The sequence below is a fragment of the Panicum virgatum genome, chromosome 1N, assembly GCF_016808335.1.
Source record: "Panicum virgatum strain AP13 chromosome 1N, P.virgatum_v5, whole genome shotgun sequence".
Lineage (NCBI taxonomy): Eukaryota > Viridiplantae > Streptophyta > Magnoliopsida > Poales > Poaceae > Panicum > Panicum virgatum.
The window spans coordinates 40027047-40099135 of record NC_053145.1 but is presented as its reverse complement, the minus strand read 5'-3'; the positions used below and the strand labels follow the sequence as shown (position 1 = coordinate 40099135).

General features: G+C 45.8%; 3 long non-coding RNA genes and 2 pseudogenes across 5 annotated transcripts; all 5 read left to right on the top strand.

Annotated features, from left to right (window-relative positions):
- The first annotated feature begins 7181 nt into the window (after positions 1–7181).
- LOC120654084 lies at positions 7182–8025 on the top strand. The gene is made up of 2 exons (XR_005666979.1): positions 7182–7511; positions 7829–8025. It is a non-coding gene; the product is annotated as an uncharacterized LOC120654084 (long non-coding RNA).
- Positions 8026–22019: 13994 nt separating this feature from the next.
- Positions 22020–23111, top strand: LOC120655813. The gene is made up of 3 exons (XR_005667739.1): positions 22020–22459; positions 22825–22950; positions 23055–23111. It is a non-coding gene; the product is annotated as an uncharacterized LOC120655813 (long non-coding RNA).
- A 212-nt stretch (positions 23112–23323) lies between these two features.
- LOC120655811 lies at positions 23324–39041 on the top strand (annotated as a pseudogene).
- A 582-nt stretch (positions 39042–39623) lies between these two features.
- On the top strand, positions 39624–43771 carry LOC120655812 (annotated as a pseudogene). Its single transcript, XR_005667738.1, has 5 exons — positions 39624–40700; positions 40778–40833; positions 40984–41944; positions 42068–43266; positions 43339–43771. The product of XR_005667738.1 is annotated as an uncharacterized LOC120655812 (transcript).
- A 736-nt stretch (positions 43772–44507) lies between these two features.
- LOC120654083 lies at positions 44508–45902 on the top strand. Of its 2 annotated transcripts, XR_005666978.1 has the most exons (4): positions 44508–44985; positions 45107–45195; positions 45306–45380; positions 45508–45902. It is a non-coding gene; the product is annotated as an uncharacterized LOC120654083 (long non-coding RNA). The 2 variants fall into 2 exon arrangements; XR_005666977.1 differs by having other exon boundaries at positions 45107–45380.
- Positions 45903–72089: the final 26187 nt, after the last annotated feature.

Here is a 72089-nt window from a genome sequence, read left to right as displayed (position 1 = left end):
CTAGATTTCTCTTCGGTCCATGAAAATCCTCCACAATTGAAGGCAGCCATTGCCTTATGCTGCAATATCAATAAGGTACTTTCATAATTCTATTCTAATTCATAATTAATTTAAAAACAAGTCTGTAATAGTACTGAAATTGTAATACTAAACGAGTGTTCTAAAGCACCAAATCTAATTCAGCTAATCCGCTAATTAAATTAAATTATTATACAATATCAATGGATTCATACGGAAGTTACCGGTAGATCACAAGTACGCAATTCGGCAGAACTTCGCCGTTTTTCTTCTCCTCACCCCTCTCTTTTTTCCTGAATTTTTAGGCTCAAATGACAAAGGGAATGGCGGCATATGGCGGCCAGGGCTTATATAGGGGGGAGGGGACCCTGTCGCCCCCCCAAACGGGCGACAGGCCCCTGTCGCCCGTTGGAGGGGCGACATGCCCCTTTTTTTTGCCTGGGACCTCGTTGCGAATTTGAAAAAAAAACACTTAGGGCCTGTCACCCTATGGGGGGCGACCGGGTATTTTTGAAATATTTCAAAACGGACATATATTTTTGAAATTTTTATTTTTTAAAAATATAAAAAAGAAAAAAGCGCTAGGAGCGCAGGAGTGGCCACTGGGAGGAGCCCAGTCCTGCTCGGACACACGGCCCAAGGTCTTGCTGGCCACGCACGGGCAGCTCAACTAGCGCAGCGGGTCAATCAGGAGCTGGTTCTCGGTTTGCATTTTCCCTCTCTTTGCACTTGTCATTCAAATACCTAATCCACTATTTAGACTAGTTAATTAGTGCTTGTTGCTATTGCTGATTCTACGAGTAATTTGCATGCTTTGTTAACTAGTTTTAATTAGTTTTTGTTCATGCTAATTTGCTTTCTTGCACTTAATTAGCTTGTGTTATTTAGTTCCTTTTTCATACTAATTTGAGTTAACCTATGCATGTCTAGTGTTGGTGCATGTTAAGTGTTGTTGCTTTAGGGTTAATTTTGTTTTTCCTTCAGTGCAAGCTTTTCTTTGCCATGTTTTGCACATTACTTCCATTTTGAGTTAAGGATACCTAATCATTCCTAGGATAGCGTGTCACCAGTTGACTCGTGTTATCTTGGCGATTAGAAGAGAGACTTCTGGTCAGTGAATTGGAATCAACTTTTTCGCTGAGTTTTTGTGGCTCCCATTCACCCCCTCTGGTCGCCTATTTGGTCCTTCAATTTTATTCTAGAAAGTTATTTAATTAGAAAAACAACATAATGGACGGTCCGGCCTTAGGGGGTTTACCGCTCGCAGATTCGGATGTCCGTACTTCACTGCAGAAGGTTCGGATGTCCGAACTAGCGGATGGTCCGCCATGGTGGTGCTGACAGTCCGCCGCCCCTGGAAATGGACCTGAGGATCCACGTGATGGACAAACATGTAAGAAGATTGGCTGAATCCGGTGATCGAGGATCGACCGGCCCACTCACTGCATCCATCCTCCCTCTTCCTTATCTCTTCGCTCGTCCCATCTCTCCCCACCTCTCTATCTCTCTCCTCCATCATCCCCTCCTCTTCCCTCCTCTCTCTCTTCATAGTCTCTGGCGCGAGTCTGCATGGCCGCGGTTCCCGGAGTAGGGGCGGGGTTCAAGCGCTCGGCGGCGGCGGCGCGAGCCCACACACGGGGCCACAAGGTTTGAGTGCGCGACTGTGGAGCTCGATGGCGGCACGCGGAGTAGGACTATGATGAGAGCGGTGGCCGCGGAAGGAAGATGATCCCTGCCCGCCGGCACGTGCTGCTCCTAGGCCTCCCCCTCCTTAGATCTCCACCGTGTCAGTGGTGGGACCCCAAGCTATGCAAATGCTCTCGATCTACTGCAGTGGCCTCATGCTACGCGGCCGGCGGTGGTGGCACCCTCAATCCCATCGGGTTGTTTCCACCCTCCCTTTTCCTATCTTTCAAATCCCTATCTATCCAATGTTGCTTCATTTTTGTAGGTGATTTCAGCGCCAGCGGTCACTATTGTAGAGAATTGGGAAGCATCACACACCCTAGGAAGTGAAGGGATATGGGTAGCGAAAACAAAAGTTTTCTACCGCATAAACCAAGGAACACTGCTGTTCTAGATCACGAAATTACCACTAGACGCGCGAGTGCGGAACTTCTGTAGCACGTCGGTGTTGTGCAGATAGAAGCTGGCAGTGCAGTTGCGAGAACCACCTCATGAACAGCTCGTCCTTGTGCAGCAAATGTGGCACCTCCAAGGTATCCACACGTACGGGAAGAAGCGTCGATCTCCGAACTGCTAGATCCGCAAGAGCGATCTAGGGCTTGGTGCACGAGGAGGCGAGCAGCAAGGAGGGGCAGCCACTAGGAGTGGCGACCAGAGAGGAGGGGGGCGGCTAGGGTTCCTATGGTTGGGCGCCCCCCTTCCCCACCCTTGCTTTTATAGCCCTGGGGCGCCCCCTAGGTGGGCTCCCCTTGGGCCCCACCTTGGGTGCCCCCTGGAGGGCCAGATGAAGCCCATTACTGCACCTAAGTTCAGTCTCATCCTCATTAGTCTTCTAGGCCCTTAAGTGTGTGACTCTATGGGCTCACGCGCGAATAGACATGGCCCGAGTACTTCTACTCGCCAATAGTTGATAGCGGTCTCTAGCAAGACCTGTCGACTCCTATATGAACACAAATAATATCTGATGAGCCGTCACAATCTTATACATGTTGTTCCCTTTGCCTCATGATATTTGGTCTAACCCCAAGCTGACTACTCTTTCTTGATCCTGTGATTCAAAATCCTTAGTTTACTCTTAACCCTAGCATGGCCATGCATTTCTGGATCCGATCATTCGAGGGGCCCATAAATATCTCTCTCTTGCAGATAGGGACAAATACTATTTTGACCGATCATGTCTCACAACATGCTTCTTGATAGACCCGAAAGCCACCTTTATAACTACCCAGTTACGGTATAGCGTTTGATGGCTCATAAGTAAGTTGGTTCACATCTTGAGTACATACGACAATATCAGGTTTTAGGATACAATATACATATTGTGTAATGAGAAATTGTCATCTCGTGTTGGGTCAATTCAGTCTTATGTCTCACATGAGCCCACAATATTAGTTTGACATTCCCATGTCCATGACCTGTGAAACATAGTCATCAACTAATAAATGTGCGACCTATGAAACGTAGTCATCAACTAATAAACGTAGTCTAATATTCATGTGTGTCCTCACATGAACTCTAGCTAGGAACATCTTTAGAATATCGACACAAGTAAAGAGTTTCACAAATACTTCACATAAGTATTAATCAGTACAAGCTCTTTTCATGGATATTCAAGGAAAACTTTACTAATCATGAATACAAGGAAATATAGTCATCTCCATGATTGCCTCCAGGGCATATTTCCAACAAGAAGGGGTGATTTTTCATTATATAGGCCATATAGGCTTGAGTTACAAGAAACACAATACAAGCACAAATTCAGTAAACAACTGCACAGGAAGACCCTTAGTCATGATGTCAGCAAACTAATGTGAAGATGGCACATGGAGAACTCGAACTTGTCCCAGAGCCACCTTCTCGTGGACGAAGTGAATGTCAATCTCGATGTGCTTTGTTTGTCGATGATGGACAGGATTGGCTGTCATATAAACAGCACTGGCCTTGTCACGGTAAACGAGCGTAGCCGTCGAGAGGGGAATATGAAGCTCCTAAAGCAGCTGTCGCAACCAGCAACACTCAGCAACAACATGTGCCACAACCCTGTACTCAGCCTCAGCACTAGAACGAGATAATGTAGTTTGTCTGTTGGATGACCACAAAATCAGAGTGTCACCAAGGAAAACACAGTATCCTGAAGTAGATCGCCTGGAGTCAGGACAACCAGCCCAATCTACATCTGTGTAGGATGTAAGGGTATCGACTGGTCCAGTGCCGATGTGAAGACCAGAAGACAACATGCCCTTCACATAACGTAGGATACGCTTTACGAGCGCCTTATGAGGCTCGCGAGGATCATTGTAAGGATCACCGAGGTGTCCGACCCTAGAGGGGGAGGGGGTGAATAGGGTCACTAATCGCTTTCTATCCTAGGACTCAATCTATTTGCATAAGATAAACCTAACACGTCCTACACATGCTAGTTATGACTAAGATTTATCTATGCTACTCTCTACTTACCCCTAAAAGACTTGCAACCTATAGCCAATCCTAATCAAACTAACTAGGAAAGTAAAGGCACACAAGATAGAGTAAATGCGGAAACGTAATACGGTAAGTAAAGGGGTGTGGGAGAGAATATGCAAACTCCCGTTAAGACACCAAGTACTACAAGAAATGTGGTGATCTATGACGAAAATTTTATGACATTTTAATAGAGCGTCACAATTGCACACAATCTATGACGAATTTGAAGGTATGGACCCTAGGCCCAGAACTTTGTGACATTTTATTGAATTCGTCCTAATTGAGCCCACAAAATATGATGTTTTATTGAATTTGTCATAATCGAGCCCACAAAACAATGACGTTTCAGCATTAATGTCACAAAAATCGTCATAGTTATTTTGACTAGTATATGTTTTGGCATTCATCATTTTTATACAGGCGCGGTGGGTTTGAGTCGATCACAACTAACCACCGGGCCCCCTCCTTGGTTGTGCCATGGTTCGTTATTTAGTTTTAATTACATTCAAATCATGTTGGAAATATGCGTATTATTCTATTACCAGATTTTAGTTTGAGGCATATTTCATAAACAAATAAACACAAGATGCGAGCTAGTTCTTTTTTATTGGGATCTATAAGATTGTTAGTTTTGCATTTTGCTTCACAATGTTGTCTTAATTAGTTATTTAAAAGAGCAAAAACATTTTCACATATGAGATTCGAAACCTAGTCTCAAATCTCAAACATATAATAAAAATGACATACTAATGAGCTATGCCATCATTAATGCTAGGCGTTATTTTGTTTTGTTAAATTATCAGTATTGGTTAAAAAGAAAAAAAATTAGCGATGGGGGGTGGAGGGTTTCGAACCCTGGTCCCCAGGGATACAAGGCACCCACCTTTCCATTACACCACAGCATCGGTTTTAGTTCCATGTCAGGTATTGAATATTTTATAACAAGCTATCCGATGTTTTAATTCGAACAAAGAGGCAAAATAGGACATTTAGGATTCGAACCCGGGGTCACCAAGACGAGATCCTAGTACCCTACCAGTTCGCCGAAGCTTCGTTTGTAGAGGCCAAGGGCAATACAATTTTTATATATTATGTTGAAACGTGGCCCTGCATTGAAGAACACATGTGTGATTCATCCTTTTCTTTTTAATCTGGAATTAAATTTTGTAATCAGTATTTCTCCCTCATAACAACTCCAAATTTGATGGTTCTTTTTTTTGAATTTTTCGAAAATCAAAATATTTTATTCTGTGGCTTTTGTTTATATGTTAATTGCTATATCTTGATTATTTTCATATGACATGTTTTATTCCAACTAAATAGAGCATTGAAAAGCATGTTTTTGCATAACAATTGCTTATGTAACTTGATATTTTTCAATGTTATGGTCAACATAAGGTGGTGTCCAAAATTGAGATGCATACGAGTTTGAACATGTTATGAGGTGTGTAAAATTCAAAGTTTGACTTAAGTTGTATGAAACAATGTGAGATATCTATCCATTTATGAACAATGTATACTTCAATTTTCATAAAATCTTATGAATTTTTTATGTAAAGTTTATACACCCATAAAATGATTCTATGGCAATTTACAAAATTTTCGCAGAAGTTTTAGGTATTATTATCATTATTTTGTAAAAGGGGGCAAGTAGAAGGTTGAATTATCCCTAACAAACATTTGAAATTTTATCTATTTTTATGATACAAGCTATAACAGAACATAAATACCTAAATAATATTTTTGATATTTTTTAAATATTATTTGAGATACATATAGTTCAAATTCTAAATAATTTCATTAAACCCGCAAAAATGATTTAAACTATTAAAAATAGAAAATGAATTATAAAAATATTGAAACTTCTACAAAATAACTTATACATAGTGTACTATATATATAAAAAAAACTATTGGCATATATAAGATAATTATTTTTATGCATTACTTCATAATGGTGCAATAAATAGAAAAATAAAAAAACACTCGGTAGGAGCCGAAGTTGCAATTGAAAACAACATTCATCTAACGCGGGAGATTCAATTTTTCCCAGCCTGCCACCCACTGCAGCATCAGCATCTACACCACCCCACACACACGTGCCACCAACGTGTGGTCCCCCGCTTACACGGACCCCACTCATCATAGACAGCTCACTCTCCTCATGTTTGTGTGGCCGCGCGGGAACCCGAAGTGAAACCCACCAGGCCAAAAACGCTCCCACAAGAAATTTAATCTAATGCCCATGTGGTCACCAAGTTTACATACACCATGTGGGGTGCAAACTCGTAATTTCACAGCACTAAATAAATTACAAGATGCGGCACCTCCGTCTCATCCCCTCAGTTCGCACAAACCCTAGTCCCACCGCCGCCGCGCGTGAGCCGGCGTCCTCCTGCATCACCGGAGGCGCCGCTCGTCCGTGGCCTCTCTCTCCCCGCCCCCTAATCCCCCCCAGCACCCACGCGTGAGCCGGTGTCGACGCCGCCGTCCATGCTCGACGACAGCCTGTGGAGGCAGCCGCGCACGGAGGTTAGATCCGGCGACGGCCTCCTTGCCCTCAAGGACTCGCGGTCGGCCACCTCGCTCATCCATGGATCTGCGTCATCCACCTCCTGCGTCCGACATCTCCGGCGGCTCCTCACCCATCTCGCCGGCGGCGACCACTGCCCTCTTCTCTGCTCCAAGATCCACGCATTGCGCCCTTGTCCCCTCTCCTGGCAATCCTCTCCTCTATGCTTCTCATCAATTTCGTGCAGACCCTAATCCCCTTCTCTTTCTCATCTTTTTCGATGTGCAGCGTCAATTTCGTGGAACTCGTGGTGCAGAGGCAAGTAATTTCTGTACCCCCTCTTGATTTGTTCCTTTTCAGCATCTAATTGCGTAGTATTACATGTAAATCTCGTAGATTCCTCACACCTTTGATCTATGAAGGAATCGAGTGGATCTGCTTGTCCTCGCTTCCGTTCTGCTAGGTTGAATTCTTGCCACTGATTTTTATTTATGTTCATCCGAGCACTTGGCCATGTCATTTTTTTTATTTTGCTGTCAGCCCTTGTCCATGCCTATGGTGCTGCTTTTGTTTAATTATTTGGCTGAAAATAGCACTTGTCGAGACTTCTCGTTGCTAACTATAACTTAGTGACTGAAAATAGCTGCTGCAGTCTACTTAGATGGGTAACATAACTTGAGTTACATGAAGGAAAGGAATCACCCCCTAATACTCTCTCTGATGTGCCTTTTTTTATTACAATATGCTATGTTACTTCAATTGATATTGGTTTTCAGGTCCAGCCGCCCTGGATAAAAAGGTCAAATTCAACCTTGACATAGTAAGCAAATTCGGTATGATCATTACTGAAAATGATATGTTTTCTCTTGTTGTTGTGACTGCTTCATGTTCAAATTTCGTTTGCTATACTGCATTGCAATTCAGACTTCATTGTATCTGTTGATTTCATACAATTTACTAGTGACTTATGCTAAGTTTGAACTTGGCTTCCTTTATTACATGTTCAAAATCCACCGAGGCAAAAAGAGAAATGGTTGATGAATATCACTAGCCTAAGTTGCACACTCTTACGAGATTTCTCTGTTCCTCTGCACAGCAACAAGTTGCATACTCTTAAGCACTGATATTACATTTGTTCTCTTAATTTCAGAAAAAACTGGAGAATTAGAACAGAAGCCATGGAACAGAATTAGAACTGAAGAAAATCGAGAGTTCTCTGTTCTTTTTTGTTCAGCACGGCAACAAGTTGCTAATAAAAATTCTTGCTGGATGAAAACTTGTACTTGATGTGTTGGAAGAAAGACTTTGTATTTGATGTAATACTGGATGAAAAGTTGTTGTATTTGATGTGATGCATGTTCTGTTTAATTTTTGGAAATGAGATCCATGGGTTGGAATTGGAATCCTAAAATGTGCTGAAAAAACTATTGAAATTGTTGTACTAGATTTTTTTATGGGCCGTGGGCTGGAAATGTGGTGACGCCATCATCCATGTAGGCAGCCACATCATCATCCACGGAGGCAGATACACTATCGTCCATGTAGGCAGCCACATAAGCAGCCACAGTCCTGTCATCGTCTACGTAGGCAGCCACGTCATCATTCATGTGGCGGCTATCTATGACGTTAATTTTCGTCATAGAAAATGGGTTTGGGTTGATCTTTGGGGGCCCAGGGGCATTCTATGACGGTTTTGAAACGTCATGGATCAAACAATCTATGACGAAAATTTAAGGAATGTCACGAGGTGTGATCTGTGACGCTCAATACATGACGCTATTTGAGATCGTCATAGATACTGCTTTATGACGGTATTTTAGTGATCTGTGACGAAATTTAATCGTCATGGATCAACAGATTTTTTGTAGTGAAGACACACGATTTAACGTGGTTCGGTTAGGACACCAAGTCCCTCCCTACGTCCACGGCCACTTGTCCAACAAGAACAAGTGTGATGCCAAGTCTATTCGCTTGATCACCGTCTTGTGTTCGCCACCAAGGCTTCCGGCAAGCAAAGGCTAAGTGGTGCCAAGTCACCAAGACAAGGCCACCGCCACCGTCTCTCTCAAAGCGTCACCAACGACACCGTCTTCACTATTGGAGCTTCTCACCAAGAGGGGTCTCCTTCCCCGCACAAAGTGTCATTGCCTCTCCACACCAAGTTGGAGGGTCACACGACGAGTACACGATTGCTTGCCGCAGCAAGACTTTGCTCAAGGGAGCTCTCGCAAGAACTAATCCCTATACAAGTGCACAAAGCACTCTCTCAAAGCTTCTCACACGCTAGATATGACACTAAGCTTCGCTAGGATGGTTGGAGATGTTAGTTTACTTGGGCAACACTTCCTTCAACTTTTCTGGCGTCCAACCATATGTAGCAACCGGCCTTGGGGGTATATATAGCCCACACACCCCCAAAAGAGCCGTTGGAAAAGTGGCTGACAAAAAGCGCTATCACCGGTTAAACCGATGATCCACTTTGTGTCATCACCGGTTTAACCGGTGAGCACCTTTTTCCAACTAACCGGTGAATGTATCTTCATCGCCGGTTTAACCGGTGCATGTAACTGTCCCAGAGTTCCTGAAAACCAACTCTCTGGACAACTACACCGACGTAATTGACTGTTGTATCATCGGTTCAACCGATGTATGCATTACCCTTGGTCTTCTTCTGTCGTTGCACTGACGTATTCAATATCTTCATCGTCGGTTCAACCGACACAAAACCGTAGCCTCAGCTTCTGGGTTCATTGCACCAGTGAGTACAATTTGCTCATCATCGGTTTAACCGGTGATAGCAAAATGTCTCTGTCTTGTTTGTTTTGACTTGATTTCTTTACGGTCTCTTCAATTCTTTGTCCTTTGGACCGTAGGGGCGGCCCTTCGGGCCTAGCTACGCCTATCTTCTCTTTGTCATCACTTGAACCTAAAAGCTTGAGAATGGTCATCTTAACAATCATATTAGTCAAGTGTTGTGTTGTCTATATCAATCACCAAAACATTATATTGAAATATGGCATGAGAGGCCATTTTCGCTACAATCATGCATAAAGAGACAGACATGCTGAACAACATATGCAAGATCAGAACGAGTGAGAGTGTGGTATAGTAAAGCCCCAGCCAAACTCCTATACTTAGAGGGATCAACAACTGGTGCTTCATCTTTAGCTGAAAGTTCTGCCTTGGTGTCTACTGGCGTCGTCGTAGAGTGACACTCACTCATACTAGCACGCTGAAGGAGATCCAAAGCATACTGACGCTATGATAGAAACATGCCATCTGAAGAATGGGTAACTAATATCCCCAGGAAGTGATGAAGAGCCCCAAGATCTGTCATAGCAAACTCAGTGTGTAGACGACCAATAATGTCATGAAGCAGACGGGTAGACGAGGCAGTCAACACAATATCATCCACGTATAGTAACAGATAGGCAATGTGGGCGCCATCCTTGTAGACGAATAAGGACGTGTCAGAGATCGAGGCAACAAACCCAAGCTGTTTGATGTATGTGGCAAACCGTTGGTACCAAGCACGAGGGGCCTGCTTCAAGCTATAAAGCGACTTCCGCAAAAGGCAAACATGATCAGGAAGGGCTGGATCAACAAAACCTGGAGGCTGCTGGCAATAGACTGTCTCATCAAGATGGCCATGGAAAAAAGCATTCTTGACATCCAACTGATGAATAGGCCAATGTCAAGAGGCTACAATACTCAAAACTGTCCGGATTGTTCCTGGTTTAACAACCGGACTGAATATCTCATCATAGTCAATGCCATGGTGCTGAGAGAATCCCTGAACAACCCAACAAGCTTTGTGATGAGCAGGGGAACCATCAGAATGACACTTATGCTTGAAAATCCACTTTCCTATCACAACATTAGCACCAGCGAGCCAAGGAACAAGACTCCAAGTACCATTGTCAATCAGGGCCTGAAACTGATCTTGCATAGCTGCTCGCCAATTGGGATCAGCAAGCGTACTACAATAATTGCTCAGAATAGGAGAGGCAACGACATGATCAGTAGACAAGTTCCGATAATTGACAGGCTGTATGGTACCAGTCTGAAGATGAGTCAGCCGCCGTAGAGTGGGCGGCGGTGAAGGGCCGTGCATCGGCTGAGAAGGAGGTGCAGGCGGCCGAAGTCCACCTGCTGTAGCACCATACTGTCGAATGGGGAGGGGACCATCGATGGGACGATGATTGTAGACAGTGCCGAAGCGACCAGCCCGAGTAGCAGGCCCTGCAGGCACTAGTGCAGCAGTAGTTGGAGCAGAGGGGGCTGCAGGCGTTTGTGGAGTAGGCTGTGCAGGCGCAGGTGGAGCCTACACAGGGGCGCCAACTGGAAGACGCACACCCGTAGTTGAAGCAGGTCTTGATGGGGGCACGAGGCCACGCCCGCCCGGACTAGTAGCAAGAAGCGGTTGCTCAACATCCAAGGAGGATGGAGCAGCTGCTGGAGGAATATAACTCAAACACATCGAACCTGCTGCATGATTAGTAGGACAATGCACAAAATCCGAAACATCATCGAGGAGAAAATCCAGAGAGGACTCAGGAACAGGAGCATCCTAAGCAAAGGGAAAAGAGAATTCATCAAACACGACATGGCGTGAGATGATGATGATGCACCTTATAGAGAGATCAAGGCAGCAATATCCCTTATGAGAAGATGGGTACCCCATGAATACACAGGCGGTCGAGCGAGGGCAAGCTTGTGCCGAGAAGTAGCCTAAAGATTGGGATGGCAAAGACACCTGAACAAGCAGAGATGATCGTAGGAAGGGGGTTTACGATAGAGGTGCGTGTATGGGACTTCATCATTGATTGATGATGAAGGACAACGATTTAGCAAATAGGTGGCTACCAAAAGGGCCTCAGCCCAGTATGGAGGCGGCATATATGCATGGATGAGAAGTGTGCGCACAAAGTTATTGAGAGTACGAAGAACATGCTCGGTCTTACCGTTTCGAGGTGAGGTATAGGGACAGGAGAGCCGAAGCAAAGTCCCATGGGCGGCCTGGTGGGTTATGGTGGAGTTATTAACAAACTCAGTACCATTATCAGCCTGGAAACATTTAACATGAAGGCCGAACTGTGTGAGAGCGTATGCAACAAAATTAACCACGTGAACGTGCACACCAAACTTTCGATGCAGAGGGAAAGTCCAGCAAAACTAAGAGAAATAATCCAGCATAACTAAATAATAAGAGTAGCCTGATATGCTAGGAATCGAACTAAATAATAAGAGTAGCCTGATATGCTAGGAATCGGGGACGTCCAGACATCACAATGAATAATCTCAAAAGGAGAAACAATATGAGAAGTAGAGGTGGCAAATGGGAGATGAGCATGTTTGCCGAGCTGACAAGCATGATAAATCGTGCAGTTTGTTTTATTACAAGCCATTGAATGACTGTTTCTAAGGCTAGCAATTGCGGCATGACTCGGGTGACCTAGACGCTGGTGCCACAAGGAAGACGATGCAGCAAGGAGGGCCTGGGCGGTGTTGGGGGCAGCTGCAGATATGGTGTAGAGGTCCCCATTGCTATTGCAGCGAAGAATCACGCGCCACGTCCTGAGGTCCTTCACAGAGAAACCAAAGGCATCAAACTATCGAACAGCTATTATCACGGGTGAACTGACGAACAGAAAGGAGGTTGCGAACGATAGAAGGAACAATAAGAACATTATTAAGGGCGAAATTTGATGCTTTGGTGGCTAGGATGGATTGACCTTGAGACGTGACCGGAATATGTGAACCATTGCCTAGTGAAATAGAAACATGCGAAGCAGGTGAGCGAGAGAGAAGCATACCATCCGAGGAGTGCATATGGGTGGAGGCACCAGAGTCCATCACCCTTGGAGAAGTTCCCTGCAGCTGCATCTGCTACAACGCTACAACCAGACCGGCTTGGTCCCATGATTGCGCAGGCTGCTGTTGGTATGGCTACTGGAACGACTGCTGGTATGGCATGGAGTATTGAATGGGGGTGAACACAGTGTAGGCTTGCTGCGGTGCTGATCCTAGCAAGCCCTGGCCGTGCCAGCCCACGCTGCATGTAGAAGAGCCACTGCATTGGCTGCTGGAGGGACCCCATGGTGAGAAGCAGAACCACAGGCCGTTGGGGGTGTGGCCGCGGGTCTGCTGCTGGAGCTGCTGGGCACCGCCAGGGTCGGAGCCACCCTTGCTGCCCTTCTTCTTGCGCCAGCACTGCTGCTGCGGCTGCGGCTGCATTTGCTGCTGGCCAGCAGTGGAAGAGGAGCGACAGGAGGATCCGCAGCTCGAGGAGGTGGCGACCAGGGCGGAGGACAATAGAACCATGGCCTCATTAGCCAAGCGCAGCTCCTTGAGGGCAAACTGATCTAGGGCATAATCCAACGTGATGTTCTTGGTGCCGACGATGATGTCTTTTGTGTTGCTGAACTTGGGATGAATGCCGCGGAGAAGGTTGAGGACCAGCGTGGGTTCAGCCACAGGATGGCCGACGTCGTGGAGCGTATCGTCAGCCAGCTTCATCATCTTGCCGAATTCTTTTCCATGACAGAGAGGTCACCCTGAGTCATGGAGTGGAAGTCCTCGCTCAGGAAGATGGCGCAGGGTGCTTGATTCACCTGAAACTTGTTGGAGATGGCATCCCAAAGTGATCTTCAGCCATGGTGAAGTCGAGGATGGAGTCGGAGATGGAACCATAGAGACACGCGCTAACACAACAGTCCACCTATTCCCATAAGGGATCAGTGCAGCGAGGAGGAAAAGAGTTGGGAAAGAAGGCCGAACTTCCACACATCACCTTGAAGAAGGACGCCCACTTGCTGTAGTTGGAGTGCGACAGCTCCAACGTCACGGGAACTTGTGCCTTGATGTTGATCGTGGCGAAGGGGTGGATGAAGAGGGCGCCAGCCATTGCATTCAAGGAGGAGGGCATGGTCGGCCCACCAGAAGAAGGAGAAGTGGCAGCTGATGTCGCAGAAGATGTCGACATGATTGCAGATGCAATCTGAGATCACCGGCAATGGAGGAGAGGGCCACACGCAGCAAGGGCGGCGGCTAGGTGGTGTGGTGGTGCGCCCTAGGGTGGGGCGCAGGGAAGGAGGGGTGGGGCACCCTAGGGTTATGGCACATGGAAGGAGTGGCGTTGAGGGGGGGAGTCCCTTGGACGGCGGCTAGGGCAGCGGAAGGGAGGGGGGTTCATGACAGGGCAGGGAGAGGGCCTGGACTCGTGATACCATGTAGAGAATTGGGAAACACCACACACCCTAGGAAGTGGGGGGGTGACCTTTCATTGTATAGGCCTTATAGACTTGGGTTACAAGAAACACAATACGAGCACAAATACAACTCTATATATCTAACAACTGTGACCTCCTTGCTAGGCTGCAATGGGAATCCATTGATATAACTAGGTAATTAGTTGGTTCGGAAGTCTTTTTAGGTGCACAGAATCTTGCTGATACATGCTTCCGAATCCTTGTTGAACTAATTTTAGGAGGAAGACATTTGAATCTTGCTGATACGTGCTCGCACTTATTTAGTGGCTCACGGCCGCGACGCATGTCGGTGGCGCGAGGACTGCAGGTCCGCGGCTTCTCAAGGCGGCCTGAGGCCGTGGTGCATGCCGGTGGCGCGGGTCCGCAGCGACGCGAGCACGCCGGCTTGGGGAGGCGGCGGCGCAAGCACGCCGTGGTGGCGCCAGCTCCAGCAATTTTTATATGCCATCTGTAATGGTAGGTGGCCATGTGATCCGCACCTAAAAATCAATTTCTGGGGGCGGGTCACCCCCCAGCCGCCCCTAGAAATGGTATTTGTAGGGGTGGCGGGAACCCACCCCTGGAAATGGGTTTGTAGGGGTGGGTAACGCACCCGCCCCTGCAAACAGCTATTTTTACCTATGAGAACTAGCAACGGGTGCGCTACCTGTCTCTAAAAATGTGTTTTTACCCGCCCCTAAAAATGTTTTTTTTTGTAGTAGTGTATGTAATGCGCGCGAGCTCCGTTTGTCAAGGTGATGACGAGTAGCTGCTGACCTAGGCGCTCTGGAGCTGCATGTGTTTACACGATGATGGGATGCAAAGTTGCAGCTATTCCTCAGGCTTGACATGCTCCATGCTCGGTGTTGACCACATCGATGAGGACGTGATCTGTGAGGGCATACTTACCCTGGACGATGAGGAACCGGATGTGCCAGCGGCTGTAGCTGTTGGTGGCGCGATCCAACACCACATGTATGAGCATCTTGATGTAGAGGACGGTGAGTTCTTAGGCATGGACAATGGCATGCTGGGTTTCGTAGGCGTCAAGCGCAGCGTGATGGAGATGGGCCTCCTCGACATCACGCTGCTTTTGGGCCTGACATCGAGCAGCACGATCGATCGGTGACGGATGGGATCCATTGGCGAGATCAGCGGCGACGGAATGGAGCGCGATCGGCGAGATCAGCAGCGACAGATGGGATTGGGCCAGCAAGTGAGGGCTCCACGGCGGTGCGCGAGATCGGCGTGGGGATCCAAGGCGATGATTTGCGGAAGCGATGAAAGGTCGAAGAAGCGAACTGTTTCAATGATACCATGATAATGTAAGAGCAAGGTTAATAATATAGCCAATTGTTAGCTACAAGAATCTTTGCAGCCATCTCTCATCCCACTTGTACAATAGTTAGTTCTTTACATTAATACATGACCCGCTTGTCTCTCTCATAAAATTTATTGGTTCTTGTGTCGAAGCTGGTGGCAAGCTTTCAACCTGCTTCTTCTCTCTCCCCCACTCTCTACTCCACCTCAGCATTCAGCCTGCTTATAGCCTATTATAATACTTGCTCTAAGAATAGTGGAATACATAATTATGTGATGCATTACTCAATGGAAGTCAGTGCCTACATATAGGCACGGTGGGGAGCATGTGTCGCCAGGCCCACAGGGCCGGTTTGCATTGCATCATAATGCATCCGTTGCGCTCTGGCTTTTGGTAGCTTTGTTTAGATCTAGGGGCTAAACTTTAGACCATGTCACATCAAATAGAATCTTGGTATTTATAAGTATGAAATGAAGTCTAATTATAAAACTAACTGCAGAATCCTGGGACTAAACTGCGAGATGAATCTAATGAGGTATATTAATTCATGTTTAGTGGATGGTTACTGTAGCACCACTGTAGTACATTATGGATTAATTTGGCTCATTAGATTCATCTCGTGAATTAGCACCCATTTGTGCAAAAGTTGTATAAACATATTTTATTTGATACTCCTAAATGGTAAGATTTCTTTTGATGTCACAGGGGCTAAAATGAAGTTCATGGAGACAAATAGGGTCTAAGAGCATCTCCAATAGTTCCCTATCTGTGTTCCCCATCATTGTTTTTTTTGGAAAAAGGCAAAAAATCACTCTCTAATGGTTCTCTATCCAAATTTCCCATGTTCTAACAATTGACAAATTGATCTCCATTGTACGTAAAAATACGCACCGCTTCTCCCCTCCCGATCACCACTCCCCAGTGTTTTTTCCCTCTTGCGCGCTTCTTCCCCGTACCGCTCCTCCTCCTTCGTGCCATTGTCATCATCCTCCAGGATTTAGGGTTTTGCTTTTGTTGCCGCCGCTAGCGCCATTGGCCTGCGCGTGCCTGCCCTCTCCTGTCCGCCGCCATCAGGCATGGCAATCAGGGAGGGGTGGCGCTCAGGGTGGAGGTGGCAAAGGGAGGGGGCGATCAGGGAGGTGGGGTGGCGATCAGGGTGCTCTGCCCTTGGCTGGCCACCCCTATTCTTTTTTTTACAATACATGATGATGTTTTGGACATTGCTGATTTCAGGATTATTTGGTTCGAGCGGTGGCCTTTACACATTGCACGGTGTGTGGGAAATACATCCCGCTAATAACCTCCCCTAGACCCCACACAGTGCGGGAGCCTATGGCACTAGGTACGTCCTTTATAAAATGTCCAATGAAATGTTTTCGACAAGCATGGTTCAGGGAGATAATTCAGTTCCTGGTTTGGAGGATCTAAATTTTCCTTTGACAAATGAGACCCAGCAAATTGATGAGATGACTACTGAAATTCAAGGAATTGATGTGGAAGACGGTGTTGTTGCTCCACGCCCTCGTAGTTCAAGGCCAAATTTGAAGAGGTCAAAAAATTTTGACCCAAAGGAGGATTTAGTAGTGGCCTCAGCTTGGCTTATGTGACCAAAGATCTTGTGCATGGAGCTAATCAATCTAAAGAAACTTTTTGGAGTAGGATTTATGCTTACGTTGAGCAGAACTAGACCACTCCTTTTTCAAAACCAGAGAGTTCCATTATGCATCGGTAGATGACTATGAGTCAAGTCAATAAGTTCTGTGGATGCTATGAAGTAATAGAGCGTAGATATCAAAGTGGTGCAACCATTCAGGACAAGGTAATTGTATTTATATTATTTTTCCCGTTTCGTTCATCTATTAAGACAACAACATTGACAAGTATTTAAATACTTTTCAGATATCTGATGCAGCAGAGATGTAAAGGGATTAGACCAAGAGAACAAAGCTTTCACTCTAATCCACTACTGGAACAAGTTGAAGGATGTAGACAAGTGGAAGGCAAAGAGGAGGGAGATGGCCGAGCAAGACAACAAGAACAAAAACAAGAAGCAGAAGGTGCACGCACAATCAACTCCGAGGCAACAGGTGGACGCACAATCAAATGACTCTGTCAATGAGATAGCACCTGTACAAGAAGAAAGAGAAAAGAGGCCCCCGTCACAAGAAGGCAAAAGAAGCTCTTAAGCGAGGAAGTGGTGAGGCTTGTATGGAGACTTTGGACAATATGTGGGCAAAAAAAGAGGTTTTTGATAGGGAAAAAGAAGAGAAGAAAGAGGAAAGATACTTGGCTGCACAAGAGCTAGAGAACAAACGTCTAGCACTAGAGGAGAAAAAGGTGGAGGCAGACCTCATGGAGAAGGAAGATAAGATTATGTCAACTGACATGACCTCATCCTCTCTGACACCGACGCAACTGCAATACTATCAGATTATGCAAGCGAAAATCATTGCTCATCGCCTTTCCAATTAGAAATAGCTTACTGTCATATTTATTTGAACACAAAAGTGTAGTTGCATTTGGTGAACCATTTGGTGTGTTAATGTACTCGTGCTCCCCTATCTATATATCCATCCTATCCGAACATTGTTGCCACTCCGGGTATTTGATAATTGACTTAATCAACAACAAAATAGTGCTTGATCACTGATTACAAATCCACCGAATAAAATAGTGCTTGATCACTAATTACAAACCAACTAAATAAAATAGTACTTGATCATTGGTTACAAACCAACCAAATAAAATAGTTAAGCTGCATATATGATACTAATATGTATCCGGAAAATGCTGCCATAGGTGTTCGATGAGGTCTTCTTTTAATTGGTGATGTGTTTCGTTGTCTCTTATCCTTTTATGTGTGTCAATAAATTCATCAATAGTTCAATTATTCTCATGTGAGGGCTCCACATTTTGTCCACCATACTCGAGGCGCTCATTGGGATCAATGGCTCCCTCATCCTCGATGATCATATTGTGCATAATGACACAAGCCTTCATGATATTTCCTAGAGTCTCTGTGTCCCACACATGACTTGGCCCTCGAACAATGGCGAAACTTGATCGAAGCACTCCAAAAGCTCTTTCTACATCATTCCTTGCAGCTTCCTGTGCTTTTGCAAAATATTTGGTCTTGTTCCCCATAGGCTGTGAGATGGACTTGACAAAAGTAGCTCATGATGGGTATATACCATTAGCTAGATAATATCCCATTGTGTAGTCATGCCCATTAATACTATAGTTCACCTCAGGAGCTGTACCCTCTGCGAGCTTTGCAAATAGATGAGACCGATGGAGGACATTGATATCATTATGCAAACCAGGGATACCAAAAAAGGCATGCCATATCCATAGATCTTGAGAAGCGACAACCTCTAAAATAATAGTGGGCTTCTCCAGATGCCCTTTGTACTTATCCTACAATGCTACTGGACAATTCTTCCATGCCCAATGCATACAGTCAGTGGACCCTAGCATACCAGGAAACCCTCTTTGCTCCACGAGCGCAAGTAAGCGTGTTGTGTCAGCCTCATTAGGCAATCTCAGGTATTCATCTTCAAAGATATCAACTACAGCAGCAACAAACCTGCGTAGGCTCTCAAGTACCATACTTTCTCCAATGCGAACATACTCATCTGTAGCATCAGCTGGAACTCCGTAAGTAAGCATACGGAATGATGTAGTCACTTTTTGGAAGCAACTCAGTCCATCTACATTGGCAGCACTATATTTTTGTGCAAAGTAGTCATCATATGATTCTACAACCTTTATTATGTGTAGGAAAAGCTCCCTATTCATCCTATACCTGAGGTAAAAGAAATCAAATTAAAGAACACATACAAGAATTAACTAGATATTATAAAGCAAAAACACTATTGAATGTGCATAAACCTCCCACGGAATATGTGTGGGGTGGTACATCAATTCATCGGTCGAATAATCTTGAAACATCCTTTTGTGGCTGCCTTCTCGATCTCCGTACATAATTTGATGGCCATGGACAGAACCACCATGTCTTCCTTTTTTATTCAAAAAGACTGCACTATTCGAGCTGCTGACAAGATGAAATTATAATCATCATCATCATTGGAAGACGATGAATCCAATTCTCTTTGCAAAAAGGATTTCCTAGCAGCCATGGTGGTGGCGATCAGGGAGGGGCGATCATGGAAGGGGCGACCAGGAGGGGGCGACCAGGGTGCGATCACATGGAGGTGGGAGTGACATGGGGCGATCACAGGGATGGGGCGATCACAGATCACAGAGAGGTGGCGATCACAGGTCACAGGGAGGTGGCATGCAGTCAGGGAGGGATTGCGGACGGCAGAAGGGCAGAGTGCTGCAGGCGGCGGCGGGCAGAAGGAAACGTGCGAGATAGGCCGCGAAATTATCCTTGTGGGGTCAACTTTTCATTTTTTGGGAGTATATATGGGGAACTATCGGAGATGGAGTCTTTTTGCCTCTGTATATCTATTTGGGGAGTTGAAAAATAACAAAGTTTTGGGTAGAAAATATTGGGAAATGTTGGAGATGCTCTAATGCTTATTGATCTTCCTCCCTCGCATTTACGCTCAGTGGGTAGTGGAAAGCGGTAGAGCAGGCAGACATTGTTAAGCTGTAGCTAGGCGAAGATGCATTGCTCATGGAAGTAGTGAGAGCTTGCTGCCGGCCTCAAACAAAGTCCATCATGCACACGCTGCACTCACCCTCCTCGACGCTGGTCTCCAGCAGACCCAAGATGGCCTCGCCAGAGTCCGGGATGCCACCATAATTGCAACCGTGTCCATGCGCCACATTCCCCTGCTCCTCTTTCAGGCTCCGGCCACCCATAGCAACGTAGTAGTAAGGGAGCCGCTGCAATTACATGTCATTTTGATTCTGTGGGTAGAAGTCACTCTCAATGTAGTGGCCGTCCCTGAGGCCATCTCGCAGCATCTCACGTACCAACTCTTGGGTTTCCTCCGGTGTCTGTGTGGACCTCTGATTTCAATGATCTCCATCCTACCAGAGGCATGCTAATTTGCGGTCGACCGTACGGAGCGTTCCGTAAATTTTTTAAACAAAATTGGAGAGCAGACAAAATTTTCAAGAAAAAAGTGGAGACCAAAAATTTTTTTCAAGGAAAAGTTAGGGGAGAGGAAAACTTTCAAAGAAACAAATTTGAAAAAAAATGATGAGAAAACTTTTACATTCAAAACAAGAAAAACTCGGATAAAATTTTTTTGCATCAAAAGAAAGACTTGAGTAAAAATTTTTTGCATTCAAAACAAAAAAAGATCGGATCAAAAAAATTTATAAAGAATTTTTGCAACAAAAAATAAAAGAAAAAAACAACTTACCTGAAGCAGCGGTGCATCCCCTCCGGCGGTGCGGGACGAGAGGAAGAGCCAGTGCACGCACTCCGATGTGACCCTAGGGCACCGGTCAAGCATTCAGTGCCCCCCTAGACCCTCTCTGCAGGCACAAGCTTCAATTCTCAGATGCAGTCGCCCTCCCTGCTGCAGTCAGTCGTCTACGCGGAGCATCCCGCCGGCGGCGCGCCTCCCCTCAACGCCGCGCGGCGCCCTTCCCACAGCATCGCGCCTCCCCGCCGCTGCCGGCGAGCCGGCTCCGCCCCGCTGTGCCATTGAGGCCCGCTAGATCTAGGAGGAGAGGGAAGAGAGAGAAAAAAGAGAAGAGAAAGGAAGAAAGGAACGGGAAAGGAGAAGCAGATACGATGAGTGAAAAAATGACGGTGAGTTTGCCAAATTACGGTCACCCGCAAATTCAGCATTGAGTGCTGATGGAGGGCGACGAGATTGAAATGCGCCATTTTTTTCCTCACAGGAATGTAAAAGGCACGACTACATTTTGGGATTAAGGGAGGAACTTAAAAAAGTGTTCTGAGGCGGGCAGGCCGGTGGCCCGCCTCTGTTAATGGTGGCTGGGCCGCCGGCATGCAACAGTCTTTGTTAGTAAATTAACACAGGCGGTTAACGTAAAATAACCGCCTCTGATAATGCCCATTAACAGACACGGTTGTGTTAAGACGACAGCCTCAGTAAATGGATTAACAGAGGCGGTCGTTCTTACGCAACCGCCTCTATTAATGGGTATTAACAGAGGCGGTTTCCTTATGTTCGCCCGCCTCTGTTAAATTCTCTATAAATATCTTGCAACCCCCTTCTTCCTTCCCACAGCTCCTCCATTATTTCGTGTTTTGAGCTCAAAACACGAAATTTTGCCATTTGAGGGGTAGGGGGTTTGCCCTTGTATTTGGTGAACGGGACAGCGCTAGAGGTCGATTTCTTACTCTCCAACTCTCATCCCTCTCTCTCTTTTTCATGATTTTGGTGTTTTTTCTAGATCTAGATCTAGAATGAGGAGAGAGAAAACCAGATCATCAACTGACATCTCTACTCTTAAAAATTGTGTAAGAGGGACGCCGGCTTGGTGAGACCCATCGTCCGTTGCTTTTGGTTCAGCCACCGTTCACTATCGCCCGTCCGATCAGTCGTTCGGACGATCAAATTCACCCGCGCCGTAGGATCAGCCATTCGAAGTCATAACCCTCCCATCGCGTGCGTGATCATCGCAGCCCCACCGTCCATCGTCGCGACTCTCGCCTCTCGTCCCGCCTCCCATCCCGCTCCGCAACGCCGCCGGCGCGCCGCTCCGCATCGCCGCCGCCGCGCCGGTCCGCGCCGTCCCGCTCCGCGTCGCGCTCCGGCTCACCCACGCCGCTGCACCGGCCCGGTCCGCATCGCCGCCGCCGGCCCAGTCCGCCCTGTCGCCGGCGCCGCCGCTGCCGCGCCGTCCCGCTCCGCGTCGCGCTCCGGCGCGCTCACCCACGCCGTCGCCGCCGCCGGCTCTCCCACGCCTCCGCACCGGACGCCGCCAAGGTCCGCCGTCCCCTGCATCGACCGCGGCTCCTTCCCCGGCGCGGGTGAGTAGCTGTCGTCGTTGCGGGCGGCGTTGGAGTGGATCCCCGAGGAGAAAACACACCGGGGTCAAGATTTCAGGTATCTCCTCCCGACTCCCTCAAATCTCTCCTCCAAATCAGACCCTCACCGGCCTGTGTGCTCCGCCGTCGCTGGTCCATCGGGATCCCGCGCCGCCGCCCACCCGTCGGGACCCCGCACCGCCGCCGATCCGTCATCGTGCCGCGAGTAGATCCCCGCCTCCTCCTTTCCGGGGCAAATTCCGGCTGCCACTGTGCCCTCCTCCATGGGTAAGATGTCCTCTCTCTGTTCCTCCCAGGGAAAATAATATCGGTGAAATTTTGCCGAAATTTCCGATATTTCACTTTTATCGGTGAGTAGCGAAAAGGGAAAAAATACCGGTATGGTATTATTTTTTTGTTTTATTGTGCAAATTTAATTAATTTTAAAATCGAAAATGCTAGATAAATGCGAAATTTTCGAAATTTTGTATTTATCAGTAGATGGCGAATTTTTCTCTACCGGTAAAAAAAAACCATGGTTCCTCCTCTCCCTGCACACTCCCATGGATTAAATTGCTGGATTTCTTGTCAAACCAACTCTCTCGCTGGAGTTACATGTAGCTGTAAGGCTAATTTTTCTTGCTGGATTATAGGAAATGGAATTCAAAGAATTTTCACAGAGGCCTGCCAAGGTTTGCTCAATGATCGCCCCATCAATTTATGGTCATTCTGATGTCAAGAAAGCTATTGCATGCTTGTTATTTGGGGGATCTAAGAAGGTATGCGTTCTTATCAAGTGACTGATATATTTTCAGAGAAACAATTCAAATTTCATTTACCAATCGATAGTGTTCTCAGCTATGCTTTAAATCTCTTTCTGCAGAGGCTACCTGATGGTGTACGTCTGGGTGATCCATTGGCAGCAAAATCACAGGCAAGTTTTGTTTGATATTGTCATAGAATTTACTTTGATGACAAAAATAAAGTGACAATAAAACTCACATCTGCGTTACACCCTGTGGTGGCATCTTATGAATTGGTACTGTGATTCAGTTTAGTAATTTGACACTAATGCATGTGATTCTTTTGTCGCTATCTTAAACCAAATGTCCGTATGTAGTTCAGTGATATTGAATGTCTATTTTTCGACAGTTCCTCAAATTTGTAGAGAAGACAACTCCTATTGCAGTCTATACATCGGAAAAGGTCCCTTTGCTGCTGGTCTCATGGCATCTGTAACGCGAGATAGTAGCTCGGTAGGTTTCAGTGTCCCATACCAAGATCTGGCCTGTTCCTCTATGCAATTTATGCTGCAAATACAAAGTACTCTTACCCGAGCAAGAACAGACCCTTGACACGCCATTGTCGCCGCAGAGCTGAAGGCGATTTAGAGCGATTGGATCCACTCAGGACTATCAAGTCATGTTTGGGCTGCTCAGGAGCATCTGAGAGCAGCATGTCAATGAGGTCAGAAGGAGATTGTACTATGGAGTATTTCAGCTCGTGTCAGTGCTTGTGCTAATTGTTATTTTCAAATTGTGATTGTGGCGATGACACAGCTGCAAGTGGGGTTTGAGTGGAATGTGGAGTGCTTTTTTTTTTTGCAGCAGAGAGAGGGAATGTGGTGGTGAGCGCTGCTCCAAGAGGCTGATCCAGTGAAACACATAGTGTTGAGCTTTATGTGGAGTTGCAGGCACTGAAGGTGAGATTTACCGCCCACCAAGGTACCGACGTTGTGCCGACTCCGGACGCCCTAGCCCCTTGCACGCGACTCCCTCCACCCCACAACCGTGCCGCACGCCGCCTCGACGTGCCATCCTCCACTAGATTCCTGGTATGTCATCTTCTAATCCACGGTTAGTCGTCCAAATTGTTGTTGAATTTCTGGGTTCAATTGATGCTCAGGGAAGGCTCCACATGTGTTGCCAGGGGCGGAGCCACGTTGACCAAGGGTGGTGCACTGGCACCAGGGTTCGAGGCATGTTTTTGCTAGTAAGCATCATATTTTACCGTTTGTGCACCACCCTTGAGCAAACTTGTGCACCAGGTCAATGACCGCGTGGCCCACCATCTACGATGCTAAGGCACCAGGTGTGCTTCGTGCCTTCACCTAGCCATGAAATGTGCACCACACACCTCAATATGTTTGTCTGATATATAACATCAAAAGCTATAGATTTCCCTCATCTTCTGGCCATTTAGAATCTTTCTATTTTAAATTCCCATATTAACACATATACATATTCAGGGACATATTATTGCGTTAGCGCCTAATTTTTAACTCCCTAAGAGCAACTCCAGCAGACCCTCTATCAAATCCCCTACCCCAAATTTGAAGGGTGAAATCAAGAAAAACAACTCCAGCAGACCCTCTACTTGAGTCCCTAAACTAGGGAGGCCTCCAAATCTCCCCCTCCACCCCCTAGGCCTGGGAGGTCTCTAAGGAGCCCTCCATCTGTGGGCCCCACTCACCAGCCCCTCTAGACTTGGATGAGGGCTCAAATATGAGGGCTTCTGCTGGACTTGGATGTATTATTTGGAGGGTATGAGATGGGGACTAGCCCCCAAAAGCTATATGAGGGCTGTGATTACGGGGCTATTGCTGGAGATGCTCTTAAGCATATATCATAGGATCTTCATGGGAAATTCTTGAGCATTTCTTCTTCCTCCCAGCTTTGGTACTGTGCTTCTTCTCCGGCACAATAGCTACTCTCGCGTGCTCGCTCCAACTTCCGATCCCGCCCTTTCCTCGTCCGTCCCCAGTTATTGTAGCATCATTGTGTTCATTGGATTCGTCTGGCGAAATTACACCCATCTTTAAAATAGATTTTAAATAAATTTTATTTACTAGTAAAATTCCTTCGCACTAACTGTTAGCACTAACCATTAGCACGCTAACCAAACATGCAGTGCCCAGTTTTTCTCACGCTGCAGCTGATCCCGTCAATTCCTATTTCTGCAGGGCCCATCTAATTTTCAGGCATCATTTGTACACTGTGGAGGTATAGAGGGCCTAAGAATGTGGATGTATTAATAATGCCGTGAGCCGTCTATTTCTCCCCCAACCATTGTAAAAAAAATTTGATATACATAACATATAGGCAAAGGAACACAATGTTAAAGCAGTGCACCAGGGTCATACCAGCTCTAGCTTCGCCCTTGTGTGTTGCGTCCATGACCATTCCTGATTGACCTGTTTTGGATCCTGAAATAAGACCACGTCATGCACTCCCAGTTTTCTATATTTTAGATTGGGCTATTGTTCCATGTTTTCTACATTTAGAATGGGTACTAGGTGGTATGAAAAAGATGGTTCAGTCATGACCTTACCATTCTTCTTGGCAGAGATACTCCATGACCTAGCCCTGGAAAGGATAACCAGCCATGACAGTTCAATGCCTCCATTTTACATCATCTGAACTAAAAACAAAGCTGGTTAAATTCTTCTAACTTCAATGCATCCATGAACCATATGATTTTCCTTTGACACATTGTATTCAAATAAGTGCTTGAAATTCTTCTAACCTGAATTATGCGTCGTGCAGGTGCAGTCCTAGATGACTTGAACAACACGTACCATGGTTGCTCTAAATCATACTATCTAATCTGATTAGTTGGTTTCTGAATAAGTTGCGAGCATAGTTATGGGCAGTGCAGGTGCTATATAGATGACTTTTTTTTGCGGGTAACTATATAGAAGACTTGAACTAAATGGAATGAAGATTTGGTAGCACTACCGTAGTGCATTTTATTCGGATTATATAGTGCTACTGTAGTGCATTTTGTTCAGATCAGATAGTGCTACCATAGTGCATTTTATTCAGAATAGATAGTTCTGTGGTAGTGCATTTCTGATAATCATTTAATGCTGCAGTGCATAGGAAATACCCTAAATATGGGAACGTTGACAGTAAACCAATTGAGACTGAATATTAGATTTGTCAGTAAAAAAGGAGCAACATCATGCCACCCATGTAAAAGTTATTATCTTTGATAATTTCTACAATTACATTCTATTGTGCAGCTTCTGGAATAGATGCACTTAATGTGCATAAGCTCAAACAAGATTATTACTCAAACCGATGCGCTTGCGCTTTCATCAAGTTCCTCCACTAGCTACACCCATCTTGCATGTTGTTCTACACTGCAGTTTGTTAGTGATGTTACCTTCTCATGCAAACAAGACTATTACTGTTTGTGAAGAGAAGATTTATGCAAGATGCACTTCTATTACTTGACATATTTCATCTACCTCCAGGGTGCAGAGTACGAGCTTGATAGCATCAAGAAATTGACAAGGAGTATGCTGAGGCCAAAGAATTGGCTGTGACTTACATTTTCTACCTGTGACTTACATTTTCTACATGTGTGTACGATTTTTAAACTTTACTCACTAGAGCACTGGTTTGAACCAGCTGCTATCCAATTACCATTGTTTTCCACCATGACAGATAGGCAGGCCAAACCGTCGATATTGAAGGTGCTAAGCACATCCTTCAGAGTGATAAATCGTTGGGCGAGAAATTAGAACAATGATGAATTAGGAGTAGATCACGAATACGACGAGTTTGATGAGCTAACACAGTTGCTTGCAGTGTATAGGTTGATAATGTGAGATTATCAAGTCATTTGTGAAAGCTTGAAACAATTGTATTATATATCATGGCAATATTGGTATATGAGGTTATAATTTTTGTCACCCGTTGCAACGCACGGGTACGAACCTAGTCACTTTACTTTCTCACTGTATGTGAAAGGTTGCATTCATTGATGGGTTACCGAGGGAAGAGTGGATGTATAATATATCGAGGGTCGACAACGATATGTCTTTCCTGAATCATGTGACAAAATTTGTTGCTGCCGCGAAAAAGCATTGTGCTAGTCGGGGTGTGGAGCTGACCATTTGTCCGTGCCGTGGCTGCAAGAACAAACTTCTCCACGAAGATGACGTGGTGAATTCTCACTCGATCCGCTATGGTTTTGTCGAGAACTACACCGTGTGGAAGTTTCACGGCGAGCCAGATTTGAGTGTCACTAGTGCATCTGAACCAAACTCTTCAACGCACTCATCAGTGCATAAAAGAGGACAAGAACCCTCATCATCAACAGCAACAGGGGGCGAAGCATGATTACATCAACATTGATGATCTTCTCCAAGACATGGGAGGCAGCGATGGTGGTGGGGTTGGTGATGATGAGCAGGACGATATTTTGGGGCCTGAAGATGCAGAGATTTTGGAAAACCTGGCTATCCGTATGGACCAGGATGACGTTCTGTTCGGGAATCCGAGGTGGCTGGAGAATTTCAAAGAGATGAAGTAGGCGGCAATTGATCTGTTGTATAAGGACTGCTCGAAGCATTGGACGGCGTTGCGCTTTAACCTCCAGTTGCTGCAGCTGAAATCTCGGCATGGGTGGTCCGACACTAGCTTCAACGATTTGTTTAACAGAGGCGGTTGAGTAGAGAAAACCGCATCTGTTAATGCTTATTAATAGAGGCGGTTGTGTAACAAATACCGCCTCTGTTAATACGCATCAACAGAGGCGGTTCCATAACCGCCTCAGTAAATGGTCGATTAGCTGTGATGATAGGTCTGAGGCATTTTCTATAACCGCCTCAGAAAATCAATTTTGACCGCCTATGTTAAGTTTACTGTAGTAGTGCAAAGAAGCTCGAGTTTGGATCCTGAAGGGTTAGCAAGCATGGACTTGGAAACCCAATACTTGGCCACATGGATAAAAGGAGCACTCAACTTATCATGTGGGTTAGCATGATGCAAATGCAGGTTCGAATGAAAAGAATTTGAACTAGCCTTGGAAGCACGCCTCGAAAGAGCAACTCGAGAAGAAAAACGAATGCTACCAAAAGCAAAGAAGCAATGGTCTTTCGAGGGTCTAAGAGAACAACCAACATAACATAACATGTATAAAGCAATACTTAACTAACCTAATTCCTAACTACTAAATAAATAATTATCATATGCCTAATAAATAATATAACAATTATGAACTAAATCATGTGCTAACTATATCTAAAAAAATTATCAGATGTATAAACTACATCACATGCTAACTATGTTTAAAAAAAATAATTGCTAAGTCATGGAGAAAATTGCTAACCTTTATAAAAAAATTGCAAAAATTCTCCTCCGCTCCTCTCACTCGGCTGCCATTAACAATGAGTTCACGACAGCTTTGGGAGGTGGGGGATGGGGGTATTTACAGACGAGGACTAAAGATACCAGTTGGTGCGCAATGACCCGGTACTAATTATCATTCATTAGCACCGGGTCATGGCACCAACCAGTGTCTTTCGTCCGTGCAACAATCGGCACCAGTGGCATGACCCGGTGTTAATGGCTGCACCATTAGCACTGGGACGTGTGATGATATGGTGCCTATGCTGCCGAGGGCACTTGGTACCAGGTCGTGGCATAACCCGGTGCCTATGCTGCAACATTGGAACCGGATTGTGCCATGAACCAATACCAAATGCCCTCCCTAGGCTCGGTCCAGACCAAAGGTACCTGCTGCTGATGCAGCCGGTATTGATGCCTCGCATCGGTACCGGCTACTAGTACCTTAGATCTGGACCTTTGGCCTATTTTCTAGTAATGCGATATTTTTCACCGCACCTTGCATGGCTACATGTTACATGTCTGAGAACACAATGCTGGCAACCTCTATAGCTCTAGAGCGGGGGGTTGGGGGTAATCATTGACATAACAGTCAAGGTGCGAATAATCTCTATAAATGTAGCACTAAAACATTTGATGGAACATGCCGCTGTGATACCATAAATTAATCAAATTATGTTTCACATTTGGTTTAGTATATGTTTGCCATCGTGATCAACATTTCAAACTGATGGCTTTAGGTTACGTGGAGTACCAAATATACGTTTGCCATCACATTCACCACCGCAAATTTCTGGTGGCATGTGGGGTTTAAATATTCAGACAACAAAAGCAATTCTTGATTCTTGTCTGTATAAGCACTAGAGGCCATGCAAGTTCCTTCAACAATCTGAGAACACAACGGCATTTATCAAAAAAAATACAAAATTTTATGGACAAAAATTAATTTCATGGGCCTGAGTGTCTACTAGCAAAAACACACCTTTTGGGTACAAGAACAAAAGAGATTCCGTCTTGTGGCCTGCTATAGTATCATATATCTGTCTTTTGCCTATAAGATTTAAGCGGATCTCCTGTCGGCCTAGTTGCTAGGATCATCTTAACCACTGATATTAAGCCAGTCTCAATGGGGATTTTATGGAGAGTGTCATGGCATTAAATTCTACGCCACATCATCAATATAATTTTGTAGAGAAGAAGAGAGTTTCATGGAAAAAGAAAAGTTTCATCCTTGAGAAACTCACCTAACACACTTACCTAGCTAGTTTCTAAACCCCACCCGCTCGAGGTTCACGTGAACGCGTCCTTTTGCCACCAACACAAGGCATGTGCATAACCAACACAAGGCATGTGCATGGCATGCATTGTGGCCCAACTTATTGAACTGATGAACTCGCAAGCCGATGAGATTCCAAGCACTGCACGTTGCTGGAAAATGACATGCACCACGTCCAAGGCCTTCCACGGTTCCACCCCACCATGCTACTAGCACAGTCGAGTGGACGCTACAGCCTGGCTGCTGTCCTTCTGTTGGCGCCTCTGTCTACGGCGCTGGGGCATCACCGGCAAGCAATTGCTGCTGGTTTTAGACAGGTCCTTTTTTTTTTGAAAACTTTGGTTAGACAGGTCTCTCCGGGTCTTTCATCATGCATGGAGGGCAGCAGCCTTCACATATTTGGATTCAGGCCACCGGTGGCATCGTTTCTAGCGCGACGGCTAATGCTAAGAAGCAGCCAAAAGAAAAGGACCATGTGTGAGCAGAAACATCTCAGGTTTTCGGCCATCCATCTGGGGAGATTTGTTCCTTACCGACTCCAGTCCTCTAGCTACATCCGGTCAACAGGTCTGTAATTCGTAACTATTATTGCTTTCAACATTACTATTTCCAAACTAAGCATCGCATTATCTGTGTTCTATCTGAAAACATTTCTTTCAACAACATTTACAAAACAAGATCAATATTGCGTACATTTAGTCCTGGTGGAAATATAATCTGGCGCTGACAAATTTCTGCGCACCAAAACAAGATCTGTTAATGGTAATATGCTAGCGGCGATGTCAGCATGTCGTTGACAATGCTCCTGCTAGGTCGTATTTCTATAGCTTGTAGTCAGTATATGGTATAGTTCCCAGGTAGTGTCTCTTTAGTGGGTCACTAGTATACTTTGAAAGAAATCGGTACTCGTAGCGTTAGGGGTTAAATTAGGCAACTTAAAATCTTAGCCTATAGTCTCCAACTAAATAGCACAAGTCATATAATAGAGCATTCTATATATCTAGATGTGCAACTATGATTCAACTATTGTGAAACTATAACGAACATGGCCCCATTTATGCCATTTCGAGCGATTTTGATGATCGAGTTACAATGCAATCAATGTGACTAATAAGTTTGTGAGATCATATATGTAGAATTTTTAGGTCTCATGGATGAAGTCCAAACCATATCCGAGATGTCTAATTCTCGTGATGTCCAATTCGCCATTAAGATGTCCAAGTCATAGTAAAAAAACAAAGATAGAATATATTTGAGGTGTGCAAGGAAGAAACAGAAGAAATTCAGTAGCACTGGAATATCCAGTGACCATCGAAACTTCAGATGACCATGCAACGGAATATCCAACTCCCTAGTACAGTGCTAATTTTGTGTGCCTTTTGGATTTGAATGAAAAATCCTAGTAGCACTGGAACTTCCAATGGCCCCAAAGACAAGCATCGAAGCATTCACCGGAGCATCACTTAGAGATGATGTCAAGTGCGCTGAAGTGAAGTATTTAGCATCAGATGTTTCGGTGGCCCGTCAAAGCATCACACTAGAGCAATGACGTTAGCATTGCAATGTACGACCAGACAGTTCTTCAGCACGGGAAATTTCGATGCCCCATTGGAGCAATGCGTCGGATCTTCAGATGGGTGTCATGTCAGCCGTCAGAAGTCTCAACGGCTATGTGCTGGGATAGTGTGACCGGAAATTCCAGTGCCCCCCCCCCTGTCGGAACTTCTGATGGCTACGCAGAAAAAGGGATAACGGCTATAAATGGCTAGTTCAACTTGGTGGCTTATACAAGGGCCTCACCCTGACCATTTTGGAGTTGCTGGAGTTCATAGAAGCTACACCCACACTAGAGAAGTTCTCCAAGCCAACCAAAGAGCTACTTGATCAAATCCTTAGGTTTAGCACAAGCTTTGAGAGTGTTAGTGCTAGATTAGCTCTTTAGTAAGTGCTTGTGCCTTGGTTCTAGGAGAGAACCACCAGTTGTACTTGGTGCACCGGCCCCTTGTGTAACGAACATGGCCCCATTTAGACCATTTCGAGTGATTTTGGTGATCGTGTGACAACGCAATCAATGGGACTAACGAGTTTGTGAGATCATATTTGTAGGATTCTTTAGGTCCCTTGGATGGAGTCCAAACCATATCCGAGACGTCCAATGCACCGTCGAGACATCCAATTCATCGTCGAGATGTCCAATTCACCAACGAGACGTCCAAACCACCATAGAGACACTTTAGTCGCAGTAAAAAAGCAGAGTTAGAATATATTTGAAGTGTACAAATGACCGCTGTGACAAGTTGGACAAATGCAAGGATGAAGCAGTAAACTAAGAAGGCACCGGACTATCCGACACCCCCACCGTCGGATTATCCGACGTAAGCGGTCGGATGATCCGACGCATGGATTCTGAGCGTCGGACCAATGCTCGGAATATTCACCAGAGAGGCTGTTTTACCAGGTTTTGAAATGGCCTTCACGACCGGATGATCCGACGAGTGGGATTTGGAGCATCGGAGTAATGGGTCGGACTATCCGATGGCCTCCACGTCAGTTGTCAGAAGCTCAACGGATACCCAAGGACACAGAGTGATCGGATGATCCGACGCCCTTGGTCAGAGCACTGTCGGATTATCCAACGCCCTACACAGAAAAAGGATTAAGGGCTCTAAACGGCTAGTTCATCTTGGAGGGCTATATATATGGGTTCCCCCGGTCATTTGAAGGTTGCTGGAGACCTGAGACACCTCATACACATTGAAGAACAACTCCAAGCCATCCAAAGAGCAAATTGATCACATCCTTAGGTTTAGCACATGCTTTGTGAGTGTTAGTGCTAGATTAGCTTTTGAGTAAGTGAGTGAGCAAGGTTGTGTGCCTTGTGCATTGGTTCTAGGAGAGAACCACCTCTTGTACTCAGTGTGCCGGCCTCTTGGAGCCTTGGTGGCTCGCCGGCATCATCATCGACCCTCCGACTTGGTGTGGAGCGGCGACGGCATCTTTGTGCGGGGGACGTGGAGACCCCCACTCTTCTTGGTGAAGCTCCTTAGTGGAATCCAGGGCCAAGATGACCGTGATTGTGTTCACGAAAGAGACTTGGTGGCCGAGAAGCAGTACTCTTTGTGAGTGCTTCAACAACGTGAATGTAGGTGTGCCTTTGTGGCTAACCGAACCACGAGATAAATCCTCGTGTCAAAGAGTTTGCTTTCTCTCATTCCTCCTTTAAGCTTCCGCATCACTTATTGCAATCTTGTGTGCCTTTACTTTCATAGAGTAGAATCTTGATAGGATTGGCCATATGTTGCATAACTCTTTAGGGATGAGGGTTTTCACACTAGAAGAACACTAGTTACACATCTAGATAGCATGATCTAGTTTACGTTTTGTGCATTTTAGTTGGAGCTTGAGGTTAAGGTTTTTAGTTTGACTAATTCACCCCCCCTCTTAGGCTACGAGCACCCGATTCCTTTCACCTTGGTGTCTTGGTGTCTCGCCGGCACGTCCACAACCCTCCGGCTTGGTGTGGAGCAACGTCGATAACTTTGTGCAGGAGACGTGGAGACTCTATTCTTGGTGGAGAAGCTCCTTAGTGGAACCCGGTCAGTTACCATACAATGACGGTTATAGGTAACAGACATAAACATAATGCCCATTAAAAATGACCATCATTGGTAATGGGTTTATGCCCCTTATCAATTATGAGTCAATGGGTAACACAATAAAGGTAACGTTGGCCATGACCGTTATCAATGACTATCGCCGGCCGCTATCAATTAACCTTTTTCCATCATTGAAGCATTACCATTCAAAAACTTGTGCTCAATTTAAGCTTTAACATAGCTTCATGATTTTGCCTTCATGAAGTCTAGGTCTACAAGTCATAACACGGACTTGTGGTGTACCTGGATGAAAGCTGCAATTGAAATGTGGTGTAGATGAAATTATCATTGCCACTTAATAATTGCTCCCTGAAGCTTAGGATGCAATCTCCGAAAGCAGTTCACCGGATGCAATTGTGCAGGCAGCACGGTCATTATACAGGCCACACGATTTGCGGGCGCAAACTTGTGAGGATTTGGGGAATAATACTAGATGAGTTTATTTGAGGGAGTGAGGCAAATTCAACTTATATTTTTTCACTGAGTTACAATGTGGCACTCTGTCCGTGCATGCTGCAGGGGTCTATATAAACCACGAAAGCTCAAGACCTCAGGTGCGCATTTGCATGTTACCGTAGTCCTTAGAACCACCGCGCCGCTAAGATTGGAGATGCAAGCCAGTGTGATGACTACCTTATCCCTGAGACCTGAAGGGCAGTGTAATGGGAGCTTCCTTCTCGCATCTTCCACATCACGGCGACCATGTATTTCTTGGAGTCGTCGGCAGCAGAGGCCAACTAAGCTGCATCGCCAGCAAATGCAACAGCGTTCAGTGGCAACAGTACACCATGATAACCTTGAGGAGGTTGACGATCGCTTGGGCAAGAATCCATGCAATTTTCATCCTTCTATATGGGGAGATTTCTTCCTACACTACTACGACGCAGCAGCAGCTTCCTCCAAACAGCAGGTTTTCATATCTTTTTATACGTAGATACATACAGACTTATTAATAACTCATTTTCTTTAACGATATATTTGGGGCTGTCAGGATTCCTTTTTGTAGAACAATAGGGACGTGACTTTGGATATAAATCCAACAGGAATGTTATCTATCCCTGCGGCCCTGTCGCTCTATATTTTCATTATTCCAGTCGCTCCTGCCCCTCTGCAATCTTCAGGCATCTCTCTGGTTTCAACCACCATGAAAGCCTAGTTTACAATTCTCTTCTACAGTTTTATTATTGCTACTGCGATAGTTCGCATTCTGCACGATCCCTTCTGAAGTCCCTCGCCATGAACATAATCCCTCCTTTCTACGTGCATGAACATATATGGTCCCTGGCCATCTGAATGGAAGTTAATTATCTAAGACAATACTACACATAACACATACGACCGTTATCAATTGCCAATTAAGTCAGTTTTATCTCCTTCTACCTTATTTCGACAAGATTGATTGCAACTAGAAATACAGCCATCGGTTCAGAATTCGAAAGCTAATTAATTTGATTCATGAATTTACCATGATTATCCATAGGCAAATAAGAGTTATTCTCCTGGCATGGAGATAGGGCTACATAGTGTTTCATAGTTCTCTTTTCCTTTTTCTTTGCTCCCATATAAATAAATGTCTTTTCTCCTTTTTAATAGATAACGAGTGGGGGATTTTCCCCCTCCCGTTTCATAAAAAAATTGATTACAAGTGCACTTTGCCACAACGGACAAGTTTAAATCTGCATCATGTAACAATAAAAGTATAATAGTTTGTTACATATCATATACTTCCTTATTATCCAATAGATATTCACAGCACATGCAACTCAACATGTAAAATAAAATTTCCCCATTCAGTTAATAATATGCAAAGAAATATCTTGATTATTTTAGTTTGATATAATACAAGCATATAGTCAACTAAAAGTCCAATATATTATGGGTCTATTTGGAAGAACTCTTAGAGCAGCATCTAAGTTGAACATAGGAGTATCTCTACTAAATAGTTTTTTTAGAGAGTAGCGGTTCTATTATAATTCTGTAATGAGCTGATAGCTGAAAAACTAGCTTCTCCTAATTCAGGTCTCAAATAGAATCATTTTTACATAAAATTTATCATAGAGAATTATAGACATTTTCGGACACAAAATATTCTCTTTATAGAAAAATAGCTTTCATAGAGAATCAGAAGCATGTGTTAGCACATAACTGAAAATAAGGTAATGCTCAATATCTGCTCAGCGACATCATTTGAGGTAGCATTAAAATTTACTGAATACGTTCAATTCATTTTTAGAATGTTTTTCTGTCAACAGTATTGCCAATACATTAAGGAAAGTAAATCATTGGAGGGCATGGACATCTTGCGCATGGTGTCACGTGAACGAGAGAGCAGGAATCAATTGGGAGACCCGCAAGGATCAGACAACATGGGACCCGTCCAAATTATTGCAAACAAACTGGGTCCCATGTGTGCGTGACTGTTTCAGTCAGTGATGTCGATTCTGTCATTCTGTGCATCAACGTCGAATGGAGATAACTGAAAATATTTTCGTGATTGAAATAACTAATAATATAGAGTTCCTATCTAGGCGCATTATTAATAATATACGTTATATATGCTCATTTTCAATACTGTTTTTGGCAGACGTGGATGGCAGAACGAGCAGAAGTGAAGGAAGACGTGGCAAAAATATTAGCAAGTTCAGTTGCTTGGGACCTTGACCATAGACTACAACTCATTGATGCGTTGGAGCGTCTGTGCTTGGATCATCTGTTTGAAGACGACATAAATGCTGCATTGACTCAAATTAGGACTTCTAATGTTACTGACTGTGTGTAGCTATGTGGTTTTGTCTGCTCCGTAAGTACGGGTACAGAGTTTCACCAGGTAAGATATACGTGTGTGTGTGTGGACCGTTTCAAATAAATAACATTATAGTATAGATATCTGTTGTTATACAAGCTGGTTTAGATCTGGAAGTTGAAGATAATGAATTTGGTGTCTGGAAGTTGAAGATAATGAATTTGGTGTCAACGAAAAAGGTCAACGAAATCAATAAATTTGTGTAGAAATTCATATCTCTAATTAATTAATGGATAGATGGATGAAATAAATTATATCAATCCCTCCATTAGAAAAGTTAATAGCAAACTAGAGGATGACTTGGAATTATTATTTTGTTAATTTCCTTTATTATTTATATTCATCTATTATATTAATTCTAATACTGATATTTGCTATGTAGAGTAGTTCTTTTTTTTATAGCTTATCCACATGAAGTTACACTGCTAAAAAGCTTGACATTAGTACTGGGCGGGAACCCTCAGTTAGTACCGGTCAGCCGCCCGGTACCGATTGGTCGGTACCAAAACATAAAGAAAAAAATGAGGAACAGATGGAGGCTTGGGATTTCATGCGTATATGGGTTTCTAGGATTCGAACTCAGGATCTCTAGCCTCACACGTCCCTTCTTAACATCCCACCTATGCATCATATGTAACTAGATGGGAGATGCATTCCTTTTGAAGCAATCCATGGAGTACCATTTAGTACCGGACCAATATACCGGTTGGTACTAAATGTCACCATTTAATACCGGCTAGTGTCATTGACCTATACTAAATGATCGCGCCATTTTAGTACCGGGCCAAAACACCAGCTGGTACTAGAATGTAACATTTAATACCGGCCGGTGTCTTGGTCCAGTAATAAAATGGCTCCGGAGGCATTCAAATTTAGACCCAGTACTAAAATAACGTAGGGGCAACTTTAGTACCACACCAGATTATGACCGGTACTGATATATAGGAATGAAAGATAATTTATCTTGTAGTGTTAGGACTTTATTATAATTTTACTTACTCCCTCTGTTGACCAATGTAAGGCAAATTTTGAAATGAGAAACTATATAGTGGAATATTCTATTATTTTATTGTTTACTTCTCTTGTAGTATGTCTATTGCTACTAAATCAAACTTATCCTAAAAGCAATTCAAATATGAATCTATATTGATCCAAGTTTTGTACACTAAACATGGATACATTTATAGTAATTCTTAATAAGGTTTACTTTCTCAAAACAAAGTATGTCTTATATTAATGGACTAAGGGAAATACTAATTTCACAACTATTGTTTCATGAATTTTATGTTGTATCTCAGATGTGTTTGTGAGGTTCAAAGATCAAGAGGGGAGCTTTCTTGCGAACAATCCAGTGGAGCTATTGAGTCTTTACAATGCTGCACATCTCGGAACCCATGGGGAGATAATACTAGATGAAGCCGCAATATTTACCAGAACTCGTTTAGAAACAATATTACCTTCTTTGGAAGGTTCATTAGCACATGAAATCAAATGTGCACTTGAGATTCCCCTCCCTAGAAGGGTCAGAATTTTTGAGTCCAAGTATTATGTCTCCAGATTTGAGAATGAGATTACAGTGCATGACTCAGTACTGCAACTTGCAAAGTTAAATGCTAATATTACGCAGTTGCATCATCAACAAGAATTGGAAATCGTTACAAGGTGTAGTACTGCCATTTTTTGAAATTTGTTCCATATTACCGCATAATTATAATTTGTTCTTTACTTGAGTTTTTAAACACCTATACTAAAGAATAAGGTTTCCAAAATTCAGCAGATGGTGGAGGGGTCTAGAGATTGAGTCAAAGCTTCCATTTGCCCGCGATAGAGTCGTTGAGTCCTATTTTTGGATGTTAGGAGTATATTTTGAACCATGCCATTCACGAGGTCGAATCATATTGACAATGATTATTGCTATAATCGGCCTACTTGATGATATGTTTGATTCCTATGGAACTATGGAAGAGTGCGAGTTACTCACCAATTGCATAGAAAAGGTTTGTGCCTGCTTGTCATGATGAGAAATATTTTTTATAGTACATAACAGATTGAAATTTTGAAAATATTTTTCTTCAGTTCCATGTAAAGAATCACCAAAGTGAAATTCACATGTCATTTTAGGCATTTAAATATTGTATGTTCCATGAAAGATAAATCAGGATCCGCTTAGGTCTCATTGAACAAAATGATAACCATTCTCTGAAATTCTGAACTAATTTTTTTGCTGAATCTTTATATTTTTTGTATCAATTTCTCTTCTGTATTTTATGCAGAGGGTTTCCTTTTCAGATAATTGCAACACATTTAACCTATATCTTCTATAAAGCACATAACTATAAAAATTATGACCAACCTCAGTTGAGTGTCTCTATATATACTCATAATAAGAACTTCACATGCGCAATATATAATTACAGATGACTTAAACCCCATGAAAGTATAATTACGGTGCCTAATAGGTCTCTATTGTTTTGCGGACACATGTAAGTATGTAACATTCATATGTTTGGTGGGAAATAATAAATCACAGGTGGGATACAAAATTTGGTGATGGACTCCCGGAGGGCATGAAGCATGCGCTTGGAAAAATCTTTGATAGCTATGAAACCATGGACCATGAGCTAGCGCGGGATGAGAAGTATCGCATGCCCTACCTGAAAAACTTAGTATGTTATTACATTTCCTTTCTTATTATTAATCTATACATCTTCATCTGAAAGTTATCAAAAAAAGTATAATATGATTATACAATATGTGTGTGTGTGTGTGTGTGATTTTCCCCATGTACTAACTGGTATAGATCTGCAGACAATAGATGTGATTAGAGGCTACAACAAGGAGGTAAAAATGTGTGAAGAAGGATATATTCCGAGAACCGTCAATGAGCACCTACAGGTTTCACTAAGGACTGGAGCATGTCACCTATTGGCATGCGCTTCCTTTGTTGGAATGGACGATATAGCAACGAAGGATTCTTTTTGATTGGGTTTCTAGCATGCCTAAAATTGTAGAGGATCTTGGCATAATAGTGAGACTATTGGATGATCTCCAGTCATATGAGGTAATGTTAATTTCTGAAACCTTGGCAATAACTTCTGAGCATCGGAGCCTGATATTGGCTCTTCTCTTTTAGCATTACTACTGCTTCACGTGTGTATATATGTATATTATAATCATTTTTCCTTACTTTTACCAAAATTGTACTAGGTGATTTAAGATTACATTACAAATTCGAATTTGTGCATGCAGCGAGAGCAACTGACGCCTCATGTTGCTTCAACCATCAAAAGCTACATGAAAGAGCACAGTGTCTCAATTCAAATTGCACGCAAGAAGATAGAGGAACTTAAAGAGGATACGTGGAAAGATTTTAACCTTGAGTGGTTGAACCCGAATAATGAAGTGCCCAGACAACTACTGGAGAGGATATTCAACTTGACCAGGACGATGGATTTCATATACAACCAGGATGATAATTTCACCAACTGTCAGAACCTCAGGGATACCATCCACTTGCTGTTTGTGGAGCCCTTTGCTATCTCCTTGTAGTACAGATAATTCCAACAAATAAAACATGTCATCTAATGCCGAAGAAAGGAAGCCCGGGCATATCCACCTGCACCATGTTCTGCACTTCCGTAGACAATATTTTATGATTTTAGCCATTGCACGGTTGGTGTGTACTAGTATTTGAGACTTTGCCTTGATTTCAGCCGCTATGATGTTCTTCTATTTTCTATGTTTAAACCCCAGCGAGACGGTGCTAGGGCAGGCACTCCACGTCGACCAAAATTACTTTTCATTGCTTTTCACCGCTCGATCTCAGATTTAGGCCCCGTTGGGCATAGCTTATTTTTGTTTCAGCTTCACTTATTTCACACAAATCGAGATACTGTAGCAGGAATCCGTTTTATAAGCTTATGTGAAAATGAACTAAAAGCCAGACCAAGCTAGTTTTTTTGTAAGCTTGAGCAGCTTTAGCTTCACTGGTGAAATTGTTTTGGCATAAGCTAGCTAAACGGGGCCTTACTGTGCTCCTGATTCGGCGGGAGCTAGGGCCGTCTCCTGGATAGTCTGGTCCAGGTGCCCGTGAAACATTTGCCATGAGGAAATATCTAGGCTTCTCCCTAGTTAAATAAATGTAAAATTGAATCCATACCATTAAAAGAACACAACTTTAGATATATACCATAAAAAGAACAAGTTACAGATATATACCATCAAAAAATACAATTCTACAGCTATATACCATTTCGTCAGTTTCTGTTAGGTTAACCATTAGTTTTATTTTTTTTAGCCAGCACATGTTGAGAAGTTACAATTTTGCCCCTGCCTATTAGAAACAAGGCAGCAACGGAGCGTTGCATCCTATCGCTCGAGCGGCGCCTCCCCCACGCAAGGGCCTCCCGGCGGCGCCTCCAGGAGCACGAGGTCCTCCCCGGCGGCGCCTCCAGGAGCACGAGGTCCTCCCCGGCGGCCCCTCCCCACGCGCAAGACCTCCCCGGCGGCGCCTCCCCCACGCGCGGCCACCCCGGCGCGCGGCCTCCCCCCACGCGCGCGGCCTCCCTGGCGTGTGCGGCCTCCCCGGCGGCGCGGCGAGGCCTCCCCGGTGACGTGCCTCCCCCTCCCACGCGCAAGGACCTCCTCAGCAAACTAGGTATCCGCATCTTTCTCTTCTTTCTCCCTTTCTTTCCTGGTTCTAAACCCTAACTGGTTGCTCTCCGTCTCTCACAGTGCTGAGTAACCGATCCCAAATTGAGCGGAATGGATCCTGCTAAAGTTCCTGAGGGGTAATAATCTTTCCTCTGTTCTGAATTTTCTCAATTTTATTTGCAATTTAGACTTAGTTTGCTGGTCCCGAGTAGAGTAGGATCTGGAATTGTCATCGATTGGTTCTTATGTATGTTATGGTTTCCTTGCATTTGTCATTGCTGTCGCAGGATTGATCCAAAGAGTGCATGTAGAATAGAAATCACTGTTAATTCTTACTTTACCATGCGAGATGGTAGAAAGGAGTACAATCGGGGTAGGACAATAAATTGTGTTGTTGATTCTGAAGAATACTCAATCATTGATCTTGAGAAAGATGTTGCTAACAAATTCAGATGGGGCAGCGACCAACAAGCAAATTTCTGGGTTCTTACAGGGGGTCATGTGACCAGCAAATTGGCTTCAGATGCGCAGTTTCTTGACTTGTTAAGGGCATCTAGAGTGGTGAAGTTGTTAATGATAGTGGGCAGGCAGGAGAACAATGTAAGAGGGTGAGATGCTTGCTGCAGTGAACATGAGAGAGGAGCATATGACTGTTGCAATGAATATGGAAGAGGAGGTGATGCCAGCAGCAAAGGACAATGCTTGGGATGTACTAGATGAAGGATTTTCATGGGCATAAATACCTGAATATGGGGAAACAACTGGAGGTCCACAAGTGGCTGAAGAGGAAGAGAAGGAGCACTTCATCATTGGGGGGGGGTGCGATCCTATTGGAAATGAGCCTGGTGGAGTAGACGAAGAGTGGAGGTACTTTAAAAATGTTGACCATGTAGTCATTAATCAGCCTGAAAATCATGAAGTTGATGTGCAAAATAGAAATAGGGCAAGGCCTATTCCAGAAATTAGAGACTTTGATACAGAAGTTGTTCAAGATGATGAGGCTACTATGCTTGATGATTTTATTGTGCCTCACACAACACATGAAGAGAATCCAACCATTAAGAAGGGTGACACATTTGTGGACAAGAATGAGTTTGTCCAGACTATAAGACAATATGCCATAAAAAAAATGAGTTTGAGACTAGGATTGAACATAGTGATAAAGAAAGGTACAGGGCAAGGTGTGCAGATAAAGATTGTGATTGAAGAGTATTTGCAAAGAAACTACATGGTGGCAACACTTTCATGGTAATTATTCTTTGGGTACTCTTCTTCTTTCTTTTTAACTTATATATTGCTTCTCACTCTCAATTTTATATTGGAGAAATACATTATTTTTACTAAATTTTGTTGCTGCTGTTCTTTTTCTAGGTGGTCAAAATCTCAAAATTGGATGAACACACTTGTTCCAGTACAAGCAAGGTGAAGGGACGAGAGGCTTCCATAGCTTGGATATCTCAAAAGGTGAAAGATGTTGTAAAAGAGGATCCTACTTTAGGTGCAACGAAGTTACAGAAAAGATTGGAGAGACACTACAACATTCAGTTGTCATACTTTAAAGTGTGGTCTGGAAGGAAGTCTCCAATGGAGGATCTTCATGGTACTTGGGAGGAGAGCTTTGAAATGTTATGTAGATTCAAAGCGGCACTTGAAGAATCATGTCCAGGAAGCATTGTTGAGATTGATTGCAAGAAGATTAATGGTAAAATGCATTTCTCCAGGATGTTTGTAGCAATTAGAGCATGTGTTGATGGATTTCTAGCTGGGTGCAGACCTTACCTTGCGGTTGATTCCACTCACCTAACTGGAAAATATAAAGGACAGTTAGCTACAACAACTTCAATCGATGGTCACAACTGGATGTATCCAGTTGCATACGGGGTTTTTGGCAAAGAGACAAATTCCAACTAGGCATGGTTCATGGCACAGCTGAAAAGAGCAGTTGGTACATGAGTTGAAAAGAGGATCACAGAGAAGCTTTACACAAGGCATGAGATAGCTAACAGAATGGAAGGGTGTATCCGGGCAAGTGTGTTACATGAGTTGAACATGAAGAGCCGAGGGCTGCAATATGGGATCGTGAAAACAGGTGCAATGACAGCTGACATATCAGGAATAATGAAAGAAGGGAAGAATTGGAGAGTTCCTGTTGACATTGAGCAAAGAACTTGTGGCTGTGGACAATGGCAGGTTTATGGAAAACCATGCACTCATGCAATAGCTCTATTTTGTCACCTTAAGAAGTTTAACATTGAGAACTTTGTGGATGACTACTATTCTGTAGAGAGGTTCAAATCAGCTTATCAGTTTATAGACACTCCGTTAGATGACAAGACATATTGGCCAAAATTTGACCCTGGGTTTAAAATGATTCCTCCAAAGCTAGAAAGACCTGCTGGTAGACCAAGGAAGAAAAGAATCAAGGCTAGTGGTGAGGCTGGGAAAAGAGGACCATATCAGTGCAAAAGGTGCTTTCAGTTTGGACATATAGAGAAGGGTTGTACAGCTACTCAAGCTGAATTAGAACAAGAGCTTCCCCCGCCATGTCCAAAAAAACCAAAAAAGCAAAGGTAATTTACCATGGCTCATATCTCATATGTAATGCAACATATTCTCTATCTAACCCATGTTGTGTCTCCTAGGAAATCTGAATCTGAAGGTGTTGAAGCCTCTGTTCTTGATGCTGAATCATCCCAAAATGTTGCAGATCCAAAACAGACTTCTAGTCCGGGTGTGAAAACAAGAAGCATGTCTCTTTCTCCAACTAGCCCAGGTCCTACAACAAGGAGGATGGCATCCATCTCACCTGGAGGAATTAATCGGAGGCTCATTATTAGCTAGACATATTACATGTCCTCTATTTTGTGTGTGAGCATGGCTGTGCAAGTGTGGGGTCTTTTGTGTGTAAATATTTTGCCGCTGTGCAACACTATGATTGTGGTACTTCTGTTGTCAAAATTGCAAGAACTCTATGCTGCAATTAGGTTACTGACATGACAACAAGTTGTTATATATGTGCTCAAATGGAGAATTATATCCTGCTGAAATTATGTCATATTATATGTGGCCATATTTTATTTTTCTCAGCAAGAGTATACCATCTTTGTGTTGTATCTTAATCATTTCTGGGCACTTGTTATTTATGCTTCGAATTATTTGCTCCACAAAGGCTGAGCAGAAAGATGCTCGTAAAAACATGGTGCTGTCGGCATATCACCTGGACGGATTCCTTCTTGACGGATTCCTTTGTTGGTCCATTGGATCCATCTCAAGGAAAGCGTAACCCTGGTAAGAATTGTGGCCATATTTTCTTTTTCTCAGCAAGGGAATAATGATCAGAGTTAACTGGGAGATAACAGAGATGGTAAGCAGCCAAAAAGTGCTACCTTTTAATGATATATATCTATAACTTGTTCTTTCAATGGTATATATCTAAAGTTGTGTTCTTTTAATGGTATGGATCCAATTTTGCCTTAAATAAAACATGTCTCGGGATCAGAGAATAGGCTATCAGTCCAGAGCAAAATATACCCGCCGTGGTACTGATGCTTGCATCAAAACAAGTTGCTTCGATGACTCTCTTCTCTACCACAATAAAAAGAATGATGTTCGACAGAAATTTGGTGTGACCTTTGACCCGGTCCACGTGATTCTGGCAACTAATATGCATCTCAGCCGTCCAATGAAGGCCCGATCAATCTTCCCCGACCCGCCTCTCACCCCCGCGCCTCACTGCACCCCACTCGTTCAACGGTTCCACCACGAGCCCACCCGCCCGCCCCCTCACGCTAGCCAGCCGCACCGCCCCGACGCCGTCACCCTCGCCCTCTCCTCACGTCGCACTCGCCCCCCGGCTGCCCCCAAGATGGCATGACCCATACCCGCCGCCACAAGCTGCCCCTGGCAGCCGCCTCAAGGTACCCCTGTCCACCGCTGCCACGAGCAGCCTAGTCACCGGCGGTGATGACGGCTTGCTAGAGGATGGGCACGTCTATCTCCAGCCCGAGCAAGAAACCCTGCCGCCGTCCTCCGCCATGAGGTGCCCTGTCCACCACCACAAGGCGTCCCATTCGTTCGTGCGAGGAGGCTAGTCCCCCGGTGGCGGCGACAACATGCAGAGGATGGGAGCCATCTAGAAATAGACTTAGCTCGCTGGACGACCTCGAACTGGAGGGTCCCCTAGGACGGTGTGCAGAGGATGGGCACACTTGCAGGCTCTAGCCCAGCAAGGACATCCCTCCACCATCCACCTGCGCCAAGGCTGCTGCCATTCACGCCGAGTTTCACAGGTTTGCCGCCATCCACCTATCCATGGGCGATGGAAATAATCTAAGGTTCAGTGAGATTGCTGCGAGTGATTATTTGTTTACTGATTCCGGCTGCTCTTTTTTTGAATGTGCTTGCTGGCAGATTGACCCGAGGCATAGGTATGGGCACAATTTGCATATCTGTTATGATGTTTGGTCCAAGAGTGAGAGTACAAAGGCATCCTTTTATTGGTAAGTGAGCATGAGTTCAGTCATTTGAACTTGAATTTATTATCAGTTTGAAAATGTGGCTAATGTAAAATACATATACTTATATGAAATGTACATGTTGGATACTGGAGAAGGCAAATAAGTGAAGCATGAGAAAATGCCCTAGGATTAAACTTCAGAGCTAGTGCATCAAGTACCTTGGACCAGTAAGCACCTGAATCCCAACACTTTTGTTATGAAAAAAGCAGCATTATGTCCAAGACATTGCAGCTTGAATAATTGGAAGATCAACTGACCCTTTCTTTTGTGTCTCTTGCTATGAATTTCTGAAAGAATTGCAAGAGTATGGAGTTGCGGTGGACAGTGGAAAACTTGACAAGAAAAACGGAGCTTTTGTTCAAATTTTCGATGATTCCAAGACGATTTTTGTCCTCAGCACCACAACATCACTCTATGTTTTTTTAGTGCAACAGCAATTTTTGTTGGACAGGTTGTTGGGGTTGGATCCGGAACAGATGAGAGATGAGATAGAGTGAGAGGGAGAGCAAACCAATTCAGCAAATGGGCAAGTGAGCAAATGGGCAAGTGAGCAAATGGCCAAAAGTCTTCTCCTCCAGACTCTAGGGCACTATTTATAGGGAGGAGGAGATGGTTGCTTATATTTATTCCATTGGTGGAATTCAAATATTACAAGAAAATACTTAATATTTACTAATAAGTCCATAAAACTTACAAATAGATCCCCAGACGATGCAACCAAATCCCTAGATCCACAAACAAGCCCTTGGACCCCCTACTTCGAGCATCTTTTGTACACAAAAGGGGGTCCTTAGCCTTGGGAAACCTAAGGCACACACCAAACAGAAGCCCCTCAGCTAGCACAATGCAACCAAATAGCTAACCTTGTCAAAAGAGGCCTATTTACAACTCAGTCTATGGTTACAAGGAATGTCCTTTGCAACTTTGGCATGTGCGCCTTGGCAAAAACTCCATCCCAAAAATCTAGATAAAAAAACGGCATGGAGAAAAGAGTCCCATCGACGAATGTCAATGAGACTACTATACGAGTTCTCTTAGGAGCAATATTTCATTTTGAAAACAATTCTGATTTGATCACTCAATCCATGGCACCTAGCATCTGGACCTCTAGCCAATTTCTTTGATAGCCCATCTGTACCTGTCGGTGTCCGGACCTCGCGGTCTAGCACCAACTAGTGATGATGCTGCGTGTCTCTGTCTCTAGATGGTTGATGCAAGAAGAAACACAATGACACGGGATTTATCCTTGTTCCGGCCAGTGAGACCGTACGTCAAACAAGGGGTGTGAGCACTATATTATCTTGCACCCAGGGTGCCTGTAGTAGGGGATACAAGCTTGGGTGAGAGAGGGAGAGAAGCTCCCAAATCTCTGCGTACGCTAGGGTGATTGAGGCAAGTGCCAATATGTGGGGAAGAACGTGCTTGAGCGTGCGTGCGCTCTGAGAGTTCGTCGAGTTCCGCCCCTGGGGAGAAGCCCGCCTCCTCCTTTCATAGGCTCAAGGAGGGGCGGATTACATGCATGGGGTATTTCTGGTGTCGTCATCCTCTCCCGAATCGGGGGGAACAGTTGGCGGTTCCTGTCGCCGGGCACTGTGAGGCATGGCCGCAGGCATGGTTGTCGTCCTTGGAAGCTTTTAGCCATGCCTGGAATGCATTCTTGCCCTGTGGCGCCAGTGGGCATCATGGCGACAGTTGCGGTGCGCGCTGTCCTCTGCATTTGACTGGGCGGAGCGCCGAGGGTGCTGCTAATGGTGGTCTTGTTCTAGTTAAGGGCCGTACAACATCCGAGGGTCGTTGCTCATGTCTGCCGAGGTTCCTGCAGAGGAGAGAGTACACGGGTTTGGCACAGCGGCGGGAGCAGTGCCAGTTGTTGGCATTTGTTAACGCAAACAGATAAATCCGCAAGCGAACGGATGCCGCTGTAGCTTTCACCCAAGAGTATTCCAGGGTATCGAATTTATCCATAGGGAAGCAATGGTTAAAGAAGTTGATAAATAGCCATCACGTAACTGCTAGCTAGTATACCGCCTAGACTAATATGGGGTATAAGAAGGAATAAGAGTTTTGTATAAGCGACACACACAGGAGAACTCCATGATAAGAAAGCAGAACAGACAAGCAAAGCTAGGAGGTCAACGAGAGAGGTCAAGGTTCCTATTTACTTCTCCATTACCGTGGTTCTACTCTGGTTCATACCAAAGGGGTTAACTAAGAAAAGGTCAAACATAGCGATCACACCTCGGCACATCGGGGCGATGGTACCTTTCTGATCCTCGAAAAGACTGGGAAGGGGTGATCGGGGTCAGGCCGCCAACAGCCCTACGAAAACACCAACCCGAACGTGGTGGAATACAAAGGCCTGGTTGGAGCTGTCACCTCCGGGGCTACCACAACTATCCATGGGGTTGGGCGCAACCTCAGGTAATCAATAGTATAAACACCACGTCTACACTATCGATTACTACTCTAGCCACATATGACAACCAGAGCAATCGGTCGAACGGAGATCTCATGCCAAAATATAAACACTACACATAACCATGCTTAACTAACGCACTAAGGTATGAAATAGATAACCATGAAGATATTTTAGTAAATAGAGAAGATAAAGATAAAGCACTTGAGTCTTTCAAAGGGGCCGAGATGCCAGACCTCCGAGGACTCCTTCGAAACCTTGTACTACTCTCCCTAACTCCTAACTCCAACTAGTACTACACTACTACATCTTGGAATGGTGGTGTTGCTCCTTGGTGGTGTGTGTTGGAGTGGAGGTGTGGGAGTCCTTTTATAGCTCTTCCAAGGTTGTGCTGAAGCTAGCGCATGCACTTCATGCAAGTAGGTCGGCTGCTTAGCTTCCATGCAAAAGATGGGCTCGAGGCGTGACAAAGTGAGGCCGGCCGGCCTCCCTTAGGCCGGTCGTCCTAGGATCTCTGCCAAATCTGCATCGCCTTTTTGTGGGCACTCTTGATCACTCCTGGAGGTCGGTAGTGGTTGCGTCGGGTTGAGGCATGATAGTTAGTAGGCCGGCCAGCCTGGGATTGGTTCCTCTCGGCCTTGCTTTGCACCAACATGTCCACCGACGATTGTGTGTTCCTGCTCGAGTTGGTTTGGGTCTTGATACTTAGTTTGGTCACTTTGGAAGTCCATTGGAGGGACATATGAGGCCTTTCGGTCATAGTTCCACTTTTAGCTTGACTCCCATGTGTTAGGGGACCATTGGTGAGTCCCTAATGGTCCTGTGGCAAGGGAGGATGTGTTTGGCAAAGGTGCTGGGCCGGCCAGCCTAGGTGAGGCCGGTCGGCCTGCAGCCTCTGCACAACACGTGTCCGAAACTTGTAATTTGCATAACTTTTGCGTCCGGACTCCGAATTGGGTGAACCAAATGTCCAATTAGATCATCTCGATGAGCTCTTCAACATGGCAATGTCAAATTTGGCATTTGACAATGTTCATAATGGTGTCATCTTATATCCATGTTTCACCATTCTTGTAGATGCTCCAATTAGTGTTGTTTCTTGCATATTCTGGGCATAATCCTGCAAAACATCTCAAACCACCAAAACTCATGGAATTCGTTAGTAATAACTCCTACCACTACTGTTGTTGTTCATTCTTCATGTCTTTATGCAGGAATTGACAGCATATATTTTGCACTTAAGGACCGTCAACAAGTTTCCCCACACTTAATCTTTGCTCGTCCACAAGCAAAGTCATATGTAACCATGAAGCATGATTTCAAAAGATGTTATGCTAGCATAAAAGTTATTCCATGTCATTCCTCATACCTGTGGATTTTTGAAGTGTCTACGATGTCGCCTTGAGCGGTTGAGAAGTGGAACGGCTTAGACACCCAGGCATCACTACCCAACTATGAAGCATACATGGAGTTTTTATAATTTTTGCAAATGAAAACATAGCTCGAACTTCTCCTCAAATGGTACTCTCAAATCGCTCAATGGTGTTCAACCTCACAAAGGCTTTGAAAATTTGCCTTACTTTTCCATCCTACTCCTAAGGCTTCTTTTTGGTGGAGCTGTAGGTATGGAGGGTATAAAAACAAACTTGCTTCTCATATTTTGCTAAATAAAAAACCGGATCCAAAGGATAAACAAGTCATAAACCTTGATCAAGATCTGCAAGTGTGTGGAAATATATTTTTGGTGGATGGGTGATGAACTCCTTTGTATGAATCATCTCCCTCTTGTTTCTTTTTTTTCTTTGGATAGGGGCTATCTTTTTCTCTCTTTTTTTGTATAAAAGAAATTTATTTTTTTTCTTTTCTTTCATTTTTTTGACATGCCTTGTGGGCACGTGGCATACCTTCTTTGGGTATGCATCTTTTATTTTGAACATGCCGAAGCATGTGGCATACCTTCTTTGGGTATGCATCTTTTATTCCTTTTTGTATAGCCCCGTATCCTTTGTCTAACTTTATGACAGAGATGTCATATGGTGACATGGAGCTTTTATTCGGTGGATGTATGAGTGGATATATTGCTAACTTCTAGTGTAGAAGTATAGCATGTGGTAGTGAATGTGTACGTGATCTTGATCATGGGAGTATGAAATGAATTTCACTAAGGGTCACAACAATTTGACAAAGCTCAAAGAGTAAACAAGTTGCATATGTGGAAAGTTTATATCATAAAACATATTTGGCCTTGGTAGGAATTTTCACCAATGAGGAGAAGTAAGGCTATTGATTTTATGTTTTATCAAAAAAAGGTGAATCTCCAAGAGCTTATATAGAAAAGATAGGATTTCTTTAGTCTTACCATATCTCACTTCACAACAACTTAGTTGACATGTTTTCCTAATAGAGATATATTCACAGGTAACAAGTGTATGAACTAAGAATAAAGTTTATACTGGCCAATCTTTATAAAGTCAAGTTCATAGTTTGGCAAGATTTTATTTCATGTTGTAAGTTTGATTAACATGGGTGACACTTTTAGGCATAATCAAACTTGTAGGAGCAAAACATGGGTGAGAAAAATGGAGTGCAAACCAGCATGCCCGCGAGATGGCATAGTAGGGTCGGGTTCCCCCACACTTGATTTTTATTTCATTTGACACTAAAAACCAAGGGCGGACGTTAAAGCTTCTCCATAACGTGAATTGCTACACCCATGATCCTAGACATCATTCGTCCTTCATTCTTGTAATTGTTAGTGGCAAAGAATACCCGAAGGGAACTTGTCTAGCACCAAGATTAAGTTTATTATTATGGGAGATAAGGGAGGTTATTGTTTTATTCTAAGGTAGTTTATTATTTTTTTTATTTTTAAAGGATGAAGATTTTTTTATTTTCAAATATATTGATGCATTTCCAAAAAGATTTGAAGTTAAGAATGCATCAGAAGTTTGATAACTACCGATTTACCTTCGGCAAGGGCTTACCATTTTAAGTCTGTTGAGCAAGACTTCTCTGTTTGGATTTAGCTTGAATGCTCGTTATCCAGTCCCAGAGATGAGGATCTGGATCATTGCACTTCTTGCCTCCATCATGCCATCGTGATTTTTTATGTGGTTTTTGGCTTGGCGGGTGCATGATATATTTTTTTCTTTTTGATCAAGGTTTCATTCAAAGCTCATCAAATGAATTTTGATCTACCTCCATTTGAATTCATCTCAACAGACTTACCCTTATGATTTTGAGAAATTCCTGCAGGGGTTAGTCTAGGCATGGATCCAAAGTCTATACTAGCAGCTTTGGTTCAATTAATCAAATTAAACTCCATGTCCAATTTGATTATGGTAGGCTTTTAACCTAAGCACCATGCTTAATTTAAAAGCCTATGGAAGTATGTGTAGTACTCCCAAACCGAAGCACACTAGGATAGGAAAAGGTAGCATGAAAATGATAAATTTGAGATTGATTCAAATGGTTGTGCGAACATTGAATGATGGATTAGAGAACCATTTTTTTTATATGCAAAAAATGTAAATGGGGTGGATGAAATGCATTTAAACAAACATGACATCGTTTCAGAAAAAGAAATTAAATGAGTGATGAGATGCATGAAAATCTAAGCTTCAGCTTTTGCTCGTAGCATCGACCATCAAGCGAAAACACCATACCGACTGGCATAGCCAACATATGATGTCGAGATGATCCCGTTTAACATCAGTCTACTACGAAGCTAGACTAGGAGCATCGAATAGATAGATAACAATTAAAATTGTCATCTACCTAGACTAGGCATGGCGCCTGAAAATAGCTCAAAGACTAGGAGCCACCCGTGGAAAGCACTAGATATATGATGAAAACAAAATGCAGTGGTGAAAATAAACTTGGGAATCAAATGTTTTTGGATTGGTTCTCTTACCTTGATCGATTCATCACTCACAGTTTATGATTGAATTGTGAGTGATGCAATGTAGTCATTCCGTCACATATGATGGTCTTATTTTCTTATGACGGCGATCTTCTCTCCACCTACATAGAGTTAGTGTGTATACATATGTACATATCTATGAGATGGCAGGGTGGTGGTTTGATTATTCATGAAAGATTAGGCACCCTGGGCTCGTAAAGATACTATCTTTTTTTATATGTCCACAAAGCTAGTGGTAAACTAGGCTAGCAGATATCAAGGTAAATATCAAAATCATTACGCCAATTGCTTCCCCGACAACGGCGCCAGAAAGCTTGTTGGCATTTGTTAACGCAAACAGATAAATCCGCAAGCGAACGGATGCCGCTGTAGCTTTCACCCAAAAGTATTCCAGAGTATCGTATTTATCCACAGGGAAGCAATGGTTAAAGAAGTTGATAAATAGCCATCACGTAACTGCTAGCTAGTATACCGCCTAGACTAATATGGGGTATAAGAAGGAATAAGAGTTTTGTATAAGCAACACACATAGGAGAACTCCATGATAAGAAAGCAGAGCAGACAAGCAAAGCTAGGAGGTCAACGAGAGAGGTCAAGGTTCCTATTTACTTCTCCATTACCATGGTTCTACTCTGGTTCATACCAAAGGGGTTAACTAAGCAAAGGAAAAACATAGCGATAACACCTCGGCACATCGGGGCGACGGTACCTTTCTGATCCTCGAAAAGACTGGGAAGGGGTGATCGGGGTCAGGCCGCCAACAGCCCTACGAAAACACCAACCCGAACGTGGTGGAATACAAAGGCCTGGTCGGAGCTGTCACCTCCGGGGCTACCACAACTATCCGTGGGGGTTGGGCGCAACCTCAGGTAATCGATAGTATAAACACGACATCTACACTATCGATTACTACTCTAGCCACATATGACAACCAGAGCAATCGGTCGAACGGAGATCCCGTGCCAAAATATAAACACTACACTTAACCATGCTTAACTAAATCACTAAGGTATGAAATAGATAACCATGAAGACATTTCAGTAAATAGAGAAGATAAAGATAAAGCACTTGAGTCTTACAAAGGGGCCGAGATGCCAGACCTCCAAGGACTCCTTCTAAACCTTGTACTACTCTCCCTAATTCCCAACTCCTACTAGTACTACACAACTACATCTTGGAATGGTGGTGTTGCTCCGTGGTGGTGTGTGTTGGAGTGGAGGTGTGGGAGTCCTTTTACAGCTCTTCCAAGGCGGTGCTGAAGCTAGCGTGTGCACTTCACGCAAGTAGGTCGGCTGCTTAGCTTCCACGTGAAAGATGGGCTCGAGGCGTGACAAAGTGAGGCCGGCCGGCCTCCCCGAGGCTGGTCGGCCTGGGATCTCCGCCAAATCTGCACCGCCTTTTCGTGGACGCTCTTGATCACTCCTGGAGGTCGGTAGTGGTTGTGTCGGGTTGAGGTATGACAGTCAGTAGGCCGGCCGGCCTGGGATTGGCTCCTCTCAGCCTTGCTTTGCACCAACATGTCCACCGACGATTGTGTGTTCCTGCACCGGCCTGCAGCCTCTGCACAACACGTGTCCGAAACTTGTAATTTGCATAACTTTTGCGCCCGGACTCCGAATTGGGTGAACCAAATGTCCAATTCGATCATCTCGACGAGATCTTCAACATGGCAATGTCAAATTTGGCATTTGACAATGTTCATAATGGTGTCATCTTATATCCATGTTTCACCATCCTTGTAGATGCTCCAATTAGTGTTGTTTCTTGCATATTCTGGGCATAATCTTGCAAAACATCTCAAACCCCCAAAACTCGTGGAATTCGTTAGTAATAACTCCTACCACTACTGTTGTTGTTCATTCTTCATGTCTTTATGCAGGAATTGATGACATATATTTTGCACTTAAGGACCGTCAACACCAGTCATGACCGCCTAGTGTATAGCAGGTCCGCACGGCACCGAGAATGGTGGTACAGCGATCGGAGTTGGTGGATGAGACTCAGGTCATGTCCGCTGTGCGACGTGGCTGCTGACGTTGCCTGAAGCTCACACCATGATGTGGAGTGGTCCTCAATAAATGCGCTGGTTCCATTCAGCGGGCAAGTTACAGGCCCAGTCTGCGGGGGGGGGGGGGGGGGCTTGAACGAGGCGGAGTTTACCCCTTGAACCGAGGCCCCATGGAGGGTTCGGCTGAGGGTGGAGGTCGCTTGCTATCCGAGGGTAGCCTCCTACCCTTGGGCGAGGTGGAGATGCGACGCGCTGCCGGGAGCCTCGGCGGGGAGGCCTCGGGCGAGGCGGAGATTGCTTTTCAACTCGGGAGGCCTCGGATGAGCCGTACTTCGGTGTTGGGCTATGGTCCAAGTGTGTATTTGGGCCTTTTTACTCCTGGAGAGGATTTGGGCGTCCAAGCATAGATGATGGCACTGCTATGGAGGGCCTTTGGCCTGGTTGCCTGATTGTATTTTACATTTTTGAGGGTATTTTAATCCCTAGGTTAGGGTGTCTCGTATTATGGTACCCGATAGTAGCCCCCGAGCCTCTGTAGGGGTGTGTTTCAGTCCTGCAGAGGCTTGAGCCCTTGAGGTAGTGGCTCGGGTGCCAACTTTTTGGGGGTCTAGTCCTCGAATTTGTGAAATATCTTCTGTGGGGACGTGTCAGCGCACCCACAAGTGTAGCCCCTGAGGCCTTGCAGGAGTGCGAGCACTCGTCCAAGGGCCATGAGTATCGCGTTTGTGTGGTCGATTGGGTGATGCAGCCATTCAACATTCGTTTCAGCCAGTTTCATCATTCCTTTCAGCTGGTAAGGCGGCCCTTGCCCTCTTTGGACCAATCCAAACGGCTCATCGAGCGTGCAAAGACCCTCGGTCTGCCTTTTTGCAAGGAGGAGGGGTGAAGCGAGCCATGCTACCCTCGCTCAGGTGGCGAGCCACGGATGCTTTGGTGAGCTGTTAGCGGGTGGTTCGAGTCGACATTCGTGCCCCGTTTGATAAGGGTCAGCTCGTGGTCCGGAGACACGTCCTATAAAGCGCTCGTAAAGGTTCACTAGGCAGGGCTCGGACCTATTAGATAGGGTCGTAGGGCTCGATGGGATCCCTCGTGCTAGGCACCCTCGTCTAGCCTCGAACACAGCATAGGACATCTCGAACTCGCGTTCGAGGCTAGGCTTTGTATGAGCACATCCATGTTGTCCCTGACTCTGTTGATCTGGGGTGGCTGTCGAACCCTCAGCAGGCCAGCCCTCGAACCCCTGATCAGTAGGGCTCGGAATCGTCGTTCCTTCGCTAGTAAGGAACCCCCTCGAGGGAATATTCCGTTACGGTTTTGGCACGGGGCACAGAGTCGTGGAGTCGTGGTTGTCGTGGAGTCATGCGTGATGTGGACCGACCCCTGCAGCGCAGGCGCTCCTTTTGAGGCGGCGTCCTCGGGTAGATGGAACGGCGCGGGCGGCCGCCGAATGACGGGACGTCTCTACAATGCGCCTGCTGTCGCCTTGGTAACTGCAGCGCCGTAGTTAATGTGCGTGCGTGCGGGTCTCCACGGTCATGGGGCCCAACTGGCGGTGTCAGTGAAATCTACCGCATTTAATGCGGTAGATTCGGGGTAGCCGCGACAAATCCGCCCGTCGCCGCGGCTATAAAGAGACGCGTGGGGGAGCCCGCTCGGCTTACCTTGCCTTTGCCTCCATCGCCGCCACCCTGCACCAAAGCTCCAGAGCAGAGAAGCTAGAGGAAGAAGAAGGAGCGTGCGCACCTTGCTTTCATTCGAGCCCTTCCCCTCTTTCTCAGTAGCCATGGTGCAGCTGGTCGACCCCATTCTGTGGGGCAAGTCCATCGCCGACCAGGCGCTCTTGGAGTCACTGGTCGGCACCGGGATCCTGCCGCCGATCACCGATCCGGCGTGCCCAGAGTGGATTGCTCCGGGGTCGACGGAGGTGGACCCGAAGCCCTCGATCAGCTACGTCTCGCCCTGGCACGGCTGCACGAGCGGGGCTTCGGCATCCCCGCCAGCCGGTTCTTCCGCGCACTCTGCCACCACTATGGGGTGGAGCTGCACAACTTCGCCCCTAATGCCATCTCGTAGGTGGTGATCTTCGTTGCCGTCTGTGAGGGCTATCTGGGGGTGAACGTGCACTGGGACCTGGGGAGGCCCCTGTTCTAGGGGGAGCTCCACATCGTCTTTGTCTCACGAGGGGTGAGGAGGCCTGTTCACGTCGGCAGCTTCACACTCCAGGTGCGATAGAAGAGGAATGACCTGTACATCCCCTACACGATGACATCGAACAATCGTGACTGGGATAAGGCATGGTTCTACCTGCGCAACAACGACGGGTGGCTCGCGGCGTACACTGGCAAAATCCTGATGGAGAGGTCGAAATCTTGGGCGTACGGGGTGTCGCCCGCTGACCGCCAGGCCAAGCTCAAGGTGTACACCGACGCACTGCGGCGCTTGGTGGACAAGGGGCTGACAGCGGCCGCCGTCGTTGCCAACTTCCTCCGGCAGAGGGTGCTTCCCCTCATGGAGAGGAGGCTTCCCCTCTACAAGCTAACACCGAAGGCCTCATCCGAGGGCTCGTGGATGACCGAGGAGTTGCTCTCCTGTGTGATCGCAGCCCAGAGGGCGGGGCGTACGGTGGCGACCCCCCCGACCAGCCCCGGAGATCTTTGGGCAATCAAGCTTTCTGATCTTCGTCATGTTCACAGGGGCTGAGCCACCATGGGTACATCTCGGACCCTCCGCTCCCCGAGACCTGAGCTGCGAAACGCCAGCGCACAGAGGCACAAAATGAGTGGAAGCATGCCGAGAAGCAGCGCCACAATAGGAAGAGGAGGGAGAAGGAAAAGCATGACAAGTTGAACAGGGAGCGGGCGAGGGAGGGCCTCTCACCGCTGCCCTTGACCGAGACCACGCTGGAGCCGAACGACGACTCCTTGGGGTCCGACAACATTGATCTCTTGATGTTCGATGACCCAGACACAGAGGTGGCCAGGGACCAGCCAGCGGCCAGCAGCAGGCTGGTGCTGAGTTCCAGCGTCGGCGGCGGGCGAGAGGGTGCCCGCGACGTCGGCGTTGACGGCGGGCGAAAGGACGCCCGCGGCACCAGCATTGGCGGCGGGTGCGAGGACGCCCGCGGCACTAGGAGAGGCAACCCTCGAACAGACGCCGCCGACGAGGGGTCAAGTTGGCGCGGTGGCGCCGCCCACTGGCCAATCTACTAGAGCCGGCGGGGCGGTGCGAGCCCCAAGAAGCTCGAGGAAGTGCAAGATGAGCGCTGCTTTGAGGTAAGCACTTTTTTCCTGGTCTTTGTCTTTGATTTGCACCCTGAACCTTGCTGATTTGGATTCCAACCCTGTTCAGCTCAGCTTGAAGGTGGCCGCGGCCGCTGCCCCACTAGCGCCCACTAATGCTCTCAAGTCGGGAGCGAGCGCGACGCCCCACACGGCGGCGCAGCCCCTGACTGGGGGGTCTCGGACAGCGGAGGAGATGGCTGCGCAGTACTGAGAGGCGATTGCTCGGAGAGCCGAGGTGGGCCGGGCACAGGCCGGTGAGGACGATGCCGGTCGGCACAGCGTAGAGGACGTTACCCGACCAGATACCGGAGAAGATGCTGGTCGTGGCGGCGCAAAGGATAATGCCCGGCCGGGAAGAGAAGAAGAGGAGACCGGCAGAGCCGCACCGGAGCAGCCCGCTGGTCAGACAGAAGAGGGTGGCCCCGCCCCAGAGTCCAGGGAGGCTGGGGACGAGGAGGCCGCGGCGGCGGCACAGATGGCGCCGACGGAGGAGGTGCCGGAAGAGGAGATGCCAGAGCGGGAGGTGCCGGAGCGGGTTGAGGACCCTGGGAAGGTTGCCTCGAGTGCCGCGTTCGGCGCCGTCGGCCCGTTTGCTAACATTGCTACCACTTCCGAGGGTGGTCTCGGGGCTGGACCGTCCGAGTGGCCCAGCGAGGGGGTGCGCCGGGCAATCATCCAACTTGGGGTCCCCGAAGATTTTGTTCGCGCCGAGTGGGATGAAGACGAGGTCTGGCAGGCGCCGCTTGACATCGGCGGTCAGATCGACGCCGGTATCGATCGTGTCCTGCAGCTCCACTGGCAGTAGACGTTCAACGTCAATAGGGTAGGCGCCTCTCCTGCTTTCTGCTCATTTCTAGTCATGTCCGTGTGGCGTCCGCTAATGCTCTCTTGCTCGTAGCAGCTGATGGCTCTGTCACGTGACAAGAGCGTGAAGATGGCCCAGCTATACTCCAGGGTGAACTGGCTTGAGAAGTACAATGCTAGCCTAGGCGTGCGGCTGGGCGAAGCCTCCGCCCAAGCGTCCACCCTAGAGGCACGAGCCAACGGCGAGTGCGTCGCATAGAGGGCCGCAGCTGAACAGAAGGCAAAGGAGGTCAAGTCGCAAGCGGCCGCACTGCGGCACAACGCGGAGGCTCTCGTGGCCAGGGCGGCTGAGCTCCAACTCAAGGAGGCAGCCATCAGAATGCTCACCGACACCCTCCAGGAGAAGGACATCTTGCTCGAGTTGCAGGGGAGTGCCCTTGAGGAGATGGGGGCTTCCCTGTCCTTGCTCCTTCAGGAGGTCGACGTCACGCGGGCGCAGTGTTAACGGTCCTTAAGTCAGAAATAAAGCCGTCAACTCCTGCAACTTTTCATAAGATTCAAACACCAAATGTAGTTATAGAGCTTATTGCTAACCATTTCCATGAGTTTTTGTGATTCTTGGTTTGCAGGCACCCATACTTGGAATAAAGAGAAAACGAGCACAAGACGCAACAGAAACACACAAAAGACTTCATCCTGCGTCACACTCACAAGATGGGCCCATTTGATAGAGAAAACCGACGTACAGAGCCCCGGCACTGGCGTACACAAGATGGGGGCCCACCTGGCAGTGTCCAGGACGAAAGGCGGTGCGAGAGGTGGCACTCGGGGGTCGCCCAAACCATTTTTGGCACCAAATGGCCTGATCTTCGGCAGGAAGATTGCCACCGCCATCCTAACGTCGGTTCCTAGTGTTCCCATATTTGTTTCCCGCGGGAACCAACCTATCCAAGCTATAAAAGGAGGTGGGGACACCCCCTCATTCACAACAATACAACACAAGAAGAGATACTACTCTAGTTGGAGAAGAAGTTGTAGAGAGGTTCCCACTTGTATCTTTAGAATAGGGAGTGTGCGAGGAGGAGGATCGGAGAAGAGCCGTACTTGTCGGCCTCTCTTCGTCTTGTACCTAGACGGGTATGAATCACTTGAGTAAGTATCTGGAGTTCATCTTCTGTTAAGTTCTTGGTTTAGTATTCTTAAGTTATTCATTTGTTTACAGGTTCATCGTCCTTTCTCGTAACAGATGCTCTTGTAGAGGGCCCCTGATAAAGACGGGTAACCCTGCGCAACTCTAGAATAAGTAGTCGAAGGCTTAAATGTGGTGCTTAGGTCCTAGATTGCCTTTGTTTGCCTCGTGTTCCATAGTATTGTGGGGTAGACCGCATGTGGTGACAGCCCTGTCGGTCTGTTACGAAGCTGCTTCGTGGTTAGTGCACTCCCCCCTGTCCTAGTACGGTGTAGAGCCACAAGCCGGAGGTCCCTAACAGTACCTGGGTCAGACCGGTGCCCGAAGTAAACAAGTGACGAGCCTAAGTTTACCTTGGCTTGATCCTTAACCTCAGATAAACCACACTACCTAAAACTCTCCTACTTCTTGTTCTCCTGGGTTAAGCTAGCTAGAAGATCGTTATACCTCCGTTCCCTATGAAATTACGATACCCAGAATACTCTTCGGGTGAAGTGCTACAACGGTATCTTCTGTGTGCTTGCGGATCTTTTCTGTGAACATTAAGAAATACCAACAAGCATTTCTAGCGCTATTGCCGGGGAACGGTTGTTGTAGTTATCTTCGAACCCAGTTTGCCCGTGTATCTTTTCTTTTACCTTTTCTTTTCTTTTACCCCTTCTTTGATTTTATCCTTATACCATGTCACACCCTTCTACCCACCAACTCTCTACATCCGAGGATGAGTTCTCAGAGCCATAAACCTCTCCAAAGCCTTTCATGGTTTCCAGCTATGAACTTGATCCTGACATCATTGCCATGGTTCGAGAACGAACCTTCCCTGGTCTAGGAATTGAAGATCCCTACCATCATTTGCTAGAGTTCGAGGAACTGTGTTCGTACTTGGTAATCCCAAGCATGTCACAGGAAACCTTGAGGTGGAAGTTGTTCCCCTTTTCTCTCGTGGAGAAGGCGGAACAATGGTACACTCACAACGTGGAGAATGCGAATGGTGATTGGGAAGATCTCCGAGATGACTTTTATTTCTCGTTCTCTTCCTTATCCCACTTGAACAATTAGAGAAGGAGTCCATAGGTGCAGCTTGGGCGAGATTCTCACACCTTTTAGCTTCAAGCCCAGACATGGACTCGGCCGATGATCTTGACATCGCCGCTGGAGGTTCGTTTATGCATAGAACTCCAACAGAAGGAAGAGAAATCCTAGATCACATCTTAGGAAACTCTTCTTTTGTTGCTTATCCTTGCGAGCCCTAGCAGGAGTCACAATCGCACCTTGAGTGCCCCTCATCAGACCAATTCTACCCTTGCACATCCCAAGATTTGTTTGTTGAGCCCTCTCTCGAACCGCGAACATCAAAGGAAGAAGAAATTCAACCTCTGAAGTTCTCTTTCCAATTTGAGGATGATCCTTATGAAGACCTTAGAAACACCTTGAATTACATTCGTTATAGGAGACCTACAACACCCTTTTATCCTTCCAGCAAATCCTTGAACGAAGAATGGTCGAAGGAAGTGAGACGCTCCTCCAAGGCAATACAAGTTAGCTCATCTTCCACAACCTTCTATTGCTCTATAGGGGGAAATTCTGTAGAAGCCCTTCATGACTCCACTGTCGAGGCTTGCATCAAGTCTGAATTCCTCATGGACGCGTTCATAGGAAGCATGCCTCTAGAACCGACCGACATACTCTTCCGAAGTCCTTCAGGACTATTCTTTGAATGTCGAGGGATCGCACGGGAAGTGCCGGTCAAGATAGACAAAATTGAGATCAAATTAGACTTTCACATCTATCCGATCATTGATTTTGAACTTCTCATAGGGTACCCTTTAGAAATGCTTCTTCATGAAAAATCATCGCAAGGGAGCCTCAAACATAAATCCAGAAAACTGCTTTTGCCACTCTTAACTCTTGCCCGGAAAATCCAACGGTGGAGCACCATCTCAACCACGACCCATTCGAAGTGATGATGCTCGTACCATCGTTCGTCTCTCCAAATATTGCTTCTCCTGCCGACCCTTTCAATGAAGCACTTTTGAAGGAAGACATCAGGGAGGAATGATCAAATGGAATAATAGAATTTTTGGAAGCAGTTTGGATTGATTCACCCTCCATAACCATTCCATGTTCCATAAGGGGAATCGCTGTAGAGGCCCAGCTTATCCCTAATTTGGAGGGTAATATCATGCCATGGCACTTGGCACACACTCTTTTGGGTAGTGTTTCTCTAAAACAATATGGCAAGCTTTTTGAAACTTGTCCCTTTGGACCCATTCTTGAATGCCGGGGGATCGCAAGTGCCGTGCCAGTCACAATAGACAAAATTGAGGTCTACCTAGACTTTCACATCTTTGATATCCTCGATTCTGATTTCCTCATAGGCTACCCCCTAGAAAACATTCATCATTCAACTCTAGGGAACCTCCATGAAAAGCTTGGGGAAATGACTTCTGCCTCACCTTGCTTAGAGAACTCTTTAGCGAAGCCTTGTCCCAAACAGAACCTGCTCAAGGAGATACATGAGCAAACCTCATCATCCTCGATCGAGTTTGAGCCTCTTCTTCCTAGCCCACATTGTGTTGTTCTATATCATAATCGGGATACAACCATCATCTTCCATGATGAACCTCTTGAGATAGAAAACTCTTGGGCTAGGGAATCCAGTGAGGCACTAACTCTGGAGTTCGAAGAGAATAGCTCAATAGATGAGCATGGTAGCTTCATCGTCGAAACATCACCACCATACTCCTTTAGCACCCCTCTAGAGTCAGGCATTCGTTGCACAATGAATGCCTTTGCGAGCTGCAACCTCCTTAAAGCTCTCTCTAGCAAAATGTTTGGAAGGATGGTTGTAGATGCCTTTGTTTATCATAAGCATTGTAAATTTCGTGGTTGCACTGTCGCACTAACCCTGCAGCTTAAGCACAATTGATGAATGGTGGTGAAGGTGGGGGCTACGTCACCAATTGATAGCTGCAGGAAAAAGCCCCCAGTGTCGAGCTTATGACCTTAAACAAAGCACTATCGGGAGATAACCCGACTATCAAAAAAAAAAATCCTTCTCTAAAAAAAATAAGAACAAGTTTGTAGGGCAGTATGCACCTTCCGGTATTTTTTGGTCGCTAACTCTTTCAGGTTAAGATTAAAAAGAACAAAGGACATGCGATGCCAGGAACATGGAACTATTCCAACTGTACACTAGGTGTTCACTAGATATTTAACACACTCTGAAGGGAACACCAACACCACGCACTTGACTCTTGGTGTTCCAACACACAAAAGTTCAAGTGTGGGGGAAATTGGTGAGCAAATCATTGCAAGTTCTATTCAAGGAGTATCCTAGTTTACATAAGGATCAGCTCTGGCTTACTTATAAAAAAAGAAAAAGAGAGAGAGTGAAAAAAAGAGAGAAAAGGAGAGAAAAAAAGTATAGAAAAAATGAAAAGAAAAAGAAAAGAAAAAAGGAGAATAGTGAGCGAGGAAGGGAATAAGAGTGAGTCTGCAGGACCCACACGAGTCAAACACTGTCATATGCGCATGCCTTCAAGCTGTGGCTCTACACATCAGCGGCAAAACATTCTACTGCCTAGCTCCACCCATCCTTGCTCTCTCGCGCGCTTGCAAAGCCTCGCCATAGTCCTCATCCGCTTCTAGCTTTGCAAAACCGCCATTCTAGTAGCCCGAGCTCACACACCAGAGGAATGCTCCTCTTCTGGTCCAGGGCTCTGCTACTCTAGTCCATTTGGCACTCACTCGCACACATGAACAAAGTCATATTTTGCGTCTCCAATCATCGTGCAAATGGAGCATGCCACCAAGGCTCAGGGTCCTGCACACTAACCGTGTGTGTGACCCAGCCTTGCTGTCACCTGAGTCAGCATGGTCCATGTGCCCTCCTCTACTTCAACCCGCATAAAAAATGGAGGATTCATCGACAATCAAATATGACCATACCACCACTGCAATAATATCAAGACATCCATCATACATGCAGGTGGTAAGTCCACTCAGGTTTGTAACCCTGAGTTCACCAATCTCCATTTGAACATAGCTTGATCATTCAAAATTCATGCTTCCTTTGTTTTTGCTCGTATGCTCTGGTTTGGATGTATTCAATTGGTACATCCATAGGCTTTTTAAATTAAGCATGGTGCTTAGGTTAAAATAGGCTTCTTTAATCAAATTAGACATGGTGTCGAGTTTGGTTAATGAACCATTGAGTTAATACTATCACAGACTTTGGATACATATCTTTCTGTGGACTAACCCTTGCAGGAAATTTTCAAAATTGATGGGTAAGTCCTCAAGTTCATGCTGGAGATAAATAAAGATGCGGGAGGCACGTCTTAAAAAAAATGCACAACATGCAAAGAAAGCACAGATCAACTTTCCAAGATGCACTGTGACTGTGAGTATATTGTCAAAATACTCCTTTATGTTTGTGAAAGTTTTATCCTAGCCTTGTTTAAAAATACAAATTTGGTGAACAACAATAAAAAGAGATAAATACCTTTTGATAAACAAAGAAGAGGAAATATCTCTCTTGAAAAATGATGAAATAAAATAATGGCAAGTGATTCGGGATCCATGCTATTTGAACCTTGGAATTTGATCTTAATTAAGCATGGATGTGAACAACAAATAGAAAAAAAGAGGGATGATGAAATACTTTCAAAGAAATAAAATCTTTAGACATTTCTCGAATATTTGTTGTCCACTAACCTTTTGCAGGGAATGAAAAGAATGCAACCAAGGAGTAGCGTGAACACCCTAACACTCATACAACCCTCCTTGGTCCAAGAGGGAGACAGGCGCACAAGGAGCCAAGCAGAACAAAATGCAAGGTTTGGCTTTATGAATATAGAGCTTAACTCTTGTATCTTTGCTCAACGTTTGGTAAGTACCATCAGGTAAATATTCCACATACCTTGTGCGCCCTAGTTCATTTTGTCACCCTGCAAAGTTACCCATCATGCCCAGTTTGCCATAATAAAAATAAAATGAATAAAAAGAAAATGAAAAACAGTGAAAATTATAACAAAAAGAAACATAGGCACTTAAACGTTCCATGCACCTTGCCTCAATAAAAATTTGACTCCCCGGTATTCAACCTCGGCAGAGTCCCTCTTGTTTCCACTTTTGTTTTTCTTTTGAATAAAAGCAGGTACAAGAATAAGTGTGGGGGAGATCTTCCGAAGGCACCAATGACAAGTTCACTTGAAGATCTCTCCCCATATATGTTGCACAACATCGACGACCCAACATGCTGAAGAACAGGACTGATAGGAACTAAAGAAGGATGGCCGAACCTCTGGTTCGACCAAACCAACTATGATTCCTCTCAATTCCCTCTTCTTCCTCTTCAAACGATGGTTTGTGCAAACACCCTCCTCCTACTCCCTAAGTTCTTGAGTTTAAATGAATTCATGCTAATCACTAAAAATAAACTCAATGAACATTCCCAATCACCTTATGCACTCCTTGCGCTTCCACGAATAAACTTGCATACTCTTTATTCCTTGCACTCGTTCTTGTTCTTGTGAACAATTATTTTCATAGGGAACCCATGGTCTCTAAGTAATTGACAAATGTGATAGGATTAGATGAATGGAGCCATGCTCTTCCTTGCAAAGTACTTGGGAATTCATTTTAAAAAAAATCATCAATAGCTTGTCTCCTCAAATTAATGAAAATTCCTACCAGAGCCAATGTTTGAGCTTCATGCAAATCCTTATCCCTATGTAGCTTGTCTTTGTTTTGAGCTTTGTCAAATTCTATGACCCGTGTTAGAAACTTTTCATACTTCCATGATCAAGATTACGTACACGTCCACTCACACACTATGCTTCTATACCGAAAGATAGCAAGCATTTCCATCCACCACAAAATAAAACACCTAGTCGTACCATGATCCCCTATCTCTCCAAAGTTACCATCAGGGATGTGGGTTATACAAAAAGAAATAAAAGATGCATACCCCAAGAAGGTATGCCACATGCTCACAAGAACATGTTAGAAAAAAAGATGCATACCCAAAGAAGGTATGCCACATGCCCACAAGGCATGTCAGAAAAGAAGAGAAAAAAAAGATAGCTCACATCCAAGAAAAATAAAGGAGAAGGGATGGTTCATGAAAAGGAGTTCATACACCATCCACAAAAAAAAAAATTTATATCACCACACACTTGCACATCTTGATCAAGGTTTATGACTTATTTCTTCTTGGATCTAATCTTTGACTTAGCAACATAAGCAAAGGAAGCATGCCACTTTACTCCTACCCAGAGCTCCACATAAGCCTAATTAAATGATAGGAGAAAAGAAGGCAACGGCTTTGCCATGGTAAGAAACTACACAAAAAAAGTGTTATTCAAGAGTTTAATTTGAGGAGTAAAGTCTATTCTTTCTTTTCAAAAATAAAAACCCAAGTTTCTAAGCAGGGAGAGCTAGGAACCTGAACTATACATTGTTCCATTCTTCAAATACCCATGAAATCATGGTAGCCACTCAAAAAAGTTTCACAAGGATTGGAAGATGCTTGGAATAATTTGTATGCAGGTTTCTTCAAAGGAGTTGCATCCACCTTAGTCTTCGCCTCTTTACTCGAGGACGAGCAAAGGCTAAGTGTGGGGTGTTGTTAACAGTCCTTAAGTCAGAAATAAAGCCATCAACTCCTGCAACTATTCATAACATTCAATCACCAAATGTAGTTATAGAGCTTATTTTTAACTATTTCCACGAGTTTTGGTGATTCTTGGTTTGCATGCACCCATACTCGGAATAAAGAGAAAACAAGCACAAGAAACAATAGAAACACACAAAAGACTTCATCCTGCGTCACACTCACAAGATGGGCCCATTTGATAGAGAAAACTGACGTACAGAGCCCCGGCACCGACGTACACAAGATGGGGGCCCACCTGGTAGTGTCCAGGATGAAAGGCGGTGCGAGAGGCAGCACCCGGGGGTCCGCTAATCCCCGGGGTCGCCCGAACCCTTTTTGGCGCCAAATGGCCCGAGCTTTGGCAGGAAGATCGCCACTGCCATCCTAACGTCGGATCCTAGTGTTCCCATATTTGTTTCCCGCGGGAACCGACCTATCCAAGCAATAAAAGGAGGTGGGGAGACCCTCTCATTCACAACAACACAACACCAGAAGAGATACTACTCTAGTTGGAGAAGAAGTTGTAGAGAGGTTCCCACTTGTATCTTTAGAATAGGGAGTGTGCGAGGAGGAGGATCGGAGAAGAGCCGGACTTATCGGCCTCTCTTCGTCTTGTACCTCGATGGGTATGAATCACTTGAGTAAGTGTCCAGAGTTCATCTTCTGTTAAGTTCTTGGTTCAATATTCTTAAGTTATTCATTTGTTTATGGGTTCATCGTCTATTCTTGTAACGGATGCTCTGGTAGAGGGCCCCTGATAAAGACGGGTGTCACACCCGGTTTTAAGCACAAAACCGAATGCATATCTATATGTATGCCAGGATCAAGTTTCATACATATGGAGACATTATAAGTGAATAATCAGTAACAGTATCACGAAAAGGGAAAATACAATAGATAAAAGACTATCAGAGTTATGCAGCTTATCCTGGAAATGGAGACTCCAAACTTCATAGGCAATCGACTGGGGGTTGCGTACGCCTAGAACTCAGCATCATATTCGAAAGACTTCGCAGCAACTTTCCCTTCTGAGCAGGAGTAAGCAAGGGTGAGTACACTTATGGTTGGTACTCAGCAAGGCCACAAGAAATAACCAGAATGTGATTTAAATCCATCTTTAAGTTTATTAATCCTGTGAGGGTCCAAACCGCTCTTGACCGTGAGCACGGCTAACCGGTTAGTTTTATTTCCGCAGAGGTTGTACACTTTCACCACAATTCGCGTAAAAGTTCTGAAGAACTTTGAACCCAACCACGCATATGTGCTGATCAGGCACAATACCACACTTTCGAGGTGTGATTGCATAGGGACGCTACGAGGCCTTTACAAAGAATTTCTATATGTATGTGTTGGTCCCTGCCATTGCGGTCCCTCAGAAGACACAGCTTCCTTCACCCGCTCCACAACACAAACTCATAACCACCAAGCGAAACAACCCCAACACAACATATAGTTCATCTAATTACTTAGCCAAGACCAGAGCCATATAGTATTGTGGTTGTACGGTTTTCTTGGGTGGTTCTCCATGTTCCAATTAAATCAAGTACTCTTGTATATAAGCATAGATAGAAAGATAGTTAGGGTCACTTGCCTTTCTCCAATGAAAAGCTACTCTTACTGCTCTTCAGCTTTTGCTCACTTGCAATTCTTGATCTTCAATCTTTGAATGGCGATCCTTCTACTCGGAGCAATCATCGAGCAAACATACAAAGCAAACAAGAAGATACAGCTAAGAACAGTACACCAAAACAAAATAAAGGCTTAAAAAGAATGCACTAAAGGATAGGGCTCGCTGCTATGGTTATGAGAGCGCAAGAAATGCGGAAAACAGAACTAAAATGGCGATTCTATAGACTAAACGGTGCTTCAGGGATCTAGACGCGATTAACTAAAGGGTTAAGGACTAACAGAAAAGATTTGTAAGACACAATAAAGTGTGCTCACAAAGGATAAAAAGGTTATAAAGCTATTGCACACGTCACAGGGATCACGTGGGCGCAAGAATCGATGAAAACGGAGCTAAAACAAAGAAGTTATGGCTAAAACAAGGTTCTAGGGGCTTATTTGTAAAGAAACAGAGCTTTCAGGGGCTAGATCTGAAGAAACAAAGGACTAAAACGAAATTAAACCTAAACTACAGGGGCTAGAAAACAAAAACTAAAGCTTTGGACGGCGGGTTCTATTTTGGAAAAGCTCAGGGGTTAAAACAGAAAAGAAAGGACATTTTCGCTATTATTTTTGAACTGCAGTGGAGTGCGGGTTGATTTTGGTAAAACTGAGGGTCCTTTTTGAAAATGTACTAGGGTTGACCGGTATTTGTTTGATTGACTTGGGCCAGACTCGATCTGGACCGTCAGATTCAGATCCGACGTCTCAGAGTGGATCAGGCGGAGGGCGGCGGCGCTTGGCGCCGGCGGCGAGGCTGGGCGGCGGCGGAGCTCGACGGCGTTGACCGAAATCACGATTCCGGCCACGATTTCGACTCGGGTTGGGCCTGGGAGTGAGCTGGGGCGACGGCAAACATGATAGAGGGGTCATCTTGGGGCGCAGATGCAGCGGAGGGCAAGCTCGGCGGCGAGGGGTGGTCGGGGTGCTCCGGCGAGCAAATCCCGGTGATAGAGAGCGAAAGAGAGGGGGAAAAGTGGCAAGTATCCTCACCACAGATCGGAGCTCCTGCGGCTACTGGACTTCGAAGAGAGGCGGCGGAGCGGCGAGTTGGCGGCGTCACCGAGCTCAACGGGCTCCAATGGCGGCCGCGGCTAGGGTTTGCGGTGAAGGCTGCGGCGCGGGTTGGAGAGGGGTTTCTAGGGGCGGTGCGGTGCATAGGGGCGGGGACCGGGCCTTGGCGTGTGGGCCAAGAAGGAAGGAGCGGCGCGGGGCATGAAGGACCAGGACTCGGGTTCCAACCGAGTTCGGTTTGGTCGCGGGGAAGGGTGGAGGGTGGTTGGGATGAGGGCTCGGAGCGGATTCCGTGACCCCCGGCGAGCGGGCCTAGCTTGAAAGGAGGGCCACCGGCAGAGAGGGGCGTGGGCGAGGCCCAGCGGCAGCAGTGGAGACGAGCGCGAGGTGGAAGAAACACCCGACAGGTGGGGCCCACCTGTCGGTGGCGCGAAGGAGCGGAGTTGTGCTGGCTGGTGCGCGGAAGCTCGCTGGGCTGCGGGAGCGGGAGCGGGCCGCGCGCGGGGGAGGTGCTGGGCCGCGAGGAACGCGAAGCGGGGTGCAGGAGAGGGAAACGGACGGGCCGGCGGGGGAGGAAAAAGTGAGGGAAAGGCTGGGCCGGCTTGGGGTTTTAGGCTGAAAGAGGCTTTCTTTTTTTTCTTTTGCAAGAGATTCAAACAAATTCAATTTGAATTTAAATTTGAAGAATTCAAATTCAAATTGAACCACAACATTAAAACAAAGCAAGGGTATCATGAGTGCAACACACAACCAACTTCATTTTTTTAAAATTCAAACAAACTTTATTTATTTATTTATTTACTAAATTCTCTGTGAACAAAAGAAAATGTGGCAAAATTTTAAAAACCTGAGAAAATTGTTGCTTTATTTTTTAATTTTAATCACATCCTGAAATCCAAAAATTTCAGGGTGTGACAACGGGTAACCCTGTGCAACGCTAGAGTAAGTTGTCGAAGGCGTAAGCGTGGTGCTTAGGTCCTAGATTGCCTTTGTTTGCCTTGTGCTCCACAGTATTGCGGGGTAGACCGCAGGTGGTGACAGCCCTGTCGGTTCGCTACAAAGCTGCTTTGTGGTTAGTGCACTCCCCCCTGTCCGAGTACGGCATAGAGCCACAAGCCGGAGGTCCCTAACAGTACCTGGCTCAGACCGGTGCCCGAAGTAAACAAGTGACGAGCCTAAGTTTGCCTTGCCTTGATCCTTAACCCTAGATAAACCACGCTACCCGAAGCTCTCCTACTTCTTGTTCTCCTGGGTTAAGCTAGCCGGAAGATCGTTACACCTCCGTTCCCTGTGAAATTACGATACCCTGAATACTCTCCGGGTGAAGTGCTACAACGGTATCTTCCGTGCGCTTGTGGATCTTTTCTGTGAGCGTTAAGAAATACCAACACGCAGCTGGAGGAGGAGAGAAGGAGCACCGAGGGTAAGTGCCTAAATTCGCTTAAGTTAATTCAGGTTTTCCGGAGCTTATCTTTGTTTTTTGCTCAGTGTTGCGGAAGGCGGCAGCGGAAGAGACCGCGGCGAGGGAGGCCCTCCAGGTTGTGTATTCATCGGCGCAGAAGGACTATGAAGACCTGGAGCAAGCCGCTGTGGCCGCATGCCAGGGACTTGAGGGCGAGGGCGGCTCATCCGGCAGCTCGCTGGCCAGTCGCCTGAGGTCCTTGGGTGGTCGAGTGACTCAGCGCCTCAAGGGTGCCCTTCGCCTTGGCATCCAGAAGGCTCTCGGCATCGTCTCCACGCATTACATCGTCAACTTCGAGCAGTTGGCCATGGGCTACATCATCCCAGATGGCGATGAGGACACCACAGTCAACGCTATGGAGCAAGCCAATGCAGCCGTCGAGGTTGCCACCTCCGCCTTAGCTGAGCTTTTTGAGGGCGAGCTCTTCCCCGGCGCCGATGATGACGAGGATGACAGCGCGTGTGACGGGGAAGGCAACCTGTAGGAAGCCTGGGCCACAGAGCCCAAGTAGAGTAGTTAGGATTTTGGTTTGATTATCCTTTCGTGTAAAGAAAATCGAAGATGTAATCTTAACAGTGTGGCCGCTTGAGGCCTTTGTGTATTTGCGCGTATTGTTTTATTTACTGCATTTTTGTACTCTCGCGTGTGGCTTAGGCAATTTCTGCAAGGGTTTTCGCATTCATAAGCTACTTAGGCATAGGGAGGTGAGTGGGGATGCCGTATCCTGGAGGCATAGGCGTTCACAAGGCTCGGCCGACCTTGTGCCATAGTTGCTTATGCCTTGCGTCTATTTTTCTAAGTGTACGAGAGACTTAGATGCGAAATTTTTTCAAAAAAACGATGGCATTTTGGGGACGTTTGGGGGGTTCCCCCCATTATAGCCCCTGAGGGAGGCTTGGTTTTGCCGATGGCAACGTCAAGTCTCACTCAGTGTTCGTGCACGTCCGAGCCCCAGAGGGCTCGGATGATTCCCGAAAAAATTTGTAAGTAAAGCGTACTCTTTATTTTTTCGGGAACTTAAAATACAAGTACAAAATATGTACAAAGAGCTTGGAATTTCAAGGATAGAAGCGATGTAGCTGCTGAATATTCCAAGCATTGAAGACTTTGCCGTTCTCGCTAGCTAGTTTATAGCTGCCGGGCACGCTCTACTTGACCGTTCGTCTGTGGATGCGCCAGTGCCGACCAATCCACACGTATGTGGTGGTCGTCGCAGAACTACAAAAACTTCTTTCATGTGAACTGGGTGCCATTATCCGTAATGATCGAGTTTGGGACCCCGAACCTCTGGATGATGTCGGTGAAGAACTGCACTGCTTGCTCGGATTTGATCTTGGCGATGGCCGAGCCTCAATCTACTTGGAGAACTTGTCGATTGCTATCAGCAAGTGGGTGAGGCCCCTGGGCGCCTTCTATAATGGCCCGACAAGCTCCAGTCCCCACACGGCGAAAGGCCATGTGATGGGGATGGTCTGCAGAGTGTGAGCCAGAAGATGTGTCCGACGGGCATAGAACTGGCAACCCTCGCATGTCCGCACGATTTTGGTGGTATCGGCGACTGCTGTGGGCCAGTAAAAGCCTTGCCTGAACGCATTTCCCACAAGGGTGCGCGGCACCATGTGGTGGCTGTAAACTCTGGTGTGGATGTCTCGGAGCAGTTCCCTGCCCTCAGGAACGGGGATGCAACGTTGCAGGATGCCCGAGGGGCTGCGCTTGTACAGTTCTCCGTCGATAAGGATGAAAGACATGGACCGCCTGGCGATGCGCAGCGCCTGAGCGCGATCCGATGGTAGCACCCCTCGGTTTATCCAGTCGAGGTACTGGTCACGCCAGTCTCACGAAAGCGGGGCCTCGTCAATTTGCATTGCCTCGGCCTCGTCCGCCGAGGAGATCTCGGCCTCCATCACCATGGCCTCAGACTCGCTCGCCAAGGGGTCCTCGGCCGTGGGCTCGGCGGTCGCAGTGCCAGCGCCCGCTGGATCCTTGAAATCGACGAATAGCTTGGCGAGGTCATGGGTGAAGATGTTTGGGGGAATGGTGGTCCGTCCCGACGCGATCTTGGCTAGTTTGTCTACCTTTTCGTTGTACTTGAGTGCGATGTGGTCGAGCTCGAGGCCATCGAACTTGTCTTTGAGGCGGTGCACTGTGTTGCAGTATGCCTCCATCTTCGGGTCGTGGCAGCTGGACTCTTTCATCACCTGGTCGATGATAAGTTGGGAGTTTCCCCGCACGTCGAGGCATTTGACGCCAAGCTCGATGGCGATGGGGAGGCTGCTGAGGAGGACCTCGTACTTCGCCATGTTGTTGGATGCCGGGAAGTGGAGTCGTACCACGTAGCGCATATGCACCCCGAGGGGCGAATTGAAAAGAAGGCCAGTACCTGCGTCGGTTTTCATCACCGACCCATCGAAGTACATGATCCAGCATTCTGCTTGGATTTGTGGTGGGGGCAGC